Source organism: Schistocerca serialis, chromosome 2 (genome assembly GCF_023864345.2).
Source record: "Schistocerca serialis cubense isolate TAMUIC-IGC-003099 chromosome 2, iqSchSeri2.2, whole genome shotgun sequence".
Taxonomy (NCBI): Eukaryota; Metazoa; Arthropoda; class Insecta; order Orthoptera; family Acrididae; genus Schistocerca; species Schistocerca serialis.
Genome location: NC_064639.1, coordinates 441,277,109 through 441,349,197, shown reverse-complemented (window position 1 = coordinate 441,349,197; position 72,089 = coordinate 441,277,109). Strand labels below are relative to the sequence as shown.

The 72,089-nt window shown below is 44.6% G+C and overlaps 2 non-coding genes and 2 pseudogenes across 2 annotated transcripts; 2 read left to right on the top strand and 2 right to left on the bottom strand.

Moving 5' to 3' along the window:
- Window positions 1–1,910: 1,910 nt before the first annotated feature.
- Window positions 1,911–2,028, top strand: LOC126459563 (5S ribosomal RNA; annotated as a pseudogene).
- A 31,509-nt stretch (window positions 2,029–33,537) lies between these two features.
- Window positions 33,538–33,612, top strand: Trnas-uga (transfer RNA serine (anticodon UGA)). The gene has a single exon. It is a non-coding gene; the product is annotated as a tRNA-Ser (tRNA).
- Window positions 33,613–52,964: 19,352 nt separating this feature from the next.
- Window positions 52,965–53,039, bottom strand: Trnaa-ugc (transfer RNA alanine (anticodon UGC)). Its single transcript has one exon. It is a non-coding gene; the product is annotated as a tRNA-Ala (tRNA).
- A 16,124-nt stretch (window positions 53,040–69,163) lies between these two features.
- LOC126459373 (5S ribosomal RNA) lies at window positions 69,164–69,281 on the bottom strand (annotated as a pseudogene).
- Window positions 69,282–72,089: the final 2,808 nt, after the last annotated feature.

Below are 72,089 nucleotides of genomic sequence, written 5' to 3'. Positions count from 1 at the left end.
TTCGGCCACCGGCCAAAAACTAATCTGCTACTTTAAGTGTGTTGTTTCCTAGTCTAATTCCCTCAGCGTTACCTGATTTAATTCGACTACATTCCATTACCCTTGTTTTTGCTTTTATTATTCATTTTATATCGTCCTTTCAAGACGCTGTCTAATCCGTTCAGCTACTCTTCCAAGTCCTTTGCTGCCTCTGATTGAATTCTAATGCCATCGGCAAATCTGAAAGTTTTATTTATTCTCCCTGGAATTAAATTCGTACACTCAATTTTTCTTTGTTTTCCTTTACTGCTTGCTCATTATCCAGATTGAATAACTTCGGAGATAAGCTACAACCCACAATTGTGACAACTAAAAATTTGGAACATGTTTCATAGTAAGTGATATTACTGTACATGTACACACTAAAGGACTGCGTTTTCTATTTACATGAATTAATTTTTGGATTTAATCAAGTATAATCCCTGTGTGCTTACACAAAATTTAAGACACACTCAATAACCCGGCACCTCCGCTAATCAGACACCCCTAAGTGCAAGGAATGGCCGGATTAGCAAGAGCTTAGAATAGACACACAAAAACAGTACTACAAAATTTTTCACATAAACGCATCAAATTTATTGACATGAATTAATCCTAGCCAATTTCGTAACATTTATCCAATTTCACCCCCAGCTCGCTAAAGGTTCCATTCTCTGCCCTGGGTCTTCTTTTAACAAGTCCACACTCACTAATTCACAAAGAGCACTGATGACCTCGCTGTTTAGCGCCTTAAAACACGAACCATTATCATTCTAATCGGCAACACTCGCCAAGAAAAATGGGAAAGTACCTGAGCAGAATCAGATGTGCGCACACGGTTACGGACTTTGGAACGCTTGGTCAGCTTTCCGTACCGGGAAAGTAACCTCGTTGACCTCGAAGGATCACTAATTCCAGACTTCCGAAATGATAATCACAAACTCCGCACCAGAAGACCCACGACGTGCCACCTCCACCCCACAAGAGCTACAGTCAGAATTCTCGATTTCGTGAGCTCCAAACCACTGCACGAAATTATTATATATTTAGTCTTTTCAGGATCAGAATGTAGGCATAATCATTGATCATTTCCTGCTCCCTCTACTACATCTTCCGCATAGTGCTGCTTCCTGCAACAACTTTAAGAAGTTTCGTGTGTTTTTTTTTTACAACAGCTGTTGATAAACATATGTCGTCACGGGAATTATTCGCCCTTGACATGAGCCTGTTCGAGGATTACACCCATGACCTACATGCTGAAGAAAGTCTCTCTCCCACGGAACCACGCAGTCGTAAACAATAGCCTCAGCAAGAGCTCACCGGCACGGCTAGGGAATGAGATGTTAACGCTATACAGCAGCAGTAAAAGTGGAAATAAAGGGTTTTCTTCATCTCCTTGAGTTGGCTGTTACTGGCAAAGCGGAGCTATGGCCTCATCTTTACAGATTCCTCTGGTACTAAAGACGGGACGCAGGCAATATTACACTAAGCGCATCTTCACCTCCAGCTAGACTTTTTTCTTTATTTATCTGGACACCAGATATAGTCTATATGGCAAATGTATGAGGCTAGTGGTTAGGATGCTAGAACATTGCTTTACTGATCCCTAAAACGAAATTACAACCTTCTCGTGACGTCCTTGGCCAGTTGGGGCACATTTTGTGCGTATGTCAAGACAAATCTGGAAGACGCCACAAGTGCAGCAGTTCCCATCTGCACAATTATTACCTAACACTCGACTTGATATTTAGGCACTGAGTTGTGCTATACAGAATCGCCGGAATACATACTCAATTTATGTTTTGAGTATACAAAGTTGATTTTGATCTTCGGCGATTATTGAATAAGAATATCTAGCGCGCTGCAGATATTACGTATCTATTATACGTTGAGGCAACAGCCTTGCCGCAGTGGATACACCGGTTCCCGTGAGATCACCGAAGTTAAGCGCTGTGGGGCGTGGTCGGCACTTGGATGGGTGACCATCCAGGCCGCCATGCGCTGTTGCCATTTTTCGGGGTGCACTCAGCCTCGTGATGCCAATTGAGGAGCTACTCGACCGAATGGTAGCGGCTTCGGTCAAGAATACCATCATAACGACCGGGAGAGCGGTGTGCTGACCCCACACCCCTCCTATCCGCATCCTTAATGAGGATGACATAGCGGTCGGATGGTCCCGGTAGGCCACTCGTGGCCTGAGGACGGAGTGCTTTAATTATACGTTGTGTGGCACGCACTGGTGGTGCCCTTACAAGAAGAATGGGATTATCTTACTATGAAGGTCATTGACACCACCATTAACGGCGTCGCATATCACTGTGTGAGCTGCGATGTTGCAAGGAGTAATCACACCCCGCACTGATGACAATTCTGATATACTAAACAGACGCAACTATTCTTCTGGGCTTCATAGAAGTTGCACATTCTTTCCCTGGAACTATGTCCCCATGTTCTATATGCACCGTTTTGTAAATTCTGCCAATCGAGGTGGAGCAGTGGTCGTACATTGGATTTGCATTCTGGAGGACGCGCTGCATATCCCATTAGGCCATCCAGATTTGTTTTTCCATAAATCGCATGAGGGAAAAGCCGGAATGGCTCATATGGTTAGAACACGGCTGATTTCGCTCACTAACCTTCGCCAATCAGAGTTTTTAGTCCGCCGCGCTTAAGATCTCGTCCTCGACGGGACGCTGAACTCTAAGACTCCTTCCCTTCCTTTATCGTTTGTTCTACAGTTCGGTTAACTATCACCACACTAGTCACCAGACGTCTTGTCCTTATATTTGTGATTTTTCTATTTTATTTCCGTTCTGTTCTGATAAATCGTTTAGTCCCTCTGGTGTGTATAGCGTAGAAATGACCGCAGACACCCTTCCATACTTTTTATGAGACTCAGTTTCTACATCTAATGACAAATATAACTGTCTTTAATCGATTTAAAGATACTACTACCTGTAACCGAGAATTCAGAAATTGTAAATACAGTAAAAAATGCTCATAACGCCATGACACCTTCTCGCAAGCATTCCATTGCAGCAACCGTGTTTCGAACAGATGTCGCTGCTCATTTCTTCGCACATATTCTGGCGTTTCCGTCTTACAGTAAAACGTAGACTTTCCTCCGAAGCCGGCCGAAGTGGCCGTGCGGTTCTAGGCGCTGCAGTCTGGAACCGCGAGACCGCTACGGTCGCAGGTTCGAATCCTGCCTCGGGCATGGATGTGTGTGATGTCCTTAGGTTAGTTAGGTTTAAGTAGTTCTAAGTTCTAGGGGACTAATGACCTCAGAAGTTGAGTCCCATAGTGCTCAAGCCACTTTTTTTTCCTCCGAAGCCTCTATTCACACTTCAAGTAAAACTGTATTTTACACATTCGCCTGCCTCGATAAATGAACAGTTTATAGAAGTGTTATTCAGACAAATGCAATTAGAAATCAGTGAGGATATAGAGTTTATCAAAGACATTCGTGTCTGAAGTAATCTCTAGCGCGATGATAACCTTTCTTCGTTTGGAATGTTGACCGCTAGAGACTTGGGAGTCGCTTCAGTGACTTTCTGAATACGGTGTTCAACGGATCATATTGCGCGACCTTCTCTCTTATTTGATGAAGTAAGTCAGTCCCTACGTGATGAACATAACACGAAAACATTCTTTTGGGTTTAATGTTTTCGCTAACCCGTTATGCTAATGTCTCTCTCTACTAATTAAATGCCCTCGAATTTGGTCATCAGTTAGTCGAAATGGCGCAGTTACAATACACTGAAGCAATACTGCCAGAGGGATTTAGTTAATTTTGATATTAGCTGCGCCCATATAGCATCCTCTTTCCCAATCCGAAATAATTGTGGCAGTTTCTAAAAGTTCAAATGGCTCTGAGCACTATGGGACTTAACATCTATGGTCATCAGTCCCCTAGAACTTTTAACTACTTAAACCTAACTAACCTAAGGACATCACACAACACCCAGTCATCACGAGGCAGAGAAAATCCCTGACCCCGCCGGGAATCGAACCCGGGAATGCGGGCGCGGGAAGCGAGAACGCTACCGCACGACCACGAACTGCGGACTTGTGGCAGTTTCTCTTTGCTATTAGTACGCAATGGGGAGGGGGAGTAATGTAGGCTGTCCGTCAGCAAATCTTATAACATTTCGTATGCATGTTATCGTATTTTTACTGCTTGTACTTAGAACTTTCTGAGGCGTAGTTTGCAGACCAATTTGGGATTTACCTAAGCGAAAACCACGTAAAAAAAAAACCACTCGGTCTTGCCTGTGTACCAGACCAACGGACGTTCCTCCTGCGCGCGGATTCGATCAGGGTGTGGGTTCGCTTCCCTGTCTCGTAAGCTAGTCCACTGCGCAATACATTACACAAGCATGTCACGGGGATTCCCCTTCCTCTTTTTAAAAATACCCATTGTTGTACTATCGACAGCTGTACCAAGTGACTTCGCGTGACATCACCACTTCCACAGCCTAGGGTAGTGGTAGATACTACGGCTGTCGCTATAAACACTTAAGATCGTACAGCTATTAGTATTATAAGTTGCACGCAGCTATACATGTACAGGCTGAGTGTCATGACCACCTATAAACTTTCGAAGACTGAATATTATTAATATCCCTCTCTGTTGATACGAGGAACCCATATTCGCCAATGACTCGTTGCGGATTATTTATTTCGCTTTGATCCCAATTGTGATTACGACTGTATTTTACTAAGACTTCATCGACACCAGTGCTGTCGAGTACACAGCTGAATATCTCCTTGTCTCTTCGCCTCCTGGACTTGAAATGTGTGCAAACTGTAGAGGGGATGTTGGGATCCTTCAGGACACCGATTGAAGGTGATAATTTTTTTGGGACTTATTATATAGTCCAGGGTTACTTTTTGGCGGCAGACTTCAAATTTTTTAGAAAATTGTGTAAAGGTTTTATGTGCAGAGGTCGTTAAAATGGCAGCAAACTGTGTGGTTTCTGCGGAAACTTAAATGTTTGGTTTAGTGTGACTGCTTCTCTGAGTACTGAACCACTTCCACAACATACAGTCGTGTTAGATACTAAGACTGTCGTTACAGACAGTGAGGTATTACCCTCTGTCTCTCTTAGTACTGAACTATCATCCCTTGACATTTCTTTTAGTGGCTTCCAAGGATGTTGTACGGAACCAGTATGAAGGTTAACTAACCAAGTAAAAACTGAAATACATAGTAGCAACGTTCCAAAATAATATTTATCTTTTGTTGTAAACCAGCTTTCGGCTTAGTAGGCCGTCATGACAACTTGAAGACTGAACAGTCCTCACAACATGAGCGAGTGCTTCTAGCTCTACAGAAAGTGGTACAGTATTTCCAAAGATATGGGTCGTTTAAAGGTTAAGTATCATTACGAAAAACGCAGTATTGGAATGCCATCAATTTCAGTTGGATACAAAACTATAAATATTATGTAATGGAATACAGAAAGTTTTAGGTTCCAAAGATAAGAGTATATATATATCCTTAAATCCAATGTTTGACTGACCTAAACATATCGAGCTACGCAAGTTATACTGACATTAGTTAAAACCTCTAAAGAATACTCGCACTAATGTAAAATGAACACAAAGGTTACCAATACCAATAACTTTACATTACATTGTACATGTTTTTTGTATAGTTAAATATGTTTAGGTCAGTCAAACGAATTTATACTCGTATCTTTAGACTCTAAAACAATCAGTATATCCTTAGGTTGTATTTATTGCTCTGTATCCATGTCAAATTAAAGCTTTCCAACTTTGTGTTTTTCGTATTGATAAACAATCTTTGAGTGTCACGCATTTCGCTGATGTGTGTGGAATGTCTGTACAGTGTTCAGTTGTCACGATGCACCAAAAAGTAGAAAGCCGGTTCACAACAAAATATAAAATAAACATTATTACGGAACATTATTGCTGTGTGTTTCAATCTTTTAATGTATCTATGTTCCTCCAAGCACTGAGAGAACATTTCCTAAATGTTAATTAACCTGTTAATAAAATTCATCTACTGTCTTTCCAAAAGCGTTTTCTACTTTGCGTGTATTTCTTTTCGAAGTAGCAGCTTCATTTTTAAGGAGTCAGTTGTTGTGTAAGGAGCTCCAATGAGACCCTCATGATGAAGCCGTGATTTCCGAACGTAAATCCGCAATCTGCAAAGTAAAAACGCTAATGGAAAGACAGTAGACAGCAATAATAGCGACCACAAAAATTAATTAACCTTATTTCGTTGGCCAAAGCGATGCTGGCGACTCCTATTAAAACAATTTCACTTGCAGAACAATGTATGAGTTTGACCGAGATCCGCCAACACAATAAAGAGACTCATTAATAGACCGATGCTTGGTTACGTAGCGTAGCGAAGTCGCATGCGTCTCGCTTCGCTTGGAGCACGTGGATGGAGCCCAAGGTCGATCTTTCCACTTTGCCAGGTGAGAGAGAGAGAGAGAGAGAGAGAGAGAGAGCGGAGAAAGAGAAAGAACATCACAGTGTTTGTGATTGTGCTACGGGAAATAACCTTCATCACTCCTTACCCCTGCTCCCTTGTCGGATGTATTCACTCTTGCGAAAGTAAACGTGGTATGGTGGGTCAATTAATATTTCTGGGCATGCGATGCAGTTGAGAGCTGAATCGACTCGGACTTCTACTACACGTAATGACGCTAGGATTGCAGAATGGTCGCTAAGAACTGCGTTGTCGGGTCTGGCAGAGAAACTGTGAAGAATGGCCGTCTAGAGAGTGGTGAGCCGAGGAAAGCCATGAACCACACACACACACACACACACACACACACACACACACACACACACACACATATACACAAGCGCTTGCGCGATACTTTTTGCTCGCGTTTCTGGTCGTGACGTCACATTGGCGTGGGCGGCGGCATCTGTGTCAGCGTCTGCCCTGTGGCGCTACGCTTTGTAGAATTCGCACATCGAGCCAGCACAGGTATCAGACAATGCGAGAGGCGTTTTGCAAACTGCGCGAAGCAGTGCTGTCCGGGATAACAAAAGGTATCCACTTCTGTTAAGTACAATCCGAAAGCGTCAAGTATGTGCTGAGAAAGCTCTACGTTGCTACAACATTTTAAGTTTATGTATTTTACTAATATCGGCGTCGGGCCGTTGTCGGATTTTCTCCGTGAAAAGCTAAGTGTGATTTTCGTGCAGTCCATTGAAGAATAGCTTGCTATGAGATCGTGGCCTTAAATAGTTAAACCTTTCAATTAAACTGTCTCTTTTTCTGTCGTCTGGTTCTGTCAATTGTAGGTGAACTGAGTTTTGCAGTATTATCGTCGTTTTGGCCAGAGTTCATTCATACAATTCCGTTGAATTTCTCTTCTAAAACTGTACAAGTGGACTAAATCCCTGAATGACCATTGTTCCAGTATGCCTATAGCCATTTATACGGTATTAGCATTTCTGTAGGATTTTTAATCATGTCCTCGTACGATCAGCCTCATTAAGTTTGTTATTTTATCAGTACTTCATTTTATAGTATTCCGCGAGTTGAAGATTATCTTGCTTAAGATTATCTCTGATTTAGTCTTTGAGAAAGCCTAGGCTAATTTCTGCTACCAAAACTTTTCCCACTGTGGTGATGTTGACTCTGCCATTACTCCGAAGTTGAAATTAGTTCAGGTGAATTCTGTCAGTTCCCCTGCACCTACATCATGTCGGTTAACTAATAGAATTCTGTTTTTTGACTACGCTGTAGTGACGATGTAGAGATTAACAGTAATACAATAAGTGATAAGAAAAAAACAGCAGTTACCATCTTTTGCAGAATAAAACAGGCCCCACAAGAAGAAATGTAGCGAATTTCCATACTGCAGACAAGGTTCTGTATTTATGTATAGGATGTTCATAAATTATCTTTGCAACTTAAGACTTTAATACCTTTAAAACTACACTGGATATTGACAAATGGTTTTCAACTTGTGATAAGATAACTCATAAATTTTTGTTTCATCGTTTGTACACATCAACATTTACACCCTCAGTGGCACGGATAATGTGTAATCGGAATTACATTTCTCTCCACGTACGATTCAAGACGTCGAAGGTGACGTGTTCAAATGTATGCCGTCAAGTCCTGTAGATCTCTAGCCTTAGTTCGGTACACCATACCCTTTACAAAACCCCATGGGAAGAAGTCTCGTTGTAAAGATAATTTATTGACACATTATTTTAGTGCATATATTTCTTGACTAAGGAAAACTTGATACCAAAAACCCGAAGTAAAAATTTTTGGAGCTCAACTTGTAAGCTACAGTCTTGTTAAATTAGGATTGCACGCAAATATGTATCCTTAAACATACCCTAAAAATCTGCCCTCTTCCGACTAAAGTTTACACCCAAAAAATATAATGAGTCTATCTGACAACAATCTTTCAAAGGAATGGAATAAGAGGAGGATGGGCATAGACTACTTTGCCCAACGTTATAATAGCAGTCGTAAACAAACATCTGCATGGATTCTATGACAGTACTAATGTATGATAAGCTTATAGTATGATTTGAAAACGTGTAATTGAGCTTGCAGGCAAGTTACGTGCAGTGAGCATCCTTGGTTCAATCTGTTAATCCAATCAATCTGTTACACAAGATAATCATGCCCTATGTAAAGTGATAAACCGCCAGCTCTCTCTGCAACTCTAGCTGACTACTCGGCTTTGGTCTGCAAAACATGGAGAGAAAGGACTGAAGCGTACTGCAGTTTTAAGAAACGTGTATACTGATTGTAATAGTGACTCAGTAGTACTGGTGTTTCAGGTGAAGGCAGAAAATCTATAACATTATGAGAGGCAGCTCGATGCAAATTGCAAAGTGCAAATTATCGTAAAAATATTAGAATCTTCAAACAATGACAAGGGATCACGAATAAACCAGGAAAACTGTGATTCAAGATAGTAGAATTTCACACAAAGCGCAATGAAGTACCCAATCGTTCGTGCATGAAACCCACAGTAAAATACATCACCACAAAGGAAAACTTCAAAGTGCTGAAAACAGTTCAGTAGACGAGATGTGATGATAAATGAATGGCCCTAGTATTCGGATCGACTAATGTTAACTCGAAACTGTGGCATGCAACACGAACTGGACACCACACCGAAAAACGAACGTCAAGTTTGACAATAGATAAATGCACGTTAAAGATTTGGTAATGCTGTGAATATTGATACACCAAACGCCACAATGCAACCTAGAATCTCGACACACATTTGTGACGCGAGAACTTAGAACGATCAACAGAAAGCGATTTCATTTCTGATTAATACGTTGCTCAATCATAGCAGCCCCTCTACACTCCGAAACACGCCGAGCGGAATCCAAAGCAAGACTAGACTTCCCCTGTCCGTTTAACCCGCAAATTCCCAGTTGAACAGGCAGATGGCTGCTTCTTGAGGTCAGCGATCTTCGAGTGTTCGACCAAATTATGTCTATAACACCGCCTTGTCCGCACTCGCATCAGACCCCCTCCATCCCAGCCGAATAATTTCTTGCATAAGGGGCAGTGGTAGACCAATGCGTTGTAGACTTGCGCAATGTGTGAAGTTCTTTCTGTTGAATAAAACATGAAATTTTTCTAAAATTGTAATCTGGGGCGGCTCATTTGGGAGAAACTGTTGATCAAAACACAAGAATCCGCAAAAAGTATGGTGGTGAATGGGAGAAGCTAACTAAATTTTAAATCTGTTAGTTCAGGAGTTAAAAGGTGAAATGTTCGACTCGGAACTTCTATTGTATAACTTTCGTATCCCTATGTTCGTGTATCATTCTAATTGTATGATGCTTCTGCATAATATTATGAAAGTAGAATTGAAGGTCTAATAGTGATTATTGTTTAATCTCTAAGCTATGTAGGCAGGATATTTAACACCAACGCAATATGACTTTACTGGTTTCTGAATATGAAATGTGCTTGTACATATATAATGTGGATATATAATGAACCAGAAATTTCTGAAAGCAGTATTCTCAATGCAATAGGGAGTTTGACGTAGCATCTGTGACTGTCAATTTTCCAACAGTCAAGACTGCGATATTAATTGACATATAGAACAACTATGTACAGTTACTGACACGAGTCTGAATCTATACAGTAATGTTTAAATGTTCACTGTTCCCTGAATAGTCTGAATAAAATGTTGTCTTGGCGCTAATGTCAATGCTTATCTGCGCAGCAAAGATAACGAAGCTCAACTCTACTCTGCCATCCTACCTGTAATGTAACGTTAGACTGCGTCCTGAAATAAACACGCGACTTTTGCTAAAACCGCCTTATTAAATCACGCAATGTGCAATGCGTTACGCAGGCGAGCATGTTATGAATCACCGAACAGTGCAATGCGTGTAAGCATGACAGTTCTCAGCAGGTTTTTAATCAACAAACGGAAATATGAAGATCCGGCATTAATTAAAGAAAAAACTCTGTTTCAATTAAACTACAGTATTTTAACTGAGAAAGCATGAACTATTAGCAGCTTTAGTATTTGCTAATATGTGCACGTCTCTTATTAAATTCTGTTGCCACTGAAAACCACTAGACATGAGTAGTAACAGCTAGCACATGTGTTAAATATATTTAGAAAAATCTTATTTCTGCATTGAGTGCATTCAAAAGGTTGAAGAGTGATGTAATAATTACCTGAGTTCATGCACGGTAATCACAAAATAGCGACCCAGACAATGTTATGTTAACAGGGAACTAAATTTCTACGTTATAACTCGCGAAATGAAAGTCTTCCCCAGCCACATCGTTCAAACGGTTGTAATTGCAGCAAACAGAAATTCACTGGCGGATATTACCTCATTCAGCGTACTCTGAGAAGGAGAAAAATAAAACTCCTCACCATTACTGACAACAGTACAACCCCTAGCAAAGCACACACCCAAGCCGAAGCAAGACAGCCACACAAGCGTCATCATCTATCCACGACAACAATAATTCTGGAAGCCCAAAGAGATACCTGTCGCACATGTACTCAGGAACCAAGCTCCCAGTGCCAAAGATCACAGAACTACTGCCACTTCCCCTCACATAGAAGGCTCAACGGACTGAGAATTAGATGGCTCTGCTTCGTTGGGGCGCAGGGATATGGGGATAACCTTTTTTCGACGATCGGAACTGAGGCACCAAATGTGAAACTTCTGTCTTCCAAAGACAATGGATATTGGCTGATTAAAGATTAACGATGGTTAATGTTTTGAAATAGAGCTACAACGCATGAGCCTACAGCACCTTCACTTCACAGGGTACATCAATAGAGACCTGAACCAGAGATAACTACTATCGACATAAAAACATACAAATGATGTTTAAACCAGTTTGCTAATTAATCAGGGACCACCTGCAAGTGCTTTCCACTTTCGAGACTGGACAGGGTGCCAATTTCTCACAGAATTTTCGTGTTTCCTTACCCTGGAGGCCACAGCAAGCACTTTAGAAACTTCTGTCTAGAGGTGGCCGCAAGCAACGGGCGGGTAATACATTGTCCGTGGGACATGTGCCATATTTACCAGCAAGCTTAATTGGGTGTGGCAGAGGAGTCTTGAAAACCAGAGGGACTGTAGCAAACGTGTAACTTAGTAATAAAGGTACCCTCACCCGATTAGTGGAGTCCAGTAGTAGCTTTATTGGTTACCAAAATCGCGGAGATACCGGTATTTTCCGCGGAGCTGGATGCGGCGCGGAAAGTCCCCGCGGACAGAGAGGTAGAAAGCTCGGTTGGGCTGGCCCCGCCGAATCTGTCGGAGTCTGCTTTATGGCGCCCTGTACCGCGCAGTCCGCTTTCGCTGGTCCACACACCTCGCACTGCCTGAACTTTCATTGAGCGCCGTGGCCGAATATCGCCCGCGCTGCCTACACACTTCAAGCAGCGGCGCGCCTCATTCTCTGTGTTGACACGAGAGAGAACGACGTCCCAATGTGCCCTCTTTCGCTAATGGCGGTGCTTCTTTGACGACTGCCGTTGCTATGGCAACGTACTTTATTACAGATGACTCCCATTGGGCTGCTCAGTCCCCCGCTGAAGACTATTTAAGCCGTCGTCGCACGGACTGTGCATTCGAATGACAAAGTTGAGTTTTTGACGCCATAGCGTGAAAAAACCAGGCTGCGGAGCCTATCCGAACGTGAAAGGCAATGTCAAATATTCTCTGTCTACCTATCTAGTACTACAGAGTTGGGAGACGCCATATTGGATTTCAGTTGAAGTCCATATTTGTTGGGTTTTATATTATAACTTACATCCTATGAATTCAAACAGTTTCAAAACACCAGCACATTGAAGATCTCTCGCAAAACGCGTCGTTATTGGTATGATTTATTGTAATAAAAGACGAGGAACGTCATATTGGTGGTTAAAGATATTTCTTATTTAGAAGTTTTCGCATTATAGGTTGCGTGTTATAAAAGTATGTTATTTCAAGGCACTGGCACAATGAAATCAATCAGAAACGCTTCATTTTTGATAGGGTTCATTATAATGAAATGTTAGTTTATAACATATCGACGATTAAATCTTCAGGAGAGTAACAAACAACAAAAGGTCATGCATTGTGTAAGTTCTGCATATTATGATGAACAGAAACGCGGGTTACGAATTGCTGTGTGTGGTTTGCAGCTGGTTCGTATCTTGCTAAAACCAGAATATTTTTAATTACCTTTGCGTTTTCTACAAGATTCTGGAACTTTTCCTATTAACTTAATAGTATAATGTTTTGTAATGTTCGATGCTATGTAAATATAAGTGCCATGAGAGGTCACATTACTTACCGTAAGATATTTTGCACTCTTGTTTCAAGTCTAGTATTTCACAAATTCTAAAGACTCTGCTGCTGAACAGTCAGTGATAAAGTAATAATGACCGTAGCATTTTACTAAAAAGTAGTATGATGAAATATTTTTTTTGTTATGAAGAAGACTGTTATAAATTTGTATCGCACTATTGTAATGAGATTTCTATAAGCTGATGGCCTTACTGACTGGACATGGAACATCCTTCTTGCCTTATGACAAGTTCATGGAGATCAAAGTTTTTATTTATGTATACTACAGACAGAACTACGTAACCAGCATATGGACAAGGAAGAAAATGTGCGTTTTAATAGAGCAAACGTAGGTGTTTTACACGCGTCCATTTCGTAAACAGTGCGTGTTATTTGAGAGCCAGATATCTGCCACTGGAAAGCGCTGCAATTGTGTACCGTATACACAAGCACGATCGTTTCTGAGCACTCACCAGTACGGCGGAGTGGAAGTCACCAACATGTACTTTGAATACCACTACCGGGTGACGATGGTTTTACGAAGTTCCGAGCGTACAGAATAGGTTCACGGATGTGGGAATGACTCGAAGATTTTTTAAGTAGTAGAACCCAGCATAATGTCCTGGACGGAGGATGTTCATTGGAGATACAGGCACCGTCAGGAGTGCCCGGGGAAGTGTGACAGAACCATTCTTATGCTCTATATACATAAATGATCTGACAGATAAGGAGCTGGCCGTTGTGACCGAGAGATTCTAGGAGCTTCAGTCCGGAACCGCGCTGCTTCTACGGTCGCAGGTTCGAATCCTGTCCCGGGCAAGGATGTGTGTAATGTCCTGAGGTTAGTTAGGTTTAAGTAGTTCTAAGTCTTGGGGCTGATGACCTCAGATGTTAATTCCGATAATGCTTAGAGCCATTTGAACCATTTTTGACAGATAAGGTGGACAGCAACCTGTTTCTGTTTGCTGACGGCGTTGTAGTATAGGGCAAAATGTCTTCGTTCAGTTACTGAAGGAGGATGCTGGATGACTTGTACAGAATTTCTGTCGGCTCTAAATGTGGAAAAATCTAAGTTAATGCGGATGAGCAGGGAAAAATTCTTGGCGTGTTTGACTAATTTAATAGTTGTGTACTCCTTGACAGAGTCAAGTTGATACACTATGTGATCAAAAGTATCCGGACATCTGTCTGAAAATGACTTAAAAGTTCGTGGCGCCCACGATCGGTAATTCTGGCATTGAGTATAGTGTTGGCCCACCCTTAGGCTTGATGATAGCTACTACTCTCGCAGGCATGCGTTCAATGAGGTCCTGGAAGGTTTCTAGGGGAATGGCAGCCCATTGTGCTGCACTGAGGAGAGGTATCGATGTCTGTCGGTGAGGCCTGGCACGAAGTCGGCGTTTCAAAACATGCCAAAGGTGTTCTATAGGATTCAGGTCAGGACTCTGTGCAGGCCAGTCCATTACAGGGATGTTATTGTCGTGTAACCTCTCCGCCACAGGCCGTGCATTATGGGCGGATGCTCGATCGTGTTGAAAGATGCAATCACCATCCCCGAATTTCTCTTCAACAGTGGGAAGCAAGAAGGTGATTCAAACATCAATGTAGGCCTGTGCTGTGATAGTGCAACGCAAAGCAACAAAACGTGCATGCCCCCTCCATGAAAAACACGACCACACCATAACACCAACGTCCCCGAATTTTACTGTTGGCACTACACACGCTGGCAGATGACGTTCACCGGGCATTCGTCATACCCAAAACCTGCTATCGGATCACCGCACTGTGTAACGTGATTCGTCACTCCAGACAACGTTTCTCCACTGTTCAATCGTCCAATGTTGAAGCTCCTTACACGAAGCGATGCGTCGTTTGGCATTTACCGACGTGGCTTATGAGCAACCGCTCGACCATGAAATCCAAGCTTTCTCATCTCCCACCTAACTGTCATAGTACTTGCAGTGGCTCCTGATGCAGTTTGGAATTCCTGTTTGATGATCTGGATAGATGTCTGCGTATCACACATTACGACCCTCTTCAACTGTCGGCAGTCTCTGTCACTCAACAGACGAGGCAGGCCTATACGCTTTTGTGCTGTACGTATTCCTTCACGTTTCCGCTTGACCATCACATCGAAAACAGTAGACCTAGGAATGTTGAGGAGTGTGGAAATCTCGAGTACAGATGAATGACGCAAGTAATACCCAACGGTAGGTGGCAGTACAACGCGCCTAATATGAAAAACGTATGTTTTTGGGGGTGTCCGGATACTTTTGATCACATAGTGTATATATTTAAGAGTAACGTTGCAAAGCACTATGAAATGGAAAGGGCGTGCAAGACTGGTTTTAGAGAAGGCAAATGGTGAACTTCGACTTATTAGCAGCATTATGGGAAAGTGTACTTAATCAATAAAGAAGACCGCGTGCGGTTCGCTTGTGCAACCCCGCGTTCGGCAGGACGACAGTTGAAATACGCGTCCGCCCATCCGGATTTAGGTTTTTCCTGCGTTCCTTAAATCGCTCCAACAAAATTCTGAGATTTTCGTATGAAAGAGCACGGTCGATTTTGTTCCTCATCAGTGAAACAATCCGAGCTTGTACTCCGTCTCTGAAGACTTCTTCGTCGACGGGACACTAAACTCTAATCCTCGTTCCTTCCACCTTGTGAGACTTGAGTACCGCCGAGGTGCGGTTATAGGAAGATATCGAGGCAGCTCAGAGGCGTGCTGCTGGATATGTTAAAGGCAGGTTCGCTCAACACGCCAGTGTTACGCAAGCGGGAATCTCTGAAGGGAAGACGACGTTCTTTTCGCGAAAACTATTGAGAATTCCATTTGCGAGTGCAGCGGGACAGGGAAGGAGCAGCAGTAGTACAAGATACCCACTCTACGCACTGTATCGTCGCTTGCAAAGTACGTATGTTGACGGAGATTCTCGTTTCTGCCATTATTTATAAACTGTTTTTATACCAGTTGTATTCATGATTATTCGTCGCAAGTTTTTGTTTGGTGGTGGCTGGAGAAGTTGATGGCTTGTCCTCATGCACGACTGCTACCGCTTGAAAAAGGCATATTAGCCGGAACCGAACAGTAGTGGAAAAGAAACAATTCTATTCGATGGCGGAAATGTTGTCATTTCAGAAATGTCGTACCACTCTCAAGCTCCCATTCCACTATACACAGTGTACCCGTTGGCTACTTAACTCACGACGTTGGCACACAGTCTAGTTATCAGAAATTTTACTCCACCGCCTGGCGAAAAATGTTTCTTCTTGAACAGACTAGGCCATGGAAGGGACAATGACGATATTGTAAACGAAATTTTGTTTATTGTATTTTCCAGTCTTAAAGTAAGTACCTTAATGTTGTACAGTTAGTAAGTGTTATACTTGTGCGACCGCTAGAGCTCGTTATTCTTACCATTCTTCATTCTGGTCAACGTGGACATTCTCCCCGAGGAGCAATACGCTGATACGTAACTCGTGGAACCTTTTTCTTGCGCCGCGATAGGTATTGTAAATTCAAATGTTTTGAACCGGTGCTGCGGAACGAGCACCGTGTGTGCGGGGCCCCCTCTTTTTTCTGTTTATTCCTGGTGACATCTCGCAAGACCTGTGAGCAGAGACAAGTTCCAGTTGTCCATCTGTCGGCTTCTTGTCTGCTGAAACAAAGGGACCAGCCAGATAGTTGTGGCGCTGTGTCACAGCTGCAGAGTTCTGTTTCGATTCTCTGTACAGCCATGGCGTCACACATCTTTCCAGTTATTCTTGTTTTATTTTTCTGGGCATTTACGAGACAGTTCTGCGCTGTTGCTTGACAGTTGCCGTCCCTCCACAAACGAAAAATCCGCGCCGATGCTTAACTGTTGCTCCACGTCACACCGGGCACTCCGGACCACTTGTTCATTCAAGTCACATCGCCATGTTGTATAACTACGGTCTACATGAATTTCAGATTTGTAATGGAAGTATTTGTAAACGGCTTGATTAATTGTTGACCGGTTAAATTGTCCTCGTGGTCTCCGATATTTCTTGCGAAGCTGCACTTAAAATGAAATATATGACTTGACTAATTCACTTTATTTGTCTGCCTTGTGGCAAGTTTGTGACGACTTGCGTGCTATTGCTGTGACGTTTCATCTGTCTGTTGCACCATTCGGTATTGCTTGTGTAACTTATAGTGCTTAGGATGACGTCAGCCTATGAGATTACTGTGATGGCAGTCTTGTAACGGGATTAAACAACCGAAAGAGGATCCTTTTACATAATCAACACGAGTCTGTTTTCATTCCCATTGTATGTTTAAAAATGAATATACAGGGTAGTCGGAAACAGTCTGAGAAGCTTGCAAGGGTGTTGGAGTGTATATTGTGCTGCGAAATGACTCTTAAGAAAGAGATTCCATACGTTCCGAGATAATTAGCATTTAATTTAGCCAATCATGACGTTGCGCGCGCAAATTTGAGCGGTCCGCCGGATACGATTAGTGTCATTTGTTCTCATAGCATAGATGATAGCGCACGAGACGGCTGAGCCTTTGGTTCGGGTTCAGTCCTTACTACCTTCCCATATCGAATTTTCCTGTCGGTCTCTTGTTCAGTTGTAGGAAACCAAACGAAAAAAACGTTTCGCAACACCGTCTCTGGTGGGCCACTTGAAATTGCGCGCGCAACGTCACTATTGGCTAACATCAGTGCTAATTAATTTGGAAATGGCGCAACGTATCGAATTTTTTTCTTGACAATTGTTTCTCAGCTTAACTTATCTTCCATGCTTTTCAGATTGCTTGTGATTACCGTTGCATTATACATCAACTGCATGCCTGAGTCAACGTCGTAAGCAACAACGTAATACGGTTTATCCGTAGCCGCTCATTCGCTTATATTCACTGGAGTAAACGTTTATGACTGTGGCAGCGTGCTCTACAAAACCTATACTCGTCCCCCTCCCCACGTCCAGAATTAATCAAAGTTCTCCTACTTACAAGGGACCCTCGGCAATCGGATTTTTGTAATTTTTTTATATTTATGTCACGTGACGTTTAGAACGAAAATATACCTATCGCAAAGCAGTTCGATGCACCTCTCAAAAATTCTCGAGAAAACAAAGTTTGAGGTTTTCCGATCAACCACGTTTAATGCGCTAAAATATGATAGATACTTTTCGACAAGCGATGTGGCTCTGTAGTAGAGCGCTGACTGGCTGGGGGGGAGATGGAGGAAGGGAGGGGAAAGCATTGTCGTAAATCGTTCTCGTTAATTGTGCAAACTTTTAACCAACCACTCTGCACTTTTCTCGAACAGTTTCACCATCTATCTTTCCAGCCTGGACATCGTCCCATAGACATAATAGGATAGATCGTACACGCGCTGTACTCTATATAACGCAAGAACTGGCAATGCTACTTATATTTTTAGGCACAAACTCGAATCCTCTGCTGCCAAAGTTACTAACGTACGCCACTGCAGTGGCACTCGACACGGACATAGCGGAATCCTGGTGCTGGAAGACATGTACACCTCCAGTATTTGACCGGCAAGAGGGAGAGGTGTGCTAGCGTAAACTTCCTGTCATTAGACTTCGCACCAATGTCTTGGATAAAATTCCAAACCTCTCGTCAGTCTCTCAAGGAGTGATGGCATGTGACATCGATAATGATGATCCACTCATCAGATGGGGACGTGCAGCTCGGTGGCCCCAGTGGTGGTATTCGAGAGGCGTAGGCCTTGATGCCGGCACCAGGTTTCATGCTTTCCCTTCTCTCATCAACATCCAGTACAAACAAGACGCTACACTACTTACAAATGCAGGGTGATTCAGGTGTCCCTACCAACGACGTTTTATGCAACCCGCAATATTGTATCTGGCCTTCAACAAACACCCGCGAAATTTTCATATTCTCTCGTGCGCAATGCGCAAACTATCAAATTATTAGTCCTACAGAAAAAATGAATAGAACATTTTTTGTAGTAAATTTAATGTAATTACATTTTGTACTTGGATACGTTTTCCCTAGAGATCGTAGTTTTCGAATTGCTAAAGAAAAATATACAAATGTGACCTTCAAACGCACCTCCATTCCCACACTCAGCTCCCACTGGTCAGGATTTCTAGGATGTTGATCATGGCGTTCTCCCTTACTACTGCACAAAAATTTGCGACTGTACTAATTATTTCCCATATTCGACATTCTTCTTGGTCTCAATTGGCTGGCGATATTATGTCACAATCTTAGTCGAGCACTTAAAAACTGTAAAATTGACGTTTTTATAAATTTTACGTAACAATTTAGTGAATTTTAGCGGCATAAAACAAACAATTACATCGTTCGTCGGGCCTTCTGCCTACGAAAGTGCTGTGCTGGTACTGGTCAACTCTGTATAGGCCAGTTAACGTAATTAGTTTGAGTGTAACGTTTACAAAAGTCGTTTTCCTTTTATTATTCTCACAGGCACGATTACATTAATGCTAACGAAATGGCCGGCTATGCTGGTCAAGAGAGACCAAAAAGTGTCGAATATCGGGAATAGTTCGTCAAGTCGCAAATTTTTGTAGATGAGTAGAAGGGAGTGTCACGACCAACGTACTAGAAATCCAGACTGGTGAGGTACGAGTGTGTGAGTATAGGTGATTTGAAGGTCACATTTATAGTTTTGCTTGAATAACTCGACAACTAAACCGTGGCCTCCAGCGAAAATGTATCCCAGTAAAAAATTTAACTTCATTAAATTTCCTACAAAAAGGTCTCGTTCATTTTATCTGCAGGACCAATGCTTTCCGCGTAGCGACCGAGACAATATGAAAATCTCGTAGGTTGTTTTTGAAGGCCGTATTAATACTGCAGGGGCAAGTGACACACTGTATGTTACAGTGACCTACGCTCGTGAGATCCACTTAAGATGCAACTCTACTACAGTGTCGAAAGGGGGAGGAAAAAAATCCTTTCCGATAAGACTGTAGAACGTGTTCCTGGGAGTCTGCCAACCGACGAGTCTTTCTTTTCGAATCCACCACGGCTTCTGATGCCATATGGCAGTTAATGGAAGGTTTCCCCTATTTTATCTTGTCTTGTAGATTTTAGAAATTACGACCATTACCAGAATGTACTTCACGCTTAGTTCTTCCTCTTCGCTTGTATTTGCATTACGATGGAAACCTTTCAAAGATTTCATTTGATTCACTTCCACAACGCCATGGTTCGCTCCTAACTCTAGAGTAGAACCTCGTTTGCTTGGCCATCATTAATACCAGTCTCTGTTTTAGCCGGATCGACTCCTCTTTCATTGCAGTAACTGTTCACAGTTTTATGATCAGAAAATAATAGCTGCAACATTCCACGACGGTAATCATTAAATTTAAATTTAGACAATCGCGACACATGAATCCTGGCATTGTATCAGTTAACAGGTTAACGTTGAGTTATGTAGTACAGTATTGTCCAGGTTTGTTGTGAGCGTAGATTGGATTAGATTTACTCTCATTCCAATTTATCCTAGTGAGGATGTCCTCCAGAATGTAGAACATGTCAGAAAAACAATAATACATGACAAATATTTACAACTGAAACAAATAAGCTCTTTCACAGGTCCCAAGTGGAATGATCGTCATTTGTTTTAATGAACACTATATGAAAGGATCATTTTACAACACTCATTTCCTAAGATCGCATTAATGCACTGATTTTAAAATTTTAAAAAATGTTTTTTATTTATAAGGTTATAAACATATAATAGAACTACTACAATACTCATTTATAATGAACATATTATTGCACTGAAATGGTGCAGAAGTTAGATTTTACTTTAATATATTATATATACACACAAAAATTAGTTGGTTCTACTGAGAAATTCATCAATGGAGTAGAAGGAGTTAGTCACCAATAAAGCCTTTAGCTTTCTGTTAAACTGAATTTCATTGGTTGTTAAGTTTTTTATGGCTGCTGGCAAGTTATTGAAAATGAGTATTCCTGAATAATGCACACCTTTTTCTACAATAGCGACTTTAAATCCTTGTGAAGATTATTCTTATTTCTAGTACTGATTTCATGACCTGAGCTGTTGGTTTGAAAAAGTGATAATTTTTAATGACAACTTTCATTAAGGAATAAATATATTGGGAAGCAGTAGTTAGTATTCCTAGTTCCCTCAACAGGCTTCTGCAGGATGTTCTTGAGTTCACACCACATATAACTAGTATTGCTCGTTTTTGTTGCTGGAAAACTTTAACTTGGCTTGATGAAGACCCCAAAAAATAATCCCATATGACATTATGGAGTGAAAGTAAGCATAGTACGCCAGCTTTTTCATTTTTATATACTCTATGTCTGACAGAACTCGCACTGCAAATAGAGATTCGTTAAGACGCTTCAGCAGCTCAGTAGTGTGTTCCTACCGGTTGAATTTATTACCAATCTGTAATCCCAAGAATATAACACAGTCCACTTCTTCTATCATCTTCTTCTATCTACCATGTTAGGCATATACTCGTGGGACACCCATTACAAGTTGTGAACTGCGTGTAGTGTGTTTTTTCAAAGTTTAGTGACAAAGAATTGGCTAGGAATCAGTGATTAATGTCTACAAATGTTTTATAAGTCGATCTTTTAAGATTACACTTGATTTGCTATTTATTGGAATGTTTGTATCATCGGCAACCTCAAAGAGAAACAACGTCGTTATGTCCTCGAAGGAAAAGATGCAGTCCGTGTTATGGACAAAGGAAAATTGTTCGAAAACATTGTTGCTTAAACTGGTTTTAGAATTTCAGTGGGGTCAGATTCGAAAAATAATCGGTAAGAAATGATGATTTGTGATGATGAAATTATTGCTGTTTGTTCGTCTGCAGAGAATGATGGTAGTGATAGTGGTTTAGCTGATGTTCAAATGGTTCAAATGGCTCTGAGCACTATGGGACTTAACATCTTAGGTCATCAGTCCCCTAGAACTTAGAACTACTTAAACCTAACTAACCTAAGGACATCACACAACACCCAGTCATCACGAGGCAGAGAAAATCCCTGAACCCGCCGGGAATCGAACCCGGAAACCCGGGCGCGGGAAGCGAGAACGCTACCGCACGACCATTTAGCTGATGACTTTGGTGCTCAGTCTGAGGGCATAATGAAAACTACAGAAGCAACAACGCAACTGGAAGAAATAATGGTTGATTTGGAATGGTCAGCCGTAAACAACCGCCACCGTCGTAACGTGAGGTCACCAAATTACCCAGTTTATCCGGATTCCACCCGCTTTTTGATGTTCTACTTCAACCCCAGATAGACAGTTTATGAAACAGTAAAAAAACCGATTTTTGAACTTCCATGTTAAGCTGTCGTTTGTGATGTGAAGTGTCATCTGGCGAACTGAAAAGTTAGGCATAAACTGGGAGAGATAAAAGAAGGTTGGCAACACTTCGGGTAATCGTCTACTCTCCTGGGGCGGTGACTTGATTTTCTGAAGGAAGGAAGATTGGGTTTAACGTCCCGATTTATCTCGACGTCATTAGAGACGGAGAGCACCTCTGATTGTGTCGGGGTTGCCCTTTCAAAGGAACCATCCCGGCATATGCCCGGAGCGATTTAGGGAAATCACGAAAAACCCAAACCTGGAAGGCCGGACAGGGGTTTGAACTATCGTCCTCCCGAATGCGAATCCAGTTTACTGAACACTGCGCCACCTCGCTCGGTTTGATTTTCTGCTTCGCTCCTCTAGAGTAGCGCACCGCCCATCGAGTCGGTCATGGGCGTGGCGTCGTAATTGATAGGTGTTTTAATTGTTGGGAATGTTTCGAATAAGTCTAAAGATTGATGAAGCGAACTGCCTAAAAATGTTTCTAGGTTAACAGACAAAATCGTAAACCAAATCAACATTTTTAGAGAAAACTGTATCTGATAGGTGGCGTGATCAATATCCAGAACTTTTGAAAATTGTGCAATATTCTTTTGCAATGCCTGCCTACAGGGAGCTGCGGAAAGGATATTTTCCTTATTTAATATACATTTGACTGATGAAAGAGAGAGACTTCTGTACAATGTGTAAAGAATTAGTTGTCAGTTACAACTATGAGGATCTTACTTGTCAATAGTCTGATAACATCAAATCCATGAAAGAATTAAGAATTTTCGATCAACCGAGAAGTATGCTTTCGTAAAAAAAAAGGTTCACGTAAAGACTGTTTGCAATACCTCCACGGTTTTTTCATTTGGAAATGTGGCAACCCTAAACTAATGTCGGCGAAACGCCCACGTAATCGTAGTGCACATAAACGACATACGAATCTGACTCAAAGGAAATTTAGTGATTATTTTGTTTTGTAAAAGTCCCCGGCTCCTTTGACGCCGCTCTGCACTACCGGGGCACCACGGAGTCGCCGTATGCGTCCTGTGTGAGCGAGCACACGGTGATCATATGCGCCGCAGCACCTTTCACTTGCCCTGGCTACAGCTCCCACAACGGACACGCGTCGCGGTGTTCTCTTTGCTCGCCCCTTTCCACGGCAACACCTGCTTATGCTCTTGTTGGTCCATACGCCTGCCAGGGAAGCAACAAGAACACGTATCTGGCGACCGGACGTAGTGTTGCGGTGAAGCCCAGATAATCTCAACGCGCGAAATAAAACACGGTTGGAGCGCGAGGACAGAGACAGATCTGCTAATCAAAACCACATCATCCTTCCAGCGCGAAGGGACGTGAAAAAACAGAAGCAATTTCGAAGCGAGTCCTTTATAAGGAAGAGCGCAGCGCCACCTGCAGGCTGCTACCGTCGTGGTCTTGTTGTGCCTGGCGCCAGGCTGTACACCTCTCCCGCCTGCAGCCTCTGGAGAGAAGGAAAGGATCCTTCTGCCGCAACTGCACGTGCCGGAACGTGGACTTCCTTAACAGCCAGTCCCTGCGGGAACTCCACAAACTACTATCAACACTCAGATGATAAGCACACTGAACAAAATATTAGTGATCCCAAAAGACATCATACTAATGCCATGTAACAATGCCTCTAGCCCGATAATGGCCTTAATTCGGCAAGAAATGTATTTCACACATTTTTTTTTTTTTACATATGCAGGGGATGGACATTTCTTCAGGTATGCAGGGGGTGAGCAAAATACACTACTGGTCATAAAAAATTGCTACACCAAGAAGAAACGCAGATGATAAACGGGTATTATTGGACAGATATATTATACTAGAACTCACATGTGATTACATTTTCACGCAATTTGGGTGCATACATCCTGAGAAATCAGTACCCACAACAACCACCTCTGCCCGTAATAACGGCCTTGACACGCCTGGACATTGAGTCAAACAGAGCCTGGATGGAGTGTACAGGTACAGCTGCCCATGCAGCTTCAACACGATACCACAGTTCATCAAGAGTAGTGACTGGCGTATTATGACGAGCCAGTTGCTCGGCCACCATTGACCAGACGTTTTCAATTGGTGAGAGATCTGGAGAATGTGCTGGCCAGGGCAGCAGTCGAACATTTTCTGTATCCAGAAAGGCCCGTACAGGACCTGCAACATGCGGACGTGCATTATCCTGCTGAAATGTAGGGTTTCGCAGGGATCGAATGAAGGGTAGAGCCACGGGTCATAACACATCTGAAATGTAACGTCCACTGTTCAAAGTGCCGTCAATGCGAACAAGAGGTGACCGAGACGTGTAACCAATGGCACCCCATACCATTACGTCGGGTGATACGCCAGTATGGCGATGACGAATACATGCTTCCAATGTGCGTTCACCGCGATGTCGCCAAACACGGATGCGACCGTCATGATGATGTGAACAGAACCTGGATTCATCCGAAAAAATGACGTTTTGCCATTCGTGCACCCAGGTTCGTCGTTGAGTACACCATCGCAGGCGCTCCTGTTTGTGTTGCAGCGTCAAGGGTAACCGCAGCCATGGTCTCCGAGCCGATAGTCCATGCTCCTGCAAACGTCGTCGAACCGTTCGTGCAGATGGTTGTTGTCTTGCAAACGTCCCCATCTGTTGACTCAGGGATCGAGACGTGGCTGCACGATCCGTTACAGCGATGCGGATAAGATGCCTGTCATCTCGACTGCTAATGATACGAGGCCGTTGGGATCCAGCACGGCGTTCCGTATTACCCTCCTGAACCCACCGATTCCATATTCTGCTAACAGTCATTGGATCTCGACCAACGCGAGCAGCAATGTCGCGATACGATAAATCGCAATCGCGATAGCCTACAATCCGACCTTTATCAACGCCGGTAAACTGATGTTTGTGTATAAGAAATCGGTTGGAAACTTCCCTCATGTCAGCATGTTGTAGGTGTCGGCACCGGCGCCAGTCTTGTGTGAATGCTCTGAAAAGCTAATCATTTGCGTATCACAGCATCTTCTTCCTGTCGGTTAAATTTCGCGTCTGTAGCACGTCATCTTCGTGGTGTAGCAATTTTAATGCCAGTAATGTATATAAACACCAAAAACACAACATATTACCTTGCCTGTTACGGTGTAGGAAAACAGTTTGTGTTCAAATCAGATTCCATTCGTATCGTAATGGAAAATAAAGGTCTTGTACGATTTTCGAGGGAAATACTGGCAAGTTCAGCTAACGGTGATGGAAGTGGATAGCGATCGCGCACCCTTCTCTCCATATTCGACAACAAAAACTCAATGATACTAAGATATGTTGATTGCGATGGCCAGGATAGGCGCGACAATTCATCTTCGTGCTCAGAAAAACCAGTCCAATGCGATGCGAGCTGTGTGAACAGGGGACTTGTTCTTCTGGAGCACCGGGTCGCCATTGGGAACAAACATTGTACCATGCTATGGACCTGATTAGCCAAAATGTTTACATAATACTTGGCAGTAATGTGACCCTGCAGAGTACACGTGGAGGGCATGGAATACCATGATAGCGTTGCCCAAATCGTCACCGAAACCGCGCAATGTTCCACTTTTGGGACGTAAACTGGGCCAGAAGTTAGAAACGATGTGAAATAAGACTCATCTGACCAAGTGACATTCTTCCACTGCTCCATGCACCATGTTTTGAAGCTTTGGTTGCACGATTTGTGTTACGGGCAATTGCTTCAATGATGAGTGATTTTGGAACTCCAACTCGCCTTAGTCGGCCGGTGTGGCCGAGCGGTTCTAGGCGCTTCAGTCTGGAACCGCGCGACCGCTACGGTCGCAGGTTCGAATCCTGGCTCGGGCATGGATCAGTGTGATGTTCTTAAGTTAGTTAGGTTTAAGTAGTTTTAAGTTCTAGGAGACTGATGACCTCACAAGTCAAGTCCCATAGTACTCGGAGCCATTTGAACCAACTCGCCTTGCAGTTCGCTGCTTAAGGAGCTCTCTTCGTGTTGTTTCGGTGCTAACGGGGTTAGCGACTGCTGCCTGCAGTTCTGCACTGACGTTTGCAGCAGCGGTTTCCTTATTTTTCGTCTCCATCTCCTTCAATGACGGTCCGTGTCTATCACTTAACACACAGTTTCGACCGTACTGAGAGTTGGGGGATGATGTTTTTCAGCGTTCCCTGTATGCATTATAAATTTTCGATATGGTGCCACTTGGAACACCAAACACTTTGGCTACTTTGGTTAAGAATCCATCCACCAAAGAAGCACCAACAATTTGCCCACTTACGAATTCACTGGGTCCCGACATAATGCACTCGCAACTACGCAGAACAGAATATGATTGACATTTACAACGTATTGGGGACATTGCACAGGTGTCATTCATGCTCAAATGCAACGGCGCAACCTGCAGGCTAGACTAGCATCTGCATTTATGTTCAAGCATGCACTTCTCTCGCTGATTCCATATTTTTGTTCAACCCTTGTATCACATCCATCTATTAAATGGTGGGGTTGTTGATTGCTGTCTTTCACCCGCTGATTCAACAAGCTCGAGGCATTTTCTTTGGGATCAAAATTGGATGATTTAATGAGCCACTCCAGGTGCAGTACGGTGCGTAGGTGTTAGTTAATCCAAGAACATATGCGTACAGCCTTGTTAATAAGGCTGTTGACATCTTGGAAGACGAGAATGTTCACTGCATACTCATGGTACAGATGTGGGAAAAGAGCAACAGTTCGTCAAGGAGAATGTTTAAATAAATATCCTAGTCCATCCTCACACTAACCTGAGTGATTGAGCCCAAGTCATGGTACAAAAAACAGCATCGAAACATAATATAATCATCGCTCCTTTGAATACAAACTTCATATTAAGCGCGTTTTTGGGCTGTCGGTACATTCAACGCCTTGCGTAGTTTGAAAAAGAGGCAAAAATCAGTATTAATCAGACACTATTACAAGGTCCCAGTCAGATGTTATCCAGTTTCTTCGTCGTTTCGCCTGTTACGAACGTCCAGCCTTACGTGGCAATGTGAGCAGTGCCCTCTGCAAGGTACCAAACTTCAAATGTCCATTGTAAGCAGTTCCATCGCAGTGTTCACTCTGAAGCTGTTTCAGATGGATCTGCATCCACCGACAGTTGTGATCGACGAGGCATGAAACTCGTCCTTGTTCCCTATCGGTTAGATTCCTTTTACAGCCACTGTCTTTAAGGCGTGTGAGAATGGCAAACCGCCGCGCGGGATTAACCGAGCGGTCTACAGCGCTGCAGTCATGGACTGTGTGGCTGGTCCCGGCGGAGGTTCGAGTCCTCCCTCGGGCATGGATGTGTGTGTTCGTCCTCAGGATAATTTAGGTTAAGTAGTGTGTACGCTTAGGGACTGATGACCTTAGTAGTCAAGTCCCATAAGATTTCACACACATTTGAACAATGGCAAACATTGTAGAGCCGGCCGGAGCGGCCGTGCGGTTCTAGGCGCTACAGTCTGGAGCCAAGCGACCGCTACGGTCGCAGGTTCGAATCCTGCCTCGGGCATGGATGTGTGTGATGTCCTTAGGTTAGAAAGGTTTAAGTAGTTCTAAGTTCTAGGCGACTGATGACCTCAGAAGTTAAGCCGCATAGTGCTCAGAGCCATTTGAGCCAAACCTTGTGGACACGGTGAACAATCGGCGTTGATTCGTCAACAAATCGGGCAACTCGATTCACGAAGTTGACATGGGAACGTCTGAATACGATAGTTCCTTCCCGCCATTCCGTCACGCTTTTGATGTCGACTAATTTTACTGCGCTGATTCCGTACAATCGACAGGAAAATACATACCGCTTCATTGCGACGACTAGGTCAGCCGTGGAGGGTCACATTATCACCTGATGACAGTTCTACAGCGCTACAAAGCTCACAGTGTGCACATGTAAGGAGTTTACTAACAGTTTGCCTAGTGGCCTTAGGGTGCAGTAGCACAGCATCATGCCCAAAACATCCTGTTGTAGTGCAGTAGGTACAAAAATAGTTAGTTAAATTTTATTCCACTACTCACAATTAACGTTCTCCTATCCGTTTAAGGACGGTGGAGGAGACGGAGTGGCTCCGTAATGTTTAAATCTGGCGATTGTAAAGACTACGGAAGATATATTACTCCGTTTTCTTGTTCATCGTGCATATCAATCACTTCCAGTTGTTCAGTTGGGAACTTATCTCCTTGTATAAGCGACAGCAAAGAGAAAATTTCCCAGTTTCGCTGTACCTCAGGTAAAAATACCACTTATTCACCAATATAGCACCCTCTTTGACTAATAGGCTCTTTGTTTTTCCAAAGTTTTTCTAATGATTAGACTACTTCCTTGAAGCAGCACTCTGGAAAACCCGTGAAATAGCTATTAACGGCAAGTACAACATCTTCATTTGATTCAAAACGTTGTCCCTTCATAAGTTTCTTTAAATGTGAGATGTTAAAATCAGGAGTAAAACGCAAAAGTTGCAATTATTCAGTTTCCCAATTGCCAAAACACGTATGGGTGCAGCTACATTGTCGATACAGGCTTCATTTTGCGAATTTTCTCATCCATTTCCATGAGTGTAGAGTAATATCGGCCAGTAATACCAGTTTTAATGTGTCAGGAAGTTTCAGTATCACCAGGCTACTGTTTCTTGTATCGTTGTTGTCAATGATAATAACCCGTTTGACGCACGCCTCCATAGCTGAGCGGTCCGCGCGGTAGATTGCCGTGCGAGGGCCCCGGTTCGATTTCCGGTAGGGTAGTAGATTTTCTCCGCTCGGCGACTGTCCCCTGCGTTGTCTTCATCATCATTTCATCGACGCGCAAGTCACCGAAGTGGCGACATCTATAAAGACTTGCAGCAGGTGATTGGTCTACCTAACGGGCGACTCTAGCCACACCCCTTTGATATCCCAGGCAACATTGCCTTCTGTCTTTCCAGTAGACGAAATCAGATTTCACTTCCTTTGATGGCCGGCCGAGGTGGCCGAGCGGTTCTAGTCGCTACATTCTGGAACCGCCTCGGGCATGGATGTGTGTGATGTCCTTAGGTTAGTTAGGTTTAAGTAGTTCTAAGTTCTAGGGGACTGATGACCTCAGATGTTAAGTCCCATAGTGCTCAGAGCCATTTGAACCATTTTTTGCTTTGATGCAGACTTCAGGAAAAACAAATTAATAATTGGTATACAGTAGAATTTATTCTATTTTAGAGTCTGGGTTGATCTGAATTCTGATGTCGATATTGCATTAGACCAAAATTTCTTAACGACAAGAATTTCTTAATGGCTCACGGCACATATGACTAATCATCATGTTGATCGTAAAGCGGCGCATATTTAGCACTCGGTGCTGATTCCGTGACTGTGTCGATACTTGATACAAATAGCTTAACAACCAGAGGAACGAGTCCGGAGCAACCGTCGCCCTGCTAGGCGGCGAGGCGTGCGAGAACAGAAACAGCCCGCAGTGCAATGGGATCGTGCGTGTTACGTGGAAACGGCAATGCGTGAGCGGAATACGTCCTCCCTGCGGAATAACGATGTGACACACCCGCCGCAGACTCGGAATTTAGCGGCGCGCTGAATTGGACTGGGATTGTTTGATATTCCGTGGAAACGTGATAGCTACTGCGACTGGCTGTGACAAGCCAGCGGACCTGCCGCGACTGAGAGAGCTGGGAGCTGTATAAGGGAGGCGGGGTGCGTGACGCGGCGCCCACACAAGGGGGAGCCAGTGACCCGGCTGGGCGGCAGCCTTACTGCTCTTAATAGAGGGAGGATCGGTCTGATTCCTCCTCTAATGCTGTCTTTCCTCCTGAAAGTAGCTTAATGTGTGCCTGTGCCTACAAGGGAATCGCCACAGCTTTTGCTCATCTTGTGCATCACTGTAGTACATACTTAGTTGTAACACATGCTGTTTTAGTATGGGCTTCTAAATAATTTCGGAGAAATTGGGTCAAAACTTTTACGAGTCTTTTCGTCCGTGAGATCCCGAGCGCAGTAGACATCGGCGCCCAGGTTAATGCCGTGTTCCTTGGCTTCAGGAAGGCATTTGATAAACTTCCTCACTGCCGTGTAGTGAAGAAGTACGAGCTTATGGACGAGATTTGTGATGGATTCAAGACTTCCTTGCAAACATAACACGTCCCTCTAAACGGAGCGAAATCGACAGTACCCCAAGGAAGTTTAATGGCGTAATTACTGTTCAAAAATGGCTCTGAGCACTATGGGACTTAGATTCTGTGGTCATCAGCCCCCTAGAACTTAGAACGACTTAAACCTAACTAACCTAAGGACATCACACACATTCATGCCCGAGGCAGGATTCGAACCTGCGACCGTAGCAGTCGCGCGGTTCCGGACTGAGCGCCTTAACCGCGAGACCACCGCGGCCGGCGTAATTACTGTTTTCAACATATAAATGATATAGTAGAATGCGCCGGAAGTTCTTGACGGCTGTTCGCAGATGATGGCGTTGCTCATGAGAAGGTAGCAATGCCAGAAGACAGTAACGATCTGCAGAGTAATATTTTTGAAAACATTATCAGCGATTTTATATAATATAATCAAATATATATAATTAAAACAGTCTTGATCGCAAATTTCTTTTAATTGGAGTGACCGGTTTCAATCCTCAAGGATCATCTTCAGACTCCAGAACGGCCGGTGGACTTCCATGGAGCAAGCTGCGCCGACCCACGACGCGTAGGTCACCACGACCTATCCGCTGTTGCCCTAAATCGCTGGTCCAGATGATCTAGTATGGCACGTGGAAAATGATATGATGCGACATCGTGCTAGAACCACATGTTTGAGCCACATGTAATGGCACATCTTCTAAGAGCTCATGCGGTGCGCCGTCAAGGAATGGCAAGTACGCCGCCCTCGTGAGATGTAGTGGAAGAAGATATGGCCGAATGACACATCCACCCAGGAACCTTACAGAAATATTCAGACCGTATCGTTCCAGAATCTCATGGAGCGTGCAGCGTGCGGCTTTTCACCAGCCCACACATGACTGTTGTGGGAATCGAAAACATCTTCCCTGCTGAACTTGGCTTCATCCTTGATAAGGACTGCAGTGGGAAGGCAGGCTCGTCCAAACAACTGTGCGACGACCACCAGCAGAAGAGCGCTCGCGATGCAAACTCCTGTGGCTGCAGTGCCTTTTTGGGGGTAGCACGAGTGTAGCTGCTGCTCATCCAGGACACGCCAGAAAGTTTGGTGATGCGCAGCCAATATACCTGATAAGTTTCTGGTACTCTTCGTCGCGTTCTCTTCCACTGCATGGAGTACAGCCTCTTCCAACTCGCATGTGTGGAGCCGCCGTGGAGCACCACAGTCGGCGGTGTGGAAAACGCTCCGCTTACAACTGACGAACTGCCCTCCCATTGCTTCGGGCTTCGCTGTGCAATAATACCTTGTCAGCGTATTCTGCATAAGTGTAGTTCCCCATGCTCAACAGCAACACACTAAAAATGATATGTACGTGTAGCTTGCTTTCTGTACTATAGAATACACTATGAATACTGTGGAAAACAATATGGACAAGACAACAGCAGATGGGCTGATAATCAGGCAGTTCAGTCCAGTTAATCTACAAACCAACCAATCAACCACAACAGCAGGTACAAACCCCTCTGGTCAGATCACAAACTGAGTGGCATGTGAACAAACCTGTTTTGGGCGTGGGACATGGGTTCAAATGGCTCTGAGCACTATAGGACTTAACAGCTATGGTCATCAGTCCCCTAGAACTTAGAACTACTTAAACCTAACTAACCTTAGGACATCACACAACACCCAGTCATCACGAGGCAGAGAAAATCCCTGACCCCGCCGGGTGGGACATGGGGTGATCGGTGAATGACGTAGGTAATACCTTAGTCAGTGACGCCGAAAATGCGGAGGATTCGATAGTGTGTTGCGTGTATTGGGAAAACGGTACGTTTCCGGACAGAAGTTCCTACGCTAAAAATTAACAGTCTTGGTCCAGACTACAAGTCATCGATGTCTGTAAACGGAATTTACGTACACCATGTATTATTATATTAGTTTCTTTTGTAAAGTAAATCAGAGGGTGACGAGCAGTATCAGCATAGCAAAATTAGTTTGTACCGTGCTACAGAATCACATTGTGCTGCGAAGGATAAAAAATATAAATCTGTATAACATAACAGGTATTTACTAAAACCCAATGCAAAGTGACTGTAATAGAAAGATGAACAAACGACAAGAAATGCAGATTACTGTAGGATAACAATAAAGTACGAAGGATGTTTCTAAATTGCATTTTGTACTCCTGTAGCATGTCAGGGGTTGATCTTGAGACCCTTTACTGCCTTCTCAAGAAAGTGGTAAATTATCTTGCACTTGTTTTTAAGTCGTAAGCCAATATTTTTAGCCGGCCGAAGTGGCCGTGCGGTTCTAGGCGCTTCAAATGGTTCAAATGGCTCTGAGCACTATGGGACTCAACTGCTGAGGTCATTAGTCCCCTAGAACTTAGAACTAGTTAAACCTAACTAACCTAAGGACATCACAAACATCCATGCCCGAGGCAGGATTCGAACCTGCGACCGTAGCGGTCTTGCGGTTCCAGACTGCAGCGCCTTTAACCGCACGGCCACTTCGGCCGGCTCTAGGCGCTCCAGTCCGGAACCGGTTCAAATGGCTCTGAGCACTATGAGACTTAACATCTAAGGTCATCAGTCCCTTAGACTTAGAACTACTTAAACCTAACTAACCTGAGGACATCACACACATCCATGCCCGAGGCAGGATTCGAACCTGCGACCGCAGCAGCAGCGCGGTTCCGGACTGAAGCGCCTAAAAGCGCTCGGCCACAGCGGCCGGCTTACAAATTACCTGGAGAAGACAATGAGGATATGGTTAACCGAAGAAGTATACCGCAATTACATTTAGTAACGGGTTCTCTGAATGAATACAGTGAAATAGGGGATCGGAACAATTACGCACGCACCACTCAATAACAAGAACCACGCAATCAAACTCACGGCGAACAGCAAACGAGAGAAATGAACTGACAGGAAACGCAACTGTTTTCGCAAATGGATGACCAGATAGCCTTTCATTTGATGACGACTTGAAGGATAGCAGATATGTATATGACGGTAGTATCTGTTCCCGAAAGAACAGTTACCGTGTATGACCATGCAGCTTTGCTAGAAATGAAATGATAATTAAATGGACGCACACGCTATGCCCGAACTCGTACGGGAATTGGTAGATTAATCTGCCACGAGTAATGAGTATGATGGGCAAACATCTATTAGGCGCACTACGAATGTAGTGGTTTGGACATGTTGGGAATGTGGATCTCACGGGGAGCGTGCAAGGGATAAGTCCCTATCGTCTGTGCCCGCGGTGGCTCAGATGGATAGAGCGTCTGCCATGAAAGCAGGAGGTCCCGGGTTCGAGTCCCGGTCGGGGCACACATTTTCGACATGTCCCCAATGAAGTACATCAACGGCTGTTTGCAGCTAGGGTGTCTATTTAATTATCATTTCATTGATAGCAGATATATTTCTGAAGGAAATAATGATTTCTTCATTTGTTTGGCTGTCATTCGCAATGACATCGAACTGGTTTTCGCTTATGCATTAAATTATTTTCGTAACAACACATACTATTCACCACTAATCTGAAATTGATGAAAAGTAAGCTCACCACATCCTTGGTGAGCCTACCAATGACAACTTGCTGTTGTGGTATACTATACGCCCTCTCAAGTAAAGCTCGAGGAGACACAAGACCTTAAACTGCTATTACTATGTTCTCCACTCTCAAGTGTTTGTCAGTCAACCACATGCATCGTGTTGGCACTCAAAAGCAGAATTATCATTGCGCTGACCATAACAACTGACTACAATGTTCAGATTATTTTGCGCTGAAAGAAAGTGTCATTAAAACATCAGGCAAATGCGATTAATTTTTTTAAAAAAGGCCGACTAATAGCTTTCGTACAAATACTGGACAACTACATTTTCTCTCGATATAACAAACGATTGCTTCGCCCTTGCAGACATTATGTTGAATTTATCTTTTTCTCCGCAGAAATCATCAACTGATTTAATGTGTAAGCTAGATATGTGTCACGCACGTCATTTCCTTTTCCCCTCATCCACAGGATACGGAACAGGATACAAAAATCCTGGCTGTGACATCGAAGCGCGAGTGCTACTGGTCAACGAAGATGTAGAAGGTCGTGGAGGAAACGCGGCAAGTCGTGCGCGTCCGGGAAGTGGACAGCATTACTTCCGCCTTACTGGCGACCAGCTACTGAACACACACACGTGGCTGGCAGAAGATGTTCTCCTCGTTCCCTGAACGTGACGCTGATGGGATTCCTTCAGACTTGTCTGGAATCGGACGTTTTGTTTACTTGAACTAAGAATACAGAATAGCTCTCTGTGTATTACGAACACTAAAGCACAGAAGTAGTATGACCGCCTGCTTAATAGTGTGTTGGTCCACTTTAAGAACATAATATAGCAACGGTTCTTCGATGCACGGATTCTACAACTTCTTGACAAGTTACCGGAGGTAAGTGGCAACACCCGTCTACACTCAGGTCACAAGCTTCCGGGCCTGGAGCTGGCGTATGATAGCATCCCAGCTGTGTTCCGTCGGCTTCAGATTAGCCCTATTCGAGCTTGTGCTGCCCTTCCAATAAACTCGTCATCGATAGAATAAACCCTAAGTTTCCCTTCTTCCTTCCTTCCTTCCTTCCTTCCCGTTTAACCCTTTGAAGACTCTGGTCTGAGTTATTTTCGGATTGTTGAATTACACACGTTTTTGAAATAAAACAAGCTATCGGCGTACTGTTTTCTCAACCACTAATTTTATTCTTTTAATTACTTTATAAGTATTACATGGAAGCGTAAAAGTTTTTATTGAGGTAAGGATTCAGTAGTGTAGTTGCAACAGTTCCAAAACACCAAGGCTACAACGTCTTCAATTTCTGTACCTCTTGCTATGTACACTACAAAATCTGGTTTCAACATCGCTCAATGTACAATATTTTGTTCCAAATCTGTGCCTGTTTCTTGGTATCTACTGTTTGGAAATAAACCTACCTTCGTCAATGCACAAATCTCTGAATGGATTTAGAGCTGACTAGAATTTCACTGTCAAAAAATTCGCTCTCTTAACGTCCCCCAAAACGCCTGTGTTACTAAAATATAATACTCGAAGAACTATCAGAATCAGGCATCAGTTTCGAATATCTGTAATGCTTCATTCCATTCTTTCTCACGTCAGTCATCAGCAAGGACACTGCTAAAAATTGATAGATCTCGTCTGCACTTTTATCTGTCAACTGTATTCCCCTCGAAGGTCCTTGAGATTGTTCAAAAAATGGCTCTGAGCACTATGGGACTTAACTATTGTGGTCATCAGTCCCCTAGAACTTAGAACTACTTAAACATAACCAACCTAAGGACAGGACACACATCCATTCCCGAGGCAGGATTCGAACCTGCGACCGGAGCGGTCGATATGACATTGTTCATTCACTACTTTGTAAAAGCTGTTAGTTTCCTATCACCAAATTATTACACACTGTGCTCAAGACTGTTGATTCGAGATACTGCAACCAAAAAAAGAAACATCAGTCAGTACATAAGCGTACATACGGTCGCGGTGAGCTTTCTGGACGCACTTAAACGCCTGTGGTTTGCAGCAAGTCTGAAAATTTCACGAGACACAATCAGCCAGGGGTGTGGAGTTTGCCAAGAGGGTTGGTATCAAACAATCTTACCGTCGGCTCCTCATTGCCTTGTTGTCAACGTTTGTGGGTGGCAGAAACTTTCGTCTTCGTTGGTTTTGGTTTGCTGAAGTCCAATCTGTACCACTCACCGACATGTCGGCGTCTCTCTGTCTGCTTGTACGTTAGCTCCTCTAAACCCGAAGGTTAAGCAACTAACGATAAACCTAGTTCGTCAGTGTCCAGGAAGGACACTCGTGCGTTATTGAGGAATCAGTCCTAGCAGACACCCGACTGAATTTTCGATCTTGTTCGCTTAACTTCAGGTCTCCAGATATCTCGCTACGCTCTGCGCGAACCGATGGAGGTGACTGTTCGACACACTGGATTGATTTCGTCAGAAGGGATTCAAATCGACGTCCCGCTATTCTGATGTAGATGATCTGCAGTTTCCTTACACTATTTCAGCCGACTGCAGGGGCTGTTGCTTACACTAAGTACGCTACAAGTCTGACCCACATGCGGCTCCGCCGGACAATGTCGACGAGATATTAAATTCTAACTCTTCACTCATTGACTGAAGACAGAGACTGGATACTTTTGTATGTGCTTGAGCTGATGTTTACTAACGCACGTTTTAGGTACACATGCAGCATGGTTCAAATGGCTCTGAGCACTATGGGACTTAACATCATAGGTCATCAGTCCTCTAGAATTAGAACTACTTAAACCTAACTAACCTAAGGACATCACACACTCCATGCCCGAGGCAGGATTCGAACCTGCGACCGTAGTGGTCGCGCGGTTCCAGACTGAAATGCCTAGAACCGCTCGGCCACAGTGGCCGGCCATGCAACATGAGCGTTGCACTTAAGCAATGTCTTATTGTTGCGACTGCGGACTTGTGCGGAGCCAAGGGAAGCCCGTTGCGGTCGCCTGCGCCGGCTCGCATTGTGAATGGCGTAATCTGTAGGTGGTAAGTCTGTGGAGCGCTGAGTCGTCGTAAAAACTCGTGGCCGGTGGACTGAAACGAACAGCGATATATACGAACGTCCCTAAAGACAGACAGCGTGTTTTTGTTACATGGGGACAAACTGCAGGAAACGATCCCTGACAGAATGAAGAGCAAGCGAGTCCTGTGGACATATCGCCGAAAATGTGTTACAAATGTAGTACACCCACTGGAAGGAGGAAATAAAAAGTTTTTGACAGCGACCCCAGTATCTGCACCAGACAAATGGTCCGTCAGCGTGAAGCCAGACGAAAGTGAGAAACATTCTCTATGAAAATTGTCACTATTCGTATCAGTTACAACGCGTGCAGCCGGCCGAAGTGGCCGTGCGGTTAAAGGCGCTGCAGTCTGGAACCGCAAGACCGCTACGGTCGCAGGTTCGAATCCTGCCTCGGGCATGGATGTTTGTGATGTCCTTAGGTTAGTTAGGTTTAACTAGTTCTAAGTTCTAGGGGACTAATGACCTCAGCAGTTGAGTCCCATAGTGCTCAGAGCCATTTGAACCATTTTGAACAACGCGTGCAGGCCTTATTACCTACGGATTTCCTTCCATGACAACCGTTTTGTCGCTGGTTCATCGCAAAGGCCACTTCGGTGCTGGCGTTTCAGCTATCCATCCTTTTTATATATGTGTGGTTAACCTCACAACACTCGCCTATGGGCTACGAAGAATCCCCATGGTACAGCGGCAACGAACCATCAGCATCGCTTCAGCCTCAGTGTGTGGGCAGGGATTATTGACGACTGCCTTGTGGGCCTCAACAAGCGCTGCATATCTGTACTTCTGCGTGTGGCCCTGCCTACCATGCTGGAAGACGTGTCCTACGTGGTATGGAAGGTAATTTGGATACTTCATTGTGGTGCTCCAGTTCACTACCCAATTGAGTGTGGAGCTAAAACTTTAGTACATACGGAACATTCCCACTTGCGTTGTGTGTCCTGATGTGTGCTTTGAATCATTGAAACATACGCTATTAAACATCTTTTATCTCCATCTTCAGGTGGGTGTATCTGCCTTGCAACGCATTTCCAACCATATGTTCATATGACTTTTTTCCTCCTTATCCTCTCAGGGATTGATGTAATTATGCAGATGAACTATGAATGAAAATTTTTACCAAGACTGGGATTCGAATACGGGTATCCTGCTCACTAGGCTGATGCGCTAGCCACTACGCCACCCTGGCACAGTCATTTTCCACAACTGCACGGACGACTCCAACACGCCTCTCCAAATTCACATTTACGCCTCAACCCACTTCATATTCCTCCTAAACTCGAATGGTATTGCAGAGGTTCTCCAATTGTATTGGAATAGCACATCAGCGTCGAAAGAAACGGGTGATACTGTCTGCATCTCAGGCGTAAAGCTTTAATCAAATGAAACTATGGTTCCACATGATATGCACATCATAGATGTTCTCTGGAATCAATTTCATTTGACTCCCAGTGACTGTTTCCATCAGATTGCCCACATTTAGCAAAATCACCCTGTATAACTTAGTGGCTCAGTGGTTAAGTCGAGACAACAGATAGAAAGGCCCGGGGTTCGATGCCAGGTCAGTCTTAGGTTAAGTCAGTTCAAATGCCAGATGCAGGAAATGGCATATCAGCTCCAGTAGAACCGTGCCTAGTAAAGCACAGTGCTGCTCAAACGTGGCTTCTGGTTGGTGACTGATTTACCTTTTCTTATCTTCCTACAAATAGAATGGGCTGTCCGAGTTGTGATCGGGTTGGGGATTTTCTCTGCCCGGGGACTGGATCTTTGTGTTGTCATCATCATCATCATCATCATCATCATCATTCGTGACAGTGGTTAGACTGGCCTGTGTACAAAAACTGGCCTGTGTAAAATTGTGGCTTTGTACGGGTGCTGATGACCCCACAGCTGAGCGCCTCACAAACCAAACATCATCATCGAGTTGTGATCTACAGCAGAGTTAAGGTATTTCCAACCAGAAACCTGGCGCGGTTCCGACATTTGTTTTACAACCAAGAGAAACCTCTTCAAAACCCTGCTCAGGAGCAAAAATGTAGTTCTGGGAAAATATGTCCCAGACGAAACAATTAAACCATAATGTCTGGGTAAATGTGTTTGTGTGTGCAAAGACGTGTGGAGGAGTATAGTTGCGTCGCTTCCGATCGCAGGCGCTGAGATAGACCACTTACATGACTGGATGTCCTGACGATCCTAAAGTGTTCGGTGTGTGGGCCACGTCCTATATAATTCATGATGGGCGTTGTCCTCGTGACTCGTTACGACTGGCCACATTCGCATGGGTGTCGACGGCGCTGTAGCGCCACTCGTAACACAGAGGATTCCGGCAGCTCCTCCTTCGTATCGCGCATTGAAATCAGCGCCCAAACACCAGGTGTGAGTTTGGCCACGTGCGCGAATTTTTGCGGTCAGCGTCCTTGCGACTGGTGCTCTATCTCGAGTTGCAGGCGCCGCTGCTTGCACAACAGTCCTGCCCTGGCAGCTTATTCTCGGGTCCAGTGACTGCTTCTTACAAAGCAGTAAGTCGCTAGTTGAGCAGACAGGTGGGGCGACGTCTCGCTCGGTGCTGCAGCCGCGCGGCTGGGAGAATGTAGCCGGCCGGCTCCAGCAGCAGGGTGATGGGACCTCGCTGGAGGCTGGGAGCGCGCTCGCTGGAGCCCTGGAGAAAGCTTTCGCGGCGCCCTAGTTGGCGCGACAATTTGCCGCCGAGAGCCGCGCCGCTTGCCATGCCTGCGCACTGCGGGCAGGCTGCTCTACTGCGGCTCCCACACCGCAATCTCTGTCTTCCACGCCAACTCGTGACGCCACCTCAGTGGTCTGGTAGTTAGGGACGCTGGAAACTTAGGTGGAGGCCACGGGTTCGATTTCCGGTGACCGCCATATATCTTTTTGTGGTCCAAAGGTCTAGAAGAGGTCCACCCTGTCTCGTGACACAAAATGACGAAGCTGTTTGATAAATTTAGTAGCGAAACTGACACGCAAGCGGTCGAAGTGGCGTCAGCCACAACACATTTATCTATCAACATAGATTGCTCTCATCATAGCAAGAAAACCAGATGCTCTGAGTAACAGAACGTGACCCGCTGGAATTTTTTTGTAACCTCTCAAAGGCTTTTGCTTGTGTAAATCATGGAATTGTTCTAGATAAGCTTGACCCACGCCATACCAAGGGGCGGAGGGGGCGGGGGGTGTTATTTTCTGCCAACCTTTTGAAAATATTGCAATCTAGTCCCTTACTTTATATTTTAAAAATCTGAAAGTAATTTTTATTGTTTTCAATGAATTCTTCTCCCAGATTCATAAATATTTTTAATTTTTTCTATGTCTTAGTAGTACGAGGGTTGACTGAAAAGTAATGCCTCCATCTTCCTAACTCTTCAACAGTTGGCAGCATTGATATGTGGTAGGTACTGGCTTGTTCCGTAGCCTCTTGTCTACAGCTCCAGTTGGCGGGAATCCTTAGCACTGAACAGTTGTTTTGTTACCGTGTAGAGTTTGGAACCCTGCGCAGACGGTCGGTCAATGCGATTTAAGCAACTTGCAATTATTGAATTCCTGACAGCAGAAGGTGTCACCCAAAGGAGGTTCATCAGAGAATGAAAGCAGTTTATGTTGACTGAGTTGATGTGAGTACGGTGCTTCGTTGGGCGAGTAAGTTTAAAGATGTTGAGGCGGGAACATCTGACCTGCGTGACAGAGTTGGACGTCCTGTGACAGCAACCACCGAGTTTCATAAGCAAAATGTCGACAGATTGATTCAGGACGATCGTCCTATCACTCAGAGAGAAACTGCAAGCACAAACGGCATTTCACAAGAACGTGTGGGTCACATTATTGCTTGGCTTGGCTCTCAGAAGATCTGTGCACGATAGGTCGCCGGATGACCCGCCTCAACATCCTTAAACTTACTCGCCCAACGACGCACAGTAGTCACAGCAACTCAGTCAACATAAACTGCTTTCATTCTCTGATGAATCTCCTTTGGGGTGACTCCTTCTGCTGTCAAGAATTTAATGACTGCACGTTGCTTAGATCGCACTGGCCAACCGTCTGCGCAGGGTTCCATACTTTACACTGTAACAACATAACCGTCCAATGCTAAGGCTTCCCGCCAACTGGAGCTGTAGAGAAGAGGCTACGGAACAAGCCAGAACCTGCCGCATACCAATGCTGCAAACTGCCAAAGAGTTACGAAGGTGGAGGCATTACTTTCCAGTCAACCCTCGTAAATGTCATTTCCCCAATGAATGTCATAGTCAATATTTTCAAGTTCAAAGCCTTACGTATACATCAATATCCCTCTAAAAAGTATATTGTGAGTAAAAACCAACAACAATTAACGCAATTTACATTTTTAATTTTTTTAGGATGGGCATAAATTGATTCCCCATTGGTAGCACACATTATTGAAGCTGGCTGATGTTGCTTTGAATGTGCTAAAACATATTGTCATGTTCAGGTCACTACTAGCACATCTGTACATCTTTAAAAAGTATGTTGTTAATATAAGTCAACAGCAATTAATCAATTTTGTATTTTTTCTCAATTTCCTTAGGGTGGAATCCCCCCTCTTGGTACAGCGCGTTATGGAAAATGCTTTGGTATTCCAGGAGTTAAGTAGTCCATGTTGTAATTTTAAATGTCCGAGCGGCAGTGGGGTAACTGATGTGTGGCAGGAGGAGCAGCCGGGGGGGAGGGGGGGGGGGGGGAGGCGGCTTGCCCCCTAGGTGCCATTAACGCGGGGGTGCGTTTTAGTGAGAAGCTAAAAAAAGACGAAGGACAAAAGAAAGGAGGAGGAGAAGCTGAAGGGAAAGAATTGGAGGGTTCGGGACTAAAGAGGAAGAGGGGGTAGATGTACTGAAGGAAATCATGAGGAGATTCGGACTAGACTGTGTTGAACGACAGTTCCTTAAGACCGACATTTCCCAGTTATGGAGATATTCGTGTCTTGTTGCAGCTCAGAGACTGTCCTTGCCTAGCGTATCCATCGCCGGGGTGCGAATACTACATTGGCGCCCCCCTTCCTCCCCCCCCCCCCCCCCTGCTGATGTTGAAGTTAGGTTGACTAGCTTAACCAGCCCCAGTACTAAAAAAATTATTGAGAGGAGGTATTCATTTTGTTGCAGACTTCACAAAAAATGCATTTTGTAGGATACTCACTTATTATTACACATACAACTTTGAAAAATATAATTAGCCATTCAGTTTTAAAAATAACAAAAAAATGTTTGTAGGTGACTTATTTTCCGAGCTTTAGTGTTTGCAGGATTCTTAACTATGTCGCTAACTTCAATTTAACTTAATACTAGAGCCAACTAAAAATTTGTATTGTATTTGGAAGCCTGTCACTCATATGAAACGTGTCTATGGCCCATGTTAATGTGTAAAAATTAGTAGTATAGCAGTCTTGTGTATAGATCGAGCTCTGGGTAGGGCTACCAGGTACAGCTACTCTCGTTATGCCAAATTAACCAAATCAATGGATGTGTAAGGAGTACATTTTGCACTTGTTCTTCTTACGGTATTCTATTGTCTGACAGCGAAAAATGAGAACGGGTTTGCTTTATTGTTCGAAGCAATGCGACTTCAGGACTGTGCGTCTTCCATGTTTTGAATGGTATCATAAAAAGAGCTTTTGAAATGGGTACTTTTTACTGAAATGAACGGACAAGCAGGCTAATCAGCGATGGGTATTAAAAAAGACGAAAGGGGATATGTTAGCTGTAGTGGTAGACAGGTGGAAGGGGTTGGCACGGATACCGGTAACGCTAGTTACTCGATTATCAAGGGATGAGGATATTCGTACTTCATCAGCTGGAGACACGTTTCGGACTATCGCTCACGTTTTTGCCGCCGTTTTATCGACGGCGTTTCAAATTCTGCGGCTGTCTTGCGCAAAATAACAATTCTTCTAGCGGCCCTGTTTCCCGAGTCGCATATTAACGGCTAAATTACCGTCTAGATGCGCTCAAGTTAGTACTGCAATAAATAGCTCCTAGTTCTAGTAATAAGTCGGCGAATTGCAGCGCTGCAACACTAAATATACCTAAATTGTAATTTACACGTAAATATGAGGCTCGAAAATTAGGGTGGCTAAAGAAGTTGTTAGTTTGCGCATGACAGCTGCAGTTTTCAAAATGCAGTCAACAGAAATGATGGCGTGTATATAGCTGCGTTAAACCGACTGTAGGTAAGTGGACATTCAAAACGCATCTTGTCATAAATTAAATTTTAAAATAACTCTGATTGCTGTATCTCTTCAACTGATTTAATCCAAAGCTACGGTGCTCAGTCACCATTATCGTGGATAAAATAGCGGTATTTTATTCGTAATAGATCAGCAGGAATCCGCGACGCTTCTGGATAAGGCGACACATTAATGGCAGCAACCGGTTACTTATTCATTCACTATTTTATTTCAGCCAAACCGGTTGCGGTCGCTACGGCCAACTTTGTACCTCGCAGAGCTTATTTCGCACTGCTAGATAGTTGGAAACGTGCAGCAGTGGTGTCAGATGGCGCATTCACTTGGTGCTACAAGTGAATGATAAAAAGATATCATAACACTCGCTTTACGTCATTGTGAAGGGTAATGCAGAACACACTTTACGTGTTTGCAGCTCGAATGAAAAATATTTTTAACTGCAGCACGCTCTGAAGACCACATTCTAGAATATAAACTATGCTGTCTTCGTTAAATACAGGGTGTCCACAAAGTGCTGCCGTCATTTCAGAAAGTCAGAACTTGTAAACTTCGGAGATAGAGCATCGTTTAACAACTCTCAAAATTTTTTCTGTTATGCCGTTAAACTTAGGTGACAAAAGTCATAGGACACCTCTTGATATCGTGTCGGACCTCCTTTTGCCCAGCGTAGTGTAGAAACTGGACACGGCATGGACTCAGCAAGTCGTTGGAAGTCCCTTACATAAATATTGAGCCATGCTGCCTCTATAGCCGTACATAATTTCGAAAGTGTTCCCGGTGCAGGTGGTTGTGGACCAACTGACCTCTCGATTATGTCCCATAGATGTTCGATGGGATTCATGTCGGGCGATCAGAATGGCCGAATCATTCGCTCGGATTAGCCAGAATGCTCTTCAAACCAATCGCAAGCAGCTGTGGACCAATGACGTGGCATCGTTGTTTGAGAACATGAAACGTATGAATGGCTGCAAATGGTCTCCAATCAGCCGAACAAAGCCATTTCCAGTTAACGATCGGTTCAGTTGGACCACAGGACCCAGTCCATTCCATGTAAACGCAGCCCACATTATTATGGAGCCAGAATCAGCTTGCACAGCGTCTTGTTGACAACTTTTGTCCATGGCGTCATGGGGTCTGTGCCACACTCGAACCCAACCATCATCTCTTACCAATTGAAATCAGAACTCATCTGACCAGACCACGGTTTTCCAAATGTCTAGGTTCCAACTGACAAGGTGAAGAGCCTATGAGAGGCGCTGCAGGCGATGTGCTGTTGGGAAAGGCACTCGGGTCAGTCGTCTGCGCCGTAGCCCCTTGACGCCAAATTCAGTAGCACTGACGTACCGGATACGTCCGTCGTACGTACGACACTGATTTGTGCGGTTGTTTCAAACAGTGTTGCTTGTCTGTTAGCAGTGACAACTCTACGCAAATGTCGCTGCTGTCGGTCGTTAAGTGAAGGCCGTCGACTTCTGTGTTATCCGTTCTGAGAGGTAATGCTTGGAATTTAGTATTCTCGGTACACTCTTGAAGCTGTGGATGTCGGAATGCACGTGTCTAGCTCCAACTGCCATTCAGCTTTGAAAGTCTGTTAATTCCTGGCCATAATCGTGTCGCTAACCTTTTCACCTGAGTACAAATGACAGCCCCGCCAACGCACCGTCCTTTTATACCTTGCGTACGCGATACTACCGCCCTCTGTATATGTGCATATCGCTATTCCACGATTTTTGTCACATCAGTGTATTTCAGCGTGTGCGGAACTCTTCGCTTGTTGAATATCAAGGCGATATTTACGTTCAGCCAATGTACAGGTTAGCATTGCAGCATCGACTGTTCTGACTGTGTCACTCATTCGAGCAAGAAGGGTAGCAATCTCAATGACTGGTATTACGTAACCCCACAAGAAGAAGTGCTAGGGTGTGACATGGGGAGGGCGCGGTGGCCATGCTATTAGAGGTCTTCGACACTGACTATCTCTTTAAAATTGTTGAACTACCTCATCGTTTGTTGTTGCCGGTAATGCCCTCTCATATTGGTGTCAACAATTCTGCAGTACCGCAGTCACAGATTTGGGTTCTGCACACCAGATGACACATTGCCCCTTCTCTTGGTCTGTCACCATTTTGATGCACTTCAAGTCAAATCTGCAACAAAGGACAAAGTAAAGAAACTGCTCTGAGAGCTGCTTTACGTTTTACAGCCAATCGCGATTCTATATCTGTAATTGTTTCCAAGTTACGAGTTTTTGAAACAATAGCAGGACTTCAAGGATATCCCGTATATCGTCTTGTAGCAAAGGCGTTACACACTACGTATGAGGACAAATCTTCTCTGATTAGAGAATTTGTACCAACTTGACAATATTTCAGTTTAGAAATGTACATTATTACCAGAAGTTCGTCTATACTCAGTTCATATTATCTACCCTGAGTGCCACAACACTACGTTTTTATGATATGGCAAAAAGGTGAAGCAGTCACCAAACCCAGGGTTGATTTGAACACTACAGTGTTTTACTAGGTATGGTCCTATTGGAGGTTATTCCACTGGTCTTCGTCCAAGTTCTGAACTGACTTACCTAGCCAGATATAAGAAGACCACACTTTACGTGGACACCTAACCGTGGTCCAACTTAACATTTTTCACTTTAAAAAACATTGCCAGGTTCTATCTTGTACGTTATATGTATCTACTGAATTACATAATCTCCCTGCAATCCGTACGAAAGGTCCAGATTACTGAGATATCGTTTTGCAGTAATACGAAAAAAGTTGTTGGTAATGCATACTTCCTCCATTTCTCACATTGCTTTGGACTACATACGAAAATGGTAGTGGATTATCAATCTATTTCTATGCTGCCGAACTCGTTCAAAGCATATCTGGTGTTCCCTCCATAACTTACTGTTTTCGAATGTTCTCGCATCCACGCCGGCCCCTGTGGCCGAGCGGGGTTCTAGGCGCTTCAGTCCGGAACCGCGCTGGTGCTACGGTCGCAGGTTCAAATCCTGCCTCGGGCATGGATGTCTGTGATGCCCTTAGGTTAGTTAGGTTTAAGTAGTTCCAAGTCTAGGGGACTGATGACCTCAGATGTTAAGTCCCATAGTGCTTGGAGCCATTTGAAACATTTCGCATCCACGTTCGGAAGGAATACCTTTAACTGATTTCGCATTATACCATGAAAATAAATTCCCGCTATTGTTTTCTCTCAGTTCTTATTTCTTCTTGCCACTTTGGTTACGGTATTCTTATCAAAAAGTATGATATAGACATGCGCTAGACAGACAGAAAACAACCCCCAGACGCGAACCAGAAGCTACAATCGAATTTTACATTATCTACAAGAATAATCCGATCGATAGTTTTCGTTAATTTTTTTCAGTGCCCTATCTCTGACATTCAGTAATGCTGATTTTAAATGTTATTTGCTACAAGCTTACTATACGTTCAGTAAAAACCTCTGGAAAGCACATTTCCTTTGGGTAGGCCAGGGAGAAAATAAATTTCTAATACTGCCATGAAGTTAAGGACATTTAAATGGTGACCTGTATCAGAATTACCTTTACAATCTTGGGGAGCGTATTATTCAAACGAAAACAAAGAATATCTACTGTATATAAACATATTTCCTCAAGTGTGGTCGAAAACCGATGCTTCTTCTTATTAGCATGGTCACACCCTCTGCGAAGTCAGAAGACTATTCTGAATATAGCCCTTGTTGACAACACCTGCAAGAAGAACTGGAAGAACATTTATAATCTTCCAAACCGACACGTGGAAGTTTGGTAAACACGGTAACCTTACCCTACTGGTAGTATATAGCCCGAATTGTATTGATAATGGGATTCGATCAGCTAACACCATGAATTGTAATTATTCGACACAAACTTCATTTTTGGATTTTACCGCGAAATCTGTTTAATGTGAGCTTTCATTAAATATCTGAAACAAAGGATATTTGAAAAAAATCTTTATTTCAACTTTTTATCTTTTGTTCGTGCGAGAAATTCCCACAAATCTTATAAAAGTATTTTTGCTATGTCGTGTATGATATTTTATGTACAGACTGTTAGAGCAGGAGTATATTTTAAATTGGATTTGTTTCATTATACACAAATCAGTTTCTTAACAAACTAAATTCAGTATCAACTGCTACTGTAACGTTTACACAGATTTGCGCTGAGCCCTGCGAATTGAAGTGAAAGGTTGGAAAAAGAGAGAGAGAGAGAGAGAGAGAGAGAGAGAGAGAGAGAGAGAGAGTTCTATAAGAAGCACGTAATGCTGTTTTGTATCTAGCTGTGGGCTTCGTTGTTGTGGTCCTGATAGCATCATAGAAAGGAGAAATCTCGTCTGCGTTAGGGATAATTTAGAATGATTAGCTACGGTCAAAGATTACTCTGCGGTCTCCCGAGGACGTCTTTCGCTCGTCCTTTCCCAGTCTGAGGCTCGTGCAAAAACGTGCACTGCCTAATGCTCTCAGTTGTCAGTTAAAAACACTAGACCCAGAAGCACTTTATTAAATTACAACTGCATGCTGTCGCAGTCCTGCTATTTGACGTGACCTTTCGTGACTTCACTGAATTACTGCAGGCGAGCGCTCGAACAACTCTCGCGAACAAGGCAGGTTGTTGACCCCTGTTTCCTCGGATACATTGCACATCCAGTTTTGGTTAGGTTAGGATGCGATCGTACATTCGTGACTACAAAAAGCGTCGTCTGCGCAGTACAGTCATTGTTCAGTTAAAGTCAACTGTCCGTTCCCGCTATACCTGACAGCAGTCGTTCCCAACACTGCTCCGCGTTACGCGATCAGTGGTTCAGCACTTGTGAAGTGATCCGCTGTGTCGCCCTTAACGGAGCGTCAGCCGATGTGACAATACTGTAATAGCAAGTGACAGATGTCAGCTATCAAGTAATTTCAATCGGACTGTAGCAACAGAAGACTGTTACACTTGATACTGACGACTTCTTGGAAACAGATGCGCAAAACTTTAAATCAAACCGGAGTGGAACTGTAATCTAAAGTAACACTGCTATCTTCTACCCTCCACCATTTATCCCTCCAACACCCCCCCCCCTCCTTCCCTCTCTTCCCCTCCCCCCTTCCCGCACTCCGACCGCCATCTACTTCAGTCGCGCGTAAGGACTCGAGTTCTTAACGTTATACCGATTTTAACGACACCTTAGTTTAACAACAAAGGTACTACCGCTTCTAACAATAAATCACTAGAGAAACCCACAGGGCTTGCAGCGGTAATGGTGCGTAATTATCGTACGAGTGAGGTGCTGAAACACGACATGGCAACATGAGTCATCCTCTGGCCGGGAGTTTGGCTCACTGTCAGACATTAAACTGCCAGTCCCGACGCCTCAGCGCGTGGGCGTGCTAACTCACCAGTGTTACCTGCCGGCGCACGGCTTATTAATGGAGGTGCACAGTTATATCGAGCTGCGCAAGTACGAGTGAATAACGAGCCACATCAGCAGGCGGTGGGCACTGAACGCTGCCTGCTCCTGAGTGCTGAAAGTAGAAAAAAATCTCTGCTATTTCAGAGTATGGCTAAATCATCGGCGGCGCTGTGAACAACACACAACGCAGCAACACTGTGTAACCACTACTACCTTGAGAAGCTGAAATGTTTAGAGAGAACAAGAAGAGACTGCTACCTGGCTGAGAATCTTGACTAACATTCAGTGAGAACTACGATCAGATACTTATCTTCCTATTCTGGTGTAACGTGATGTGACAGCACCGAGAACATACTATGGGATCCCTTGAACGAGGCGACTCGTTCCATATTTGTGCAACTAGCCTATGCTCATTGAATGTAGTCATTCCGCCCATGACAGTTAGAGCTATTTATCGCGATTGCAGTTTTGACAATGCTATTTTCATTTTTGATTGTGATTGTTATTTTTACCAAAAGGCATAACAATTGCGATTTGAAGTACATGAACTTATGTATGCACATATTACCTACTTTCAGATTGCATTTATTGCTTTTACTCTTTCTATTTCTTTTACATAGCCTGTCCCAAGCCCGGTTGAGAAAGGAGGCGGAGGAGTCACACCTCGTAAAAAGATCTTGGTTCATGTGGCCCAGGTGATAGTACCTTGCGAGGGTCCTTTTCCAGGGTAAAGGTGAAGACCTCAACGGCAGTGAAGACGAAGATGGGGATCATCAGTACTGCGGAGCTGGCGGAAGAGGCGGCCCTGCTTTTAGGGTTAATATAAAAGCTGACGATAGCAAACCCAGACGTGTCTGAATCCATAATGGGCAGCTTTCTGGTTAGTGTCTGTTCCCCATGTTAGGGGCACTGCAATGATTGCTCCAGGAAATAACAATCCCTGGTCCTAATAACCCAGTGGAACATTGGACAATCAATTATAAGCTATCATGATTCTTGAAAGTAATAACAATGTTACCCTAGATGATACTCTATCTACCCATCAACAGGCGGCAACTGGTTCTTCGGAGTCTGGGGGATCTGAGCAGTCACGAACACAGAGAAAGTCTGAGTTCTCTGGCAGACTTCCATCCAAAACTATCCCCTATATAGGCACATTTAATATCAACACTCTAATTCAACCGGGAAATTTACACAACCTAGTGCAGGAGTTAGATCGACAAAAAACTCAGATTTTTAGCCCTTCGGGAACCACTATTCACAGACGAGGCCACAGCAGATTATGGAAATTACCTCATCTTTAAGTGTTAAACAGAAAAACGTATTTCTAAAGGTCTCAACTTCTGGGAATGGCTGTTGTCATACGTAAAAATATAACAGATTCCATAAGAGATGTGTGCCCAATTTGCAACCACCTTATGACAATGCGCATGCAGTACGCTAACAAGGAATGTACCTTCATTAATGTTCATTGCTAACAGAGAGGATCAACAGACTGTGGAGAAATTCTAGACCGATCTTGAGAAAGTAATGGCTACAATTCCAAAGCAGGACATCAAAATCTTATTGGGTGATTTCAATGCTCAGATAATCAAAGCAAAACAGTACTGGAAAACTGTAGGAAAATATCCCGCCGATAAATTTACCAACAAAAATGGAAAAAGGCTTATCGAACTATGCCAACGTGAGGTATTAGTATATACTTAAGAAAATCTAATCGGTATAATATATTAGATTTTCTTGTGTAGATACTAATACCTCACTGCTTTGAAAATAACACTCTGTGTGTTTACACTCTCGTTATTTAACTGCTATTATAATCAACCCCCAACAAGCTACGCGAGCGATTCATTGTTGTTAGGGATATATGGTTCAAATGGCTCTGAGCACTATGGGACTCAACATCTTAGGTCATAAGTCCCCTAGAACTTAGAACTACTTAAACCTAACTAACCTAAGGACATCGCACACACCCATGCCCGAGGCAGGATTCGAACCTGCGACCGTAGCAGCCCCGCGGTTCCGGACTGCAGCGCCAGAACCGCACGGCCACCGCGGCCCTTCTGTTAGGGATATAATTTTTACTTTTATGCAGACAGATTGCTGTCATTTACATCTACATCTGTACTCTGTAATCCACCTTACGGTGTGTGGTCGTGTGTACTTTGAGTATCAATGTCACTTCGACGTTTTGGTAAGTCTCCATGGGGCTCGAATTTTTGTAATTTTATCTTTGATGCAGAACGCCTCTCTTGCCATTGGAGTTGGATGAGAATTTCATGACGCTTTCGCGCTTACTAAACGAACCTGTAACGGAAGCCGCCGCTCTTCTTTGGGTCTTCTGTATTTCCTACATCAGTCTTATGTGGTACGTATCCCATAGTGAGGAGAAATATTAAAGTATTGATCAAAAGAGCGTTTTGAAACCTACTTCCTGTGTTGATGGACTACATTTCCTGAGGGTTCTTCAAAAGAATCTTAGTTTGGCATCGTCGTTATTCGCTATTAATTTTATGAGGTTGTTCCACTTCAAATCGCTCTGTACGGATACTGCCAGATGTTTTATGAAAGTAACTACTCCTAGTGATCGTTTTGCAATCGTATAATCATACAATAAAGGGTCTCTCTGTTTATGTATTCGCAATACGTTACATTTGTTTATGTTGAGAGTCAGTTGCCACTCCCTGCACCGAGCGTCGACCCACTGAAGTCTTCCTGCAGTTCGCTACAGTTTTCTAGCGTCGCCGTTTCGCTGTATACGTCATCATCTTTCGCGAAAAGTGTCGTGGAACCTGCGACGTTATCTGCTTAGTCATTTATGTATATTGTGAAAAGTAATTGTCCTGTAACACTTCCGAAGTTATTATTACATCTGAGGACTTCTCTCAGCTGAGAATGACATGATGTATTGCGTTTGCTATAAACTCTTCTATCCAATCACACGGTTGGTCTGATATTCCGCGCGCTCATATTTTGTTCAATAGGCGCAGTGTGGAACTGTATCGAATGCCTTCCGGAAGTCAAGGAATACGACTTTCATCGAGGCACTTGTATTTACTGCTGAAGCTATGACTGGATGACTGGATGACTGGACAATCTTCTGATTCTCCCGTCATGATCATTTCGCAAAATGAACGTGCGAAGCAGAAATATAGTCTGTGACCTGATCATTCTCACATTTGATCTCTCTGAATTTCAGTATTAATTTTTCCCGGTATGTGCGACGCCTTTCTTGTAGAGTTTGCCTCTGGAGTTTTTGACCATCTCCGTGACGCTCTAGCGCCTCTTAAACAATCCTATGACACGCGCTGCTAAAAGAATGACGAACAACACTCAAGAATCGGTCGAATGAGGATATCCTAAACGTGCCTCTTTACGGATGAATTACAGCTTCTTAACACTCTTCTAATTGGTTTTTCTTCTCTGTGCTTTTACTAAGGCTGTCGAGCGCAGTCGCGCCAGGCTACAAAACCAGAGAATAGACAAAGACGTAGATAATCTTAGTAAGAGATTCTTCCGCTTTGGAAGACTTTTGACATTTCCTGGAGAATGAGTCCAACGAATCAACTATGTATGTGTATGGGATGGCCAGCAAACATAATTTGTCTTGTCAGGGACCCATAAACGTGTATGTTTCACGACAGTGGTGCATCGTATTGCAAAAGTTACTATGGTACGCCTCGTTACTGATCGCACTATCAAACTTTTTTTTCATGCAGAACAAAAATCGTTTCCCGTTGATCTGAGGTGCTGGATCTAAGACCTCAATTACACCTCTAGCAGCCATTTTCTAGTAATATCTTGCACCCGTCCGTTGATAAATTTCCTAGGCAATGAACTGGCGGTTGGTAGAATGGATCAATGCCATAGCTTCCCGTACCTCTCCCCCACACCCTCAGCTCACCCTCACCGAGCTCACATCCTGACAGTATTTTCTAGAGTTACGTTTCATCCAGTGTTTACCAAACCCATATCACAATCATCGGTGGTCTGACGGTCTGAATCGACAATTCAGTTACTTCTGTTGATAAAGAAGTTTTCTGCGGTGAACACAGATTACGTGTTCACAGAAAGGGGCTCTCTATCTGTAGCGAAGTTGCGGTGTATTGAAAATTCCCGGCTGCTGTGTGTCTGATCGGAACTCTAACCCGGAGACTTGCGATACGCAGGCAATGCTGTTGCTGACTGCGCTGTCCAAACACGACTCATGAACCGTCCTCACAGCTTCAGTTCTTTACATCGTACGTGCAGTGCGGTGCGATGCACGGTGTAGGGTACCTTGTACGACTGCCAGCCATTCCGTTTCCTGTTCCAACTCACATATGAAGCGAAGAAAAAAGACTGTCTCTGTGCCTCTGTATAAGCCCCAATTTTTCTTGAAATGATAATTAAATCAATACCTTAAGCTGTCGACAGGCGTTGATATACATCAATGGGGACAGTTGAAAATGTATGCCCCGACCGGGACTCGAACCCGGGATCTCCTGCTTGCATGGCAGACGCTCTATTCAACTGAGCCACCCAAGGCACAGAGGATAGTGCGACTGCAGAGATTTATCCCTTGCACGCTCCCCGTGACACGCACGTTCCCAGCTGGCCGCGGTGGCCGAGGGGTTCTAGGCGCTTCAGTTTGGAACCGCACGACTGCTACGGTCGCAGGTTCGAATCCTGTCTCGGGCATGGATGTGTGTGATGTCCCTAGGTCAGTTAGCTTTAAGTAGTTCTAAGTCTAGGGGACTGATGAGATGTTAAGTCCCATAGTGCTTGGAGCCATTTGAAATGGCAGAGATGATGAGCATGAAACATACACAGCCTTATGCGTTGAGACACGAGAACCTCGTCCAATGACTATCCGTCAGGAGAGCTGTGACTGCATTGTGAAGTTATGCTGCCGGCAGGGTAGAGCTGCCGATATGACAAGACCAGAGGAGGCGCCCGTGTGCACCGGGTGCAGCCGCGGCCGCTCTGGGCTGTGCTGGGCTGGCCGGCCCACAGGAAACCGCAGCCCCTGCCGTGATAAGTCGTGTGCGCTAGATCTGCCACACCATGCCGAGCTGGGCTGTGGCGAAACCCGCAGGCCGCGCCCCTTTGATTTACGCCGCTATTTTCACAGGCGCCGTTTTGCATATTCTGTGGGGGCACCCGTCACTGCGCTCGTTCGGTATGGTCCTGACAGGGCAGAGGAATGTGGACAGGTTGGGCGGTGCGCTCAATTCCGTTTCTGCACGAGCTCTGGCTCGCGGGGGCCACGCGAGTGCAGAAATTTTACCGCGGAGCCGAGTCTCGAATGTTCTCAGAGAGGCACACGTCACGAATAGAGTTATGCGCTGGCAGTGATGCAGCAAACAGGTTAGGCCGAAGTATTTGCAAAACTCATGGACATCGTGCAGTCTAGTAATGAGCACTGCTGCATATTGACATATATCAAAGGAGGATTCGTTCAAGGAGTTACCCCGGTCTTGACCAGAAACGATTGGCGACTAAAGATATCAAAAAAATGTTCAAATGTTTGTTAAATCTTATGGGACTTAACTGCTAAGGTCATCAGTCCCTAAGCTTACACACTACTTAACCTAAATTATCCTAAGGACAAACACACACACCCATGCCCGAGGGAGGACTCGAACCTCCGCCGGGACCAGCCGCACAGTCCATGACTGCAGCGGCCGAGACCGCTCGGCTAATCCCGCACGGCACTAAAGATATCGGCCAACTAGATGATAATAATAATAATAATAATAGATTTAGTCAAATGAATAGGATAAATAGGCTTAACAATACGAGTCAAAAGAATAGTAATAGTGCGCCAGACAGCATAAGATATAAGCAAAAAGATGAGATTTCTATAAATACCTAAAGCAACCATTAACAGTTTCATCAGTTATGTTTCCCCGTATGCATCTGAGTGGCTCATGCGAAAATCATTTGCGTGCACAGCATATGCACATTCAGACGAGAGAAACACGAAATACGAACCAGAAGTATATTGAAGATCAAAGATGACAAACGCATTGTGTAACCGTTATTTCATTTTGTTTCCTTTAGACCTACTCTATTCATATACTAGGTCATGTTTCTAATATTTTTTGACATTGTTGCAAATTATAATTTAGTAAACAGTGTAGCACACTGAAGCACCGAAGAAACTATAGTTATGGTTATTCAAATACAGAGATATGTAAACAGGCAGAATATGGCGCCGCGGTCGGCAATGCCTATATTAGACAACAATGTCTGGCGAAGTTATTAGATAGGTTACTGCTGCTACAATGACAGGTTATCAAGATTTAAGTGCGTTTGAACGTGATTTTATAGTCGGCGCACAGGCAATGGGACACAGCATCTCCGAGATAGCGATGAATTGGGATTTTCCCGAACGATCATTTCACGAGTGTACCGTGAATATCAGGCATCCGGTAAAGCATCAAACTCCGACATCCTGCGGCCGGAAAAAGATCCTGCAAGAACGGGACCAACCACGACTGAAGAGAATCGTTCAACGAGACAGAAGTGCAACCCTTCCGCAGATTGCTGCAGATTTCAATGCTGAGCCACCAACAAGTGTCAGCGTGCGAACAAATCAACGAAACCTCATCGATATAGGCTTTCGGAGCCGTGGATGCACTCGTGTACCATTGATGACTGCACGACACAAAACTTCACGCCTCGTCTGCGCCCGTCAACACCGATATTGAACTAAAGGCGCACAAGCAGTCATACTTTTCACGCTCGGTCTTTGAACGGAACGGGAAGAAACTTTAATGTATGGCACACGCATTTCAGTGATTCGCAGAGCACAATTATTCGTGTAGCATTCATAGGAATGTAGTACTCCACGAAAACCTGTTCTCCCCTCTGTTTTGTGTTTACTACAGCATCGACTACAGTATATTTCGAAACACACCGTCGTCCGCCCGTCCCACGAAACGTAGGACGTGTCTCCTAGAGTTTACGTAATGACAGACCATTTCCGATACAGTCAGGGAAATTCAGCTGGTTTGCAGCGATAGACCCTCGTCATCCCCAGTATTGTTACAGCGATCACTGAACTTGTGAAGTAGACAGGAATTTGGTTCCGCCGTAGTTTATTTGGAAGATAAAAGTGAGGAGCTCTCGAAAGCCAGCAGTTAAATGTATGATTCGTTGTAATAGAATGACAAGAACACTCGTATTCGTGGTAAAAGATCTATTGTAACTTGCGTATTATGAGAGTATGCCATGTGAAGGCAACGGCATGTTGAGGATCCATTAAAAACGCGCTGTTCTTGATACAATTAGTTATAATTAAATGTCAGCTTTAGGGACATGGTGACACGCTAGATATGGTTGACACACATCGCTTTAACGCAATGAATAGCGTCATAGGATCGTGATGAAATGTGTGGAATCTTGGTAATTCGCATCCCACTACATGCAAATATTTTTTTTCTATCCTTCGCTTTGTTAATAGGTTCTGATACTATCTTATTAGATCAAAATAAGTATATACAATAATATTCGATGTTATTTAAATATAAGTGCGCTCCTTTTTAAGGAGTGAGTGTGTTCGATTGGCTTAATCTACAGGACACCTTGCGCTACTTGCAGTAAGATATTTTGCCCTTTTTTTCTTTTAAGTTCCGTAATTGTCATGTTGTGGAGGTTCTGGTGCTGTGTAGGAACAGTAATCAAATAAGAATGACCTTAGCGTTTTACTAAAAAGTGAGAATGATGAAATAATTTTTATCTTATCCGGAGAACAATTGTAAATTTGTGTCGTACTAATTGTAATGGAACTTTTATAAGCCAATGTCCTTATTGACGACATGGTACTTACCTTTTTGTCGTATAATATTTTCACGGATATTGAAGTATTTATTTATGTACACTACAGACAAAACAATTTGATTAGCATATCGGCAACATTTTAACAGAGCTAATATAGGAATTATACGCCCGTCCATTTCGTTCAAAAATGGTTCAAATGGCTCTGAGCACTATGGGACCTAACGTCTGAGGTCGTCAGTCCCCTAGAACGTAGAACTACTTAAACGTAACTAACATAAGGACGTCACACACATCCATGCCCGAGGCAGGATTCGAACCTGCGACTGTAGCAGCAGCGCGGTTCCGGACTGAAGCGCCCAGAACCGCTCGGCCACAGCGGCCGGCGTCCATTTCTTAAAAGTGTGATTTACGACCCCGATATAGCCGACAATTACCGCTGCATGGCGTTGCGATCGCGTATACCACGTTGGGGACCACGTACCGTGTGCACAAGACGCATCGTTTCTGATCGTTCAGCAGAACATTGAACTCTGCGTGCTCAACGTTCGTGTGCAGACGGCTTAAGGTTCGGCTTGCAGGTTGATCTGTGTGGCTTACGGGGACAGGCGATAGTGGAGGGCGCGGAAATGCAGTTAGTGTTCCGGCGGGCGGGTGCGCGCTTGACACGTGTCTGAGTGCCCACGGAGGGTTACAGGCAGCGGAGGTAGCGCTCATGGCGCCGAGCGGGCGTATCGGTTTGCTGCCTCAGCCGTCGGCTCTATTTTTACCGCGGTCGCTGCGTCAGGAAGGAAGACGAAACCGCAGGCTCGCCGCCGACAAGTAGTCAGCAAACGCGCCGGTACTCGGCCCGGCCCGGCGCTGCTCTGGTCCCGCCTGGTCTGCGTTAGGCTGCTGCGCCCACAAAACCGCGGCTCTCGCGGTCTGTGGGATGCAGAGCTGCCTGAAGCCCGCCGTCGGTATATCGACACCCTGGCGCGACAGAGGGGGAGGGGGCTACGTAGCTAGTTCGCAGGTTGACGTATAAAACGATCAGTAACAGGTTTTTTTCATTTACCACATCAGTAGTACTCGAGAAAACTCAACTACACGTTTTAAGAGAGAACGATGTCCTAAAGTTGCTGACACATTTGTGACATTCGTAAAATAAAATAAACACAACACTTTGAACAATGGGTCTTCCCCGTACATAAAATCGTCCATTTCACACAGCGCAGCTGCGCAACAGGCCGTGTCCTCTTCTTCAGCTATGGGTACCAAGAGTTTTTCTTGGTGTCCAGAACTAATTGTAAGCTACTACGCCCGAGGTACCACTGAAAATGCACACATTATTTACGTATATAGTTCCAAAGATCTCTTTTGGCCACCCTCTAGCTAAGTCCAAAATGCTATTAAAATTCTGTCCTGTTGTCACTCATTTGTATATTAAGAACACCGTCGATTTTCTTCTCGAGAATGGCTGTTTCTAATTCTTCCAGCGAGTCGAGTGTTCTCGCTTTCTGTCCACGTGCAGAATTTTCGTTTTTCATTTTATTCTATATGATTTTAATTAATGAACGGCTCAAAACGTGAGTCAACAACCTGGTGACAGCAGTGTCTCTTGGAACAGGTAGCTGAATTGCATCAGGTGTTGTTAAAGTAGTTTAATGCAAATAATTATCACTAATGTAGTATGACTCCTTAACGTGCGTATAGAAAGAATACTAAAACTATCAGCACTAAGAGGCGACATGAAATGGGATGAACACGTAAAATCAGTATAAGCGAAGGCGAATGGAAGACTTAGATTCGTCTCAAGGTTTCTAGTTAACTGAAGTGCATATACAAAGGAAACGGTGTGTAATACGCTAGTGCGAGCAATTCTGAAGTATTGTCCAAATGTTTGAAGCGTTCATCAGGTAAGCATGATAGAAGACGTGGAACAAATTTAGAGACACGCTGCTGTTATAGTAAAAACAGTAGAGTTCTTGGGAATGTTTCCACAAACATGCAGTGGGAACATAAATGTAAGCCTTGGAAGGAAGACGACGCAGTTCTCGCGAAACCCTGTTGGATAAATTTGGAGAGGCGTTATTCGAGAAGACTATCCGCCAATTCTCCTGCCGCCATCGTATATGTCTCGCAGTTATTGTGAGACTGAGATAAGAGAGCCTAGAGTCGGCACAGCGGAACATAAACCGTTAACTTTTCCTCGCTTAATATGCGAATGGAATAGGACGGAAAATACACACATCAAAAAACGTTTTGCATCGTTTCGGTTCCTCGAGTTCCGGAACCTGTACAGAAAATTGGAACAGAGATCAATATTAACTTCATTTCTGCCCTTTTTATTGCTCATGAAAACCACACATTGCATGTTGTACCACCATACAGCGAGACTTTTCAGACGTGGTAGTCCAGATTGCTATACACACGGTATCTCTAATACCCAGTACCACGTCCTCTTGCATTGATGCATGCCTGTATTCGTCGTGACATACTATCCACAAGTTCATCAAGGCACTCTTCGTCCAGATTCACCCACTCCTCAAAGGCGATTCGACGTTGATCCCTCAGAGTGGTTGTTGGGTCACCGACCATAAACAGCCCTTTTCAGTCTATCCTAGGTATGTTCGGTAAGGTTCATGTCTGGACAACATGCTGCGATGTCGTTATCCTGAAGAAAGTCATTCACAAGATGTGCACGAAGACGAATACCTCGCCTGTGGTTCAGCTATCGGTCGGAGGATGGCATTCACGTACCGTACAGCCTTTACGGCGCCTTTCATGACCACCAGCAGCGTACGTCGGTCCCACATAACGCCACCCCCAAACAGCAGAGAACCTCCACCTTGCTGCACTCGCTGGACAGTGTGTCTAAGGTGTTCAGCCTGACCGGGCCTCCAAACACGTCTCCGACGATTGTCTCGTTGAAGGCATATGCAACACTCATCGGTGCAGAGAACGTGATGTCAATCCTGAGCGGTCCGTTTGGAATGTTCAAATGGTTCTGAGTACTATGGGACTTAACATCTGAGGTCATCAGTCCCCTAGAACTTAGAACTACTTACACCTAACTAACCTAAGGACATCACACACATCCACGCCCGAGGCAGGATTCGAACCCGCGACCGTAGCGGTCGCGCGGTTCCAGACTGAAGCGCCTAGAACCGCTCGGCCACTTCAGCTGGCCATTCAGAATGTTGTTGGGCCCATCTGTACCGCGTTGCATGGTGTCGTGGTTGCAAAGATGAACCTCGCCATGAACGTAGGGAGTGAATTTTGCGCATCATGCATCCTATTGCACACAGTTTGAGTCGCAAAACGACGTCCTGTGGCTGCAGGAAAAGCCTTATTCAACATCGTGGCGTTGCTGTCAGGGTTCCGAGCCATAATCCATAGGTAGCAGTCATCCACTACAGTAGTAGCCCTTGGGCGGCTTGAGCGAGGCATGTCATCGACAGTTCCTGTCTCTCTGAATATCCTGCATGTCCGAACAACATCGCTTTGGTTCACTCCGAAACGCCTGGACACTTCCTTTGTTGAGAGCCCTTCCTGGCGCAAAGTAACAATGAGGGCGCGATCGAACCGCGGCATTGACCGTCAAGGCATGGTTGAACTACAGACAACAGGAGCTGTGTACCTCCTTCCCGGCGAAATGACCAGAACTGATAGGCTTTCGGTCCCCCTCCGTCTAATAGGCGCTGTTCATGCATGGTTGTTTACATCTTTGAGCAGGTTTAGTGGCACCTCTGAACAGTCAAAGGGACTGTGTCTGTGATAAAATATCCACAGTCAACATGAGTTCTGGGAACCAGGGTGGTGCAAAGCTTTCTTTGACGTGCGTATGTGTTAGTATGAAGTACCCACTGCCACACACTTTTTAGTGGCTGGTGTAGTACTCATTGTCTGATCGAAAGTATCCAAACACCCCAACTTAATGTGGATTTGACCACCAGATGTTACTAGAGGCGGACCCGACCGTATAAAAGGAGGCGGGGAAGACTGTGTTCTCAGTAGAGAAGCAGTAACAGTGGAATGGGGCAGTCAGGACAGCACGGTGGCTTCCAACATGTCCTAATCATCAGGGACATTTCAGTCCTCCCAGTTCGACTCTTCGTGGTACGACTGGGGAATTAGCAACCTGAGACGAACCAAGACAAGACAGACCTCTTGAACAACGCACAGGAACTGTCGAGCATGTGAAGGGTGGTTATAAAAAGTGCCAGGAAATCAGAGGAAGGAATCATTCGCGAGGTCCAAAGTGCTACCAGTATTCCAGCTAGCTCAATGACTGTACATAGAGACCGGAAAAAATGGATTAGAAGGGTCGAGCAGATCCTCATAAGCCACACACACCTATATTCAGTGCTATGCGCTGCTTGAGGTGGTGCAAAGAACCACACCACTTGACAGTGGATGACTGAAAACGAGTCATTAAAAGTTGTAAATCACGCAACACCCTATCGTAATCCGAATATGGCAAATGCCTGGAGAATGGTACCTCAGTCATGTTTAGTTCAAATGGTTCAAATGGCTCTGAGCACTATGGGACTTAACTTCTAAGGTCATCAGTCCCCTAGAACTTAGAACTACGTAAACCTAACTAACCTAATGACATTACACACATCCATGCCCGAGGCAGGATTCGAACCTGCGACCATAGTGGTCGCGCGGTTCCAGACTGTAGGGCCTAGAACCGTTCGGCCACCCCGGCCGGCTCATGTTTAGTGACAATGGTAAAGTAAGTAGGAGGCTGTATTATGACTGGGTTGTTTCTTTTTCCTTTGTGTGTGTGTGTGTGTGTGTGTGTGTGTGTGTGTGTGTGTGTGTGTGTGTGTGTGTCTGTGTGTCTGTGTGTTGTTCCCTTACTACACATAAGAAAGCGCTAAATACGGAAGGATATGAAAACGTTTTACGGCACTGAGTACTACGTATTGTAGAGGAACAGTACAGAGATGGTGACTGTATCAGCATGACAATGCACAATGCTCGTGGTCTTGCGGTAGCGTTCTCGCTTCCCGCGCACACGGTCCCGGGTTCGATTCCCGACGGCGTCAGGGACTTTCTCTGCCTCGAGATGACTGGGTGTTGTGTGTCTTTCGTCATTATTACATCATCATTGACTCTCAAGTCGCCGAAGTGGCGTCAGCTAAAAAGGACTTGCAATTTCGGCGGCCGCAAGGGGTCTCCCGGCTAACAATGCCGTATGATCATTTAATTTCAATGCACCGTACCATAAAGCAGCCTCCGTGAGCAATGGTCTGTGGACAATAACATCCCTGAAGTGGATTGGCCGACCTGAAGCCAATAGAACATCTTTGGCATGAGTTAAAACTTCGACTTCGCCCCAGGCGCCAGCATCCTACATCACTACCATGTCTGATTTCTGCTCTTCAGGAAGAATGGGCTGATAATCCTCAAAATGGTTCAAATGGCCCTGAGCAAAATGGGACTTAACTTCTAAGGTCATCAGTCCCCTAGAACTTAGAACTACTTAAACCTAACTGACCTAAGGACGTCACACACATCCATGCAGATAATCCTCCACAGACATCCATCTGTCTCACTGAAAGTGTCCCCGGCAGAGTTCAAGGCGCTATAAAGCCGAATTTTGGAGGCAACCCGTACTAATAACCGGTTACAGGTCTCTAAGATACTTTTGATCAGATGTTCTGGCGTATCGGGCAATAGTGTAAATAAAGTATCAAATTCATTTATGGGATGCTTTTCAAAGTCTGTTTAGCGTGTTTCTTTCAAAAGTATGAACTAGAATATCGTTGCGTCATAAAACTTTTTTGTATGTTTTATCAACAAAGGAAGGTTATGAACGGAACCCGAATAATGATGGGTACGTATAGTAAGAGACAGGCTATTGAGTAGCGCGGCTGGTAGTAGAAGATCGTTTTTTCGTCTGATCTGCCCTCATGAATTATTTGGTTTGCTGGTCTCCAAAAGCCATATAGAGTTAATAGAAAAAGTTCGGAAGGGTAGATTTTTTAGTTAAGTCCATGCTGGGCTGGATATGAAAGGCAATTGACATTGCGCATCATATAATGCTTTAGTCACATTAACACTGAAAAACTAGTTCGTAAATGCAGCATTTCTCAATGAATTTTTATACTTTTTCAAAAGAATACGGATATTAAGTATACCGTACGTCAGCATATACGGACTTGCGTATAATCAGGTCACGCAACATGTAGTTCATAGTCTTCAAGACACGAAAATTTCTCAACCACTGAGATCGTAAGCAGCCATTACAAGTGACGGCTGTTGTCGCCGAGCAGCAAACGCACACCAGTTCGTTCCCATTCAAGTGACTTTTTGCGGCTTACAGCTAGTACGGAACTACTAGGCCATGACAGTTCCGTTTATTTGTTCTCTCAAGGTTCATTCTGTTTCGGCGAGCTGCCCCTGATGCAATACTCTCCAATGTTTGATCAGAATTCCTGGTATCTTTATACGTGCTGAAGACCTGTTTATATAGAGGCGCAGCATTTGAAGTAGCACCCAGTTCCTCTGGTTCTTTAATATTTGTTCGAAGTCGGTAAGTGCTCTCATTTTCAAACACTAGATGAGAACAGTCTGCCTAATTCGCGCTCAGTTTTAAGCAAAAACTAGTTTTCCGCGCAACTCGGTGTTACGACGTCGTATCTCCTGAACTATATGTCGTGCAATGATATAATTTTGCAGGTATAGCAGTGGTGCCGCGCGGGGTAGCCGAGCGGTCTCAGGCGCCTTGTCACGTTCCGCGCGGCTTCCCCCCCGTCGCAGGTTCGAACCTCCCTCGGGCATGGGTGTGTGTGTGTGTTGTCCTTAGCGTAAGTTAGTTTAAGTTAGATTAAGTAGTGTGTAAACTTAGGGACCTATGACCTCAGCAGTTTGGTCCCATAAGACCTTACCACAAATTTCCAAAAAAAAAAAAAAAAAAAGAAAATCAGTGGTATATGTGGATATTGTCTGCAAAACGTGTTGCGAATGGAGTTATTTGTAAAGAAGTAACAGCTTAAAATATGAAGCCTGATGCTCAAGTTTTGCTGCATGATCATTGAAAATGTAGTAAGCGATAAACTTTCTTCCTTTTAATTATTTTGTGTAGAGGAGAGGTGTCTGCTAGAAAAACCTTCGAAAATATTTGAAATTATGTGTAAAGTTTGTTGAAGGTTGCTAAGTCCTTTCGTTTTCAAATACAGGATGAATACAGCCTGTGTAATTAGCGCGCCGTGAGTTACGCTACCACAAGACGAGTACACAGTTTGTAAGTGTAATACCTGTCTTACAGTATTAAACCTTTAAGATTAGATTGTACCTTCTAATGAGTACATATATCAGCATTTAAAATTTTTAACTTCTGTCAATATATGAAATACTGAAAATCAGATTTTTGTTGTCCCTATACAGCGTCAGCAGGCAACCTGCAACTCGTAATGGACGACCAGACCAATGCTACAGTGTAGTTTGGTAATTTGCCGATAGTCAGCGCTAGTCGCAAATATGGCGAGTGCAGGTGCGGAGCAAGCTTTCTGTGTGTTGGAGTTCGACACAAACAAGTGTGCCACAGCTGTTCAACGGATGTTCAAGTACGGCTAGAAGACAAGGAAGGCCATTTCCCACTGGACAACAAATTCGTTACAATGGGTTGCTTGTGCCCGGCAAAGAGAAGCGGACTCCCAGTGTGAGTGAAGTGAATGTGGAGCGTGTACGAGAGACATTCATAACAAGTCCAAGGAAATCGGTGCGTCGATCATCCCGTGAACTCGAAATGGCTCCAATGACAGTGTGAAAAGTCCTGCGACAGAAGATGTCTATGAAACCATTCAAATTGGAGTTAGTGCAGGAGCTCAATGACGACAACAGTTGCAGTTGCAACAACTGAATGAGGATGGGGATGGTATTATTGATCGCTTAGTTTTTATGACGAAGCCACTTTTCACATTAATGTGAAAGTGAGCAGGCATAATTGTCGACTCTGGGGTACAAAGCACCCATACAAATGCATTGAATTTGAGCATGATTCCCCAAACGTAAATGTTTTTTGTGCCTTGTCACATCGAAAACTGTACGGGCCATTCTTCTTCGCCGAGAGCACTGTCACTGGATATTTCTACTTGGACATGTTGCAGCAGTCGCTGATGCCTCTGACGTAATCGGACTCCCCGTTCATCTTTCAGCTCCATCCCATTTTCATCGTGAAGTTCGTGGATACCTGAACACGGAGCTGCCGCATCGATGGATCGGCCGTGCTACAGAAGAAGACAACTGTTTCATGACATGGCCTCCCCGATCGCCAGATCTCACTCCGAGTGACTTTTTTCTGTGTTGACACCTAAAGATCTGGTGTATGTACCACCTCTACCACGTGATGTAGCAGAGCTCCGGGAGAGAATGTGGGAAGCGACTGCCACAGTCGAAGATGCCATGCCGGGACAGGTATGGCAAGAATTCGATTACCTCATTGACGTCTACCGGGTCACACATGGTTCGCATATCGAATGTTTGTAAAAAAAAAATTTCAAAGTTTCTCTTGAAAATGCAATATGTATGACATCTGTACAATGTTTAGTTCATTTGCAATAAATAATTGAAAGTGTTCGTGGACTTTACTTACGTACACCCTGTATAAATGAGCGCAGTTCGATTTCCAGAGTCTAGGTTCTGACTGAATGTGTGATCAATTACTTGTTGATTATATCATTTGATAACTACACTGACAATTTCTGAATATGGAACTGCAGCTACTGCTGGTGAATGCTTAGGAGCTTGTGCGAAGAGAAGGAGGTGACACTAGCTGAGTTGGGGAAGGACAGAGCACGAAGGAGGCGGTGGCCTTGTTGGAGGAAACTTTCCAGTACTCACGTGAAGTTATTTAGGTAAAACTCCCAAACACTAAATCGCAGTTGCAAGAACGTGATTATGAAGTCGGATGTGTGCACGACGGTGCAAGTGAGCCATTAGGAGCTACCTCTTCAGAACTAGAACAGAACTGTTTTAACATATTGTAAGTTGGCCCTGGTTTGTAATCTTCAACACAAGGCAGAATAGGGTAGATATGTGTACATTTCTTACTGCTGTTAATCTCGCACATCTCTTTCTGAAAATATTTAACTCATTTATCTCTTCAGAACTCTCTTTCTTTCTTTCTTTCTTTCTTTTTCGTGACTGGCTAGTTTCCCTGTGTGTCGTATCGGTGTGCGAGATCTCCCTGTACAATAAAAAAATTAAGACTTGTTTGCAGTCTTTAATTCTATATCTCCTTTAGTCACATACTATATTATAATAAAATGAAATTCCATGTCTTACTATTTCATAATAACACATTTTCCTTTACGCTTTGTCCTCTTACAGGTACCTGTGCCGTTGTTCAGATGGTTACAGCTATCTTATGTTCCATGATCCACAGCATATGTCGTTTGGAGAAACATTAGTGATGATATCACCCCTTTCGATAATTAACACCTTCATTAAGCAAATACAAATAGAACGTATTGGTAAATGTACTGAATTACATGCGATCGTATGTTCGAATTTTCCCTAGTCTCTTGATTGCGCAAACATTAAAAGAGTTGGTATTCTAACGTTAAGTCGAATATGAGTGAGGACATTGTGTTAAGTGATACTCGTTGAAACAAAAAGGACATGCACAATACAAATTCGCTTATTAATTGCTTAAATCGTTTTCAGTGCCACATAGTATAGTGCTAACAAAATACATGCAGCCAAGAACACCTAACATGTCACAGCGAAATAGTACTGACACTGCACAGCATCAGAGCGCATGTTGCCAACACGCAAGATTCATGTAAGGCAGTGACATTAGGTCTAAAGACGTGAACCAATTTCCATATACATCGCCGGTCATTAAAATTACAACGCCACGAAGGCGGAATGCAACAGATGTCTAATTGGAAAGCTTGGATATGCAAATGATTAGTATGTCAGTCCAACCGCACACAGGAGGTAGGAGTAACGTCATGTACATTCTGTATAGAAGGAAAGAGCATGCAGCAGGTTTCTCATTCAGTGATCGCATTGAATGTTGGCTGGTTGTGGAAATATCGTGTTACACTTCGCGTAAGAACGGGAAACGCCTACTAGCGGATTTCAGAATTTGACAGTAGTAGGGTCGTAAACTATCGAGACTGTGGTTTATAGTTTCACGATATTGCTGCTCACTGTAGTTGGGGTCCGACGAATGTCATGTCAATATGGAGTCTACGGGTCCGACGGACCCACATTCAACACACTGTAGTATATCAGCAGCTCCATACGACTAACGCCCGAGAAGAGAGACATTTTCCTCACTCAGTCGTGCGTGATCGTACAGCCAAATCAGGTTTGAAAGAAAACAATTATCAACAGGGGCATTTCCATGACATCTCTAGTGCCCCGGACTGTCAACACGGCGACCTGCCCTAAAATGACAGTCGAGTCGTGACGACAGTGGTGTGCCTCAGCGATACACTGGACACAGCAGGCGTACCACGTCGTCTTTTAGACGAGTCTTTGTACTGAATCAGCATGGACGTATCCACGTCTGGAAGGTCCGAAGAGGACGAACGTTGCCTTGTTGCATTTGTCACCCTCAATTGGCCCTGGTGCTTGTCATAGTAGCGGGTGCCACTGGATTCACAACCCTGTCACCTAAGCCGGCCGGTGTGGCCGAGCGGTTCTAGGCGCTACAGTCTGGAACCGCGCGACCGCATCGGTCGCAGGTACGAATCCTGCCTCGGGCATGGATGTGTGTGATGTTCTTAGGTTAGTTAGGTTTAAGTAGTTCTAAGTTCTAGGGGAGTGATGACCTCAGAAGTTAAGTCCCATAGTGCTCAGAGCCATTTGAACCATTTGAACCCTGTCACCTATGGTTCGCATCGCCAGTAGTTTGCATAGCAGGTGTTACTGACGTATTAAGGCCATCAACTATCTTTGAGGTCTCCATATCTTTCAACAAGCCAACACAAGACGACAGATTTGTTCGCACTATCCTGATATATCTTGCTATGAGAGGGGGATGGAGTTTTGCCATAATCAGGTCTTTCTCCAGCTCTCTCACCCAGTGAAAACGCCTGATCATGCGATGTCGAGAGGGTGGAATGCCACCATTCACCAGCCACTTCTTCTTCTTCTTCTTCTTCTTCTTCTTTATCGTCGCCTTGTCCCACGTCACGTAGGGTCGGCGTTGCTCTTCTGGATCCTTCTCCTCCATAGTATTCTATCCATTGCCTCTTCCTTCTTCCATCCTTTCTCCCTTAGGTCCCCGGATATCTTATCCTTCCACCTCATCTTAGGTCTTCCTCTCCTTCTCGCTCCTTCAATCTTTATATCTTCAACTCTGTTTCCGACATACTCTTCCCCTTTTCTCTGTAAGTGTCCGTACCACCTTAGTCTGCTCTCTTGTATCTTTTTCCCCATGGGTCCCACTTTCACAGCTCCTCTAACAAATTCATTTCTAATCCTGCCCTTCCTTGTCACCCCACACATCCACCTCAGCATCCTCATTTCCGCCACTTCCATCTTCCTTTCCTCGGCTACTGTGATTGACCATGTCTCTGCCCCGTATATCATAGCAGGCCTTACCACCGACTTGTACACTTTCCCTTTCAACCCAGCGCTCACCTCCTTGTCACAAAACACTCCACTCATTTTCCTCCAGTTGTTCCAACCGCAATTTATTCCGTGTTGTATCTCGCTTTCCAGTCTTCCGTACCATTCACCAGCCACTGCCACTGGTTAACTGTGGCAGAGATATGAAACAGAATGGAAAGACGATTGCCGGGCAAGCTCAGTTCGACTAGATGCCTAGCCAGATTAGCCTCACTCACTGTTGGTGCCAGAGATGGCAGTTGTTTTTACTAAATGTACACACCAAAATCACATACAAATTTGGTCATATATCGTTTCTACTACACTATAAACGCAGAGCAAGTAAAATTTCGTCGTTTCCTGTCGATCCTTGTGTCGCAGTTTCACGTCCGTCAGTGCAGTTCAGTGAAATGACAACTGTGGGTGCTTATTTCACAAGGAAACCCCGCAATTGTGTAACTGGGTGGGAAGCCGTTGAACAATTGTTGCTTTTGTTCTCGGTGTGGCTAGGCAGTTGGCAGTTGCTGGGAGGCAGGCAGCTTCCCTTGGCGGCCACACTGGGAGGTGCCGGCATTTGAGTTGTGCCGCACTCCGTGGGCGGCTGAGTCAGCTCCGCGGCTCTTGCAGACGACGCGCCGAACACGACACACAGTGCAGGGCGCGGCTACGGCTCCCCGTCCTGGAATTAGGCGCGCTCTGAGTTACGGCGTGGGCGCAGTCAGTCGCCGCGGCCTGTAGTCAACACTGGCTGAAGGCTGTCTGCAACAGTGGAAGCTCGAGTTACAGAGTACGGTCTAAACAATACCAGCATCCACCCAGCACGCCAAAATATCTTTATTAGTTATCTCATTATTTGCTATTGACATAAAGAAGATAGTAATTTTTACGTCGTTTCATCAATATTTTTCACAAAAGCAGTTTTCTCTATGTATGCAGTGGTGTTCAGAATTCAAGGACGAAAGTAGCTTTCGCATGATGTGTCTGCTAAGTAACGTAGCTCGATAAAACATGGACCATACATGCAAAGAACTGCTACAGTACAGTAAAAACGATAACGGAAAGAAATATGCGACGAGACTAATGGAAAAGACACTTTTCTCAAAGACAGTAAAAAAAACTCCCTCCGTCCAACAGCTGTCAGGAGGCCCAACTGTACCGACCGGCCGACGTGTCATCCTCAACCTACAGGCGTCACTGGATGCGAATATGGGGGGCATGTGGTCAGCACACCGCTCTCCCGGCCGTATGTCAGTTTGCGACACTGGAGCCGCAACTTCTCAATCAAGTAGCTCCTCAGTTTGCCTCACAAGGGCTGTGCACCTCATTTGCCAACAGCACTCGGCGGACCAGATGGTCACCCATCGAATTGCTAGCCCAGCCCGACAGCGCTTAACTTCAGTGATCTGATGGGAACCGGTGTTACCACTGCGGCAAGGCCGTTGGCTCAAAGACAGTAATTACACCGGAATCACTGCGATTTATGTTGGTCCCTGGGACATTACAAAGGCAGGCCATGGTTCTTAATAGGGTGCCTGTTCACCACCGACGGCAATGCAACGTTCTCCCGTGCTGACCACGGGTTGGTAAGAAGTTGTAGTGGTAGGGCGTCCCATTCCTCCACCACTGCAGTTGCCAACTGCTGGATGGTCGTTGGTACTTGGGGACGTGCTGCAATACATCTCTTCAAACCAGCCCACACGCGCTCGATGGGATATAAGTCGGGGGAACGAGCAGGCCAGTCCGTTTGCAGAATATCCTCTCGTTCCAAGAGATCCTCTATCTGCTCTGTTCGACTCCGAAGCGCATTGTCATCCATAAAAATGAAGTCGCAGCCGAATGCAAGGCGCGCATGAGGAAGGACTACAGTGTCACAAGAACGTTAACCAATGAGTGTACCGTGTTCAGAGGTTTGGAGGTCAGTACGCCAATGCAACAATATGTTCACCGCATCGTCACACCTTGACCACGAAAACGATCATGTTCCTGGAAGCATTACGTGTTCCCACGTCTCGCCATATGAGGGTACTTCCAGAAGCACTACTCAGACTCACTCTGATCTCACCTGAGATGAGCGCGCGACCCCACTCTTAGTTGCTCCAGTCCCTATGCTCTTGGCGCCGTCGCAAACGGTGCCGCCAAAGGGCATGTCTCAACGGAACACAAGCAGTCGCCGTGCCGCTCTGCAGAGTGAGATTTCCTGCCCAGCAGTCCTGTTAAGTGTGCTTGCAGTTCCACCCACTGTTTGATTTCAGTCCCTTCTTGCCTGTTGCATAATGTAGCCGTCATGTGCTGCTATAGGTGACCGTTGTCAGTCACCTCCTCTCTATTGGGAAACAGTGCCTGTGGTTCGGAGTAGTACCAAACTCATGGGTGGTGCTCGTTACGCTATGTCCTTCTTCCACTTTACCGATGATTCCTCCTCCTGTGAAGTCATCCAAATGTTCTGTCCGGGTCAGGCCGCCGCCGCCGAGTTGGAAGTATTTTTAGTCGATGCCACGATGGGCGACTTGCGTGTTGATAACGATGAAATGATGATGAGGACCACGCAACACCCAGTCCCCGAGCGGAGGAAATCTCAGAACCGGCCGGGAATCGAACCCGCTGCATGGGAGTCAGACGCTCTGACACTCAGCTACCGAAACGGACTCCGGGCCAGCTTACAGTTAAGAAAAACACCAGCACAGTGCGCTATAACTGCTCTCTCACTGACACAAACGCTCTTTTTCCCGTTCCTTCAACTGCCACGGCTTGCGGTTCCAGCCCCATTTGGCGCTATAGTCACTCTGACCTCACGCCTTGTGACGTCCAGCTTTCTGTGCACGACTGGCGGACCTCTGGCAACATGTTTCAGCTCTTTCAGCCATTTCCACCGAGTTTTTAATATGCTATATTACTCTATTCATCCTGTCCTTAAGTTTTGCAGAACAGTGTAGTAATCTGTTGTGCAACTAAAACTGCCTAATTTAATCACTTGCAAACTAGAAATACTTTACGCAGACTAAATTAATTATTTAATTTCATTTCATCTGACAGTAATCATACTCTGAAGAGCCAAAGAAACTGGGTACACCTGTCTAATATCATGTAGGGCCCCCGCGAGCGCGCTAAATGGTTCAAATGGCTCTGAGCACTATGGGACTTAATTTCTGAGGTCATCAGTCCCCTAGAACTTAGAACTACTTGAACCTAACCAACCTAAGGACATCACACACATCCATGCCCGAGGCAGGATTCCGAATTGCGACCGTAGCGGTCGCGCGGTTCCAGACTGAAGCGCCTAGAACCGCTCGGCCACACCGGCCGGCCCGCGAGCGCGCAGAAGTGCCGCAACACGACGTGGCATGGATTCGACTAATGTCTGATGTAGTGCTGGAGGTAACTGAGACCATGAATCCCGCAGGGCTGCCATAAATCCGTAAGAGTGCGAGGGGGTGGAGATCTCTTTTGAATAGTACTTCGCGAGGCATCCCTGCTCAATAATGTTCATGGGATTTTGGTGACCAGCGAAAGTATGTAAACTCAGAAGAGTGTCCCTGGAGCCACTCTGTAGCAATTCTGGACGTGTGAGGTGTCGCATTATCCTTATGGAATTTCCCAAGTCCGTTGGAATGTACAAGGGACATGAATGGATGCATGAAATTACAATGAAATCCAGACCTTTAGCAGCTAACAGGTGTTGATAACTATCGACGGGGACAGTTGAAAATGTGTGCCCCTACTGGGACTCGAACTTGGGATCTCCTGATTACATGGCAGACGCTCTAACCGTCTGAGCCATTGAGAACACAGAGGATAGTGTGCAGGGACTTATCTCTGATCTTCTTCAGTGCGGATGCATTCACATTGCCCGAACTCTTACGGGAATCGGTAGATTGACTGTCATGAGTAATGAGTACAGTGGGCAGGGGCACTACAAATGTAGTGTGTCGACAGTAAGTTGGAAATGTGGGTCTCACGGGGAGCGTGGCAGAGATCAGTCCCTGCAATCGCACTATCCTCTGTGTCCTCGTCGGTTCAGACGGATAGAGCGTCTGCCATGTAAGCAGGAGATCCCGGGTTCGAGTTCCGGTGGGGGCACACATTTTTAACTGTCCCCGTTCATATTTATTAACACCTGTCAGCAGCTAAAGGTCTGGGTTTCATTGTAATTTCATTCTTCGAGAGCTGCAAGATATGAATGGATGCAGGTGAGAAGATAGGGTGCTTACGTAAGTGTCACCTGTCAGAGTCGAACGTAGATGTATCAGGGGTC